A 72,089-nucleotide genomic window follows, 5' to 3' on the forward strand; every position below is an offset into this window, starting at 1 on the left:
TAAGGATAATTTAACATTTTCGCAAACATTTTATAACTTTTAAACAAATTGGAAGAATCTTTATAATGTATTAATAATTAAACAATAACAACCATAATTTCATGCCTCTGCAATAATTATTGTTTAGCTTAAAATATTGTCTCTCACCAGCTACATCTTCGTCTGATTTTGCCTTGTTTCTTCGGTAATTATTTTTTAGCCTGTTCATGCCTAGCTCATGTCGTGACCTTTGCAACGTGTTCCCGTCTGACATGACCCATGCCCCATGATATATATTATCCTTATGTGGTAAACGACTTTTATAACAAGGCTGCCTTCCCGATTGGTTGCAATTATTCATTCATTACTTTAATTACTAAGGTTAATAACCCCACCATGGTAACAGACTTTCGCCCTATTAGCCTGCTTGGTATCTAATACAAGATTATTGGTAAACTCTTGGCGTCTCATCTTGCTAATGTGATTGGTGATATTGTGAGCCCAGAACAAACAACTTTTGTTAAAGGAAGACAAATTTTGGATGGACCTCTTCTCTTAAATGAGATAATTGGTCATCGCCAAAGGGATCCTTTGGCTCCATTTCTTTTTATCATTGCTATGGAGGGTCTTCATGTTGCCATCGAGAACTTAGTAAAGAGAGGTATATTCCAATATGATAACATTAATAATATTTCTATGTCACATCTTTTCTATGCAGATGATGTTATGATGGTTGGTTATTGGACTGATCGAAATTTGAGACATATCATCGAAGCTTTCAAATATTTTCACTGTATCTCCGGTTTACAGATTAATTTAAAGAAATCATCCATTATTGGCATCAGGGTTGACAAGATTGAGGTGAATCGTATGGCTAGTTTTACAGGATGTAAACCCGAATCATACCGTTTAAGTACCTTGGGATTCCGATTGGGGGCAGCCTAGCGTGGATTACAATGTGGGAACCGATCATTACCAAATTCCATAAAAGATTGTCTTCGTGGAAAGCCAATCTTCTATCTATTGGAGGTAGGTCTATTCTAATATCCTGAGTTCTTGGCTCTCTAGGTATATATTTTCTTTCACTTTTTCAAATGCCAAATAAAGTTAACAAGTTGTTAGAGTCTCTTAGAGTTAAGTTCTTTTGGGGAGGATCGGGTGATAAGAGAAAATTTGCTTGGGTTAAATGGAATACTCTCCTCGCCGCAAAAGAATATGGAGGCTTGGGCTTTGGTAGTTTGGAGTCTATGAATGAAGCTGTTTTATATAAATGGAGGTGGAGGGCACTCAATAACCCAAATAATACTTGGGTTCGAGTCATTTCTGCCATCCACGGTGATGATTGTTTTGTTAATCCTTCAGCCAAATATGGTGGTCTTTGGCATGCTATAGTGCTGACTTCAAACTCAATTCACAACACTTCCAATGACTTTAGAAATATTATCACTCGCAAGGTTGGTAATGGTGCTCAAACGAGATTTTGGAAAGATTTATGGTGTGGTGATTCTACCCTTGCTCATAGTTTTCCAAGATTATATGCTATCAAGGTTAACAAAGATTGTTTTATTAATACTTGCTGCAACAATTCGGGCTGGAAATGGAATTGGCGTCGGCCTTTAATGACCTCTCGGAAGCTTCAAATGCTTAGCGACTTGTCTGCTAAACTTCCGACTTCACTGGAGCACGATGTTGAAGACAAATGGGCTTGGAATTTTGAAGGTAAACATGACTTTTCTGTTGCTATGCTTCGTAAATGCTTGGATCATTATAAGCTGCCCACTAATGTCAACATGAAGACCAAATGGAATAAACTAGTACCAAAGAAAATTAACATTTTTACTTGGAGACTTAGTAGAGATACTCTACCAACATTGATCAACTTGTGTGCCAAAGGAGTAGACATTTCGAGTTGCAATTGCGTGAACTGTTCAAATTGTGTCGATATTAATGAGCATATCTTCCAAAAATGCAAATTCACGGCTGATCTGAGGCTTCTAATTAGATTTTGGCCGGGTGCAACTAAGGGGGTGTTTGGTAAAAGGGAATCATAGAGAATGAAAATGTAATAGAGAATGGAAATAGTGAGAAAGAGAATGAGTATTTGGAAAGAGAATGGATTCCGTTGTTTGGTACCCACAGAGAATAAATATATATAAAAAATAAAATATTAAATAATAATATATTTATTACATATAACATCTTAAAAAAAAAATTTCATTCTCACCCATTCTCGACAATTTGTAGTGAATTGAGAGAATGAAATTGATTCCTCTTTCTCCTTTCTCATTTCCTTTCTTCGTCGCAAACAAACAAGGGAAGTCTTTCTCATTCCATTTTTCCCCTTTCCATTCCATCATACCAAACACCCCCGATTCCTGGCAATACTCCAAATGATATTTTGGAGTGGTGCGACAACTTGAAGATTTCTAATAAGCATCGTCAAAGATTAGAAGCGATTATTTTCGCGTAGTGGTGGCATATTTGAAAAGTCGGAAACAACAAGTATCACAATGGTTCGAATGAAAGTTGCGTGGATACTTTCAACTCCATTGTTTCGACATCTTTTTTATGGATATATCACCGCGGTTCCAATATTTGCTCCACTTGGGAATCATGGAACTCGACTCCTTTGGATATTTCTCCTTAATTTGGTTTGTTACTTTTTGTTTCTTTGGAACTTGTTTGGGGTTGCAATAAAAACATCACGAAGTAAAAACTGGTGGTTCGGCCTACGCTGATGGGGTTTTTTCTTATCTTTCTTCTATATTTGGCATAAATTTTTTTTCACTCTTTTGTAATCTTAGCAGTTTAAGTTCCAAGAAGGGTCTATGACTCTAGTCTATGTAAAATTCTTGTAGTTCTAGATTTTGTAATTTTGAATGTTAGTACCTTGCTAGTGTTCTTGTTTATACTTTTAATAATATATCTTTATTTCCATTCAAAAAAAAAATTACCGCATAGTTGTATTATGAAGTAATTGTTGTGTACGGATAAAAACTTGTGTGTGTCCATCACTACCCATAATATCAAATAATTAAGCAAAAGATGTATGTTGATCAGGACTGTGACATTGTTATAAACATAAAATGTATATTTTTGCTCTTCAGTCCTACTCGCCAACAAGCTCACAACATTTTCTTTGTTGATTGAATAATCTAAGTATCCTAAGTAAACATCTTAAACTCGGTTACAAATTTTTCGTTTGAAAACAATCAATCATTTACGTTGGTAGCCAGTTAGGCTATGTGCATGTGATTCAACACGTACGAATCATCATTCTTAGATAATCATTTTTAAAACTATTCTTTGTGCATATAATCATGGTATTCGGACTCCGGACAATGGAATTAACGAGGCAATTAATAGTTTAAGAACTATAACATGGAAGTGAAAATCGGTCGATACAACCGATTTTATGGAATCGGATCGTGTGTTAGTGGGTTACCGATACAAATTTGTCGTGCTCAGACTAAAAATCAGTTAATATCATAGATTCTCGTCAACTTTGGTCAATCTCGATCGGATCGGTCAAGTATCAACTGGATTTGTCAAAAATCAGTTGCATCAACTATATCGGATAGGGTCAAACATACAGTCAAACGGTTTTTAATATTTTAAAATGGTTATATGAGAATTATGTTATTATTTGTAGACAATTACATTTAAACTGCAAAATTATGTTAATGTTTATAGACAATTATGTTTAAGTTATAAGTTCTTCCAAAATCCCGAATCCCCTCTCACCAATCCAATCCTGATTTCATAGTTCCCCAATCTTACATATAATTAGGCTTTAGATATGTGTATTTGTATGTAAAATGTACAACAGTACAAGCAAGACTTATCGACCTATAACGTTAGTCGGTCAGAAAAACCTGAATAGAGAAGAGTTCTAATGGTGATAAGGAATAAAAACAAAAGAAACCCTAATTCAACCTATAAAACATAATCTATAATAGTTTAAGTGTAAAAGAAATCAAAGAATTTACCAACAAACATGTTAAATAGTTTCAATTAGGTCGAAGAAGAAGAGATCGAGAAGAACAAGGAGATCATCACCATCTAGAGAAAACAATTAATATGATTACTTATTAACCATAAAAATTTTCATTTTTTCAAAATAAACATTGTTTATGTCATCTATTTATTTACAACTTAAACCTTAATTATTTTTTATATACAAATTAAACCTTAGTTACAAACTTTAATTAAATAAACATGGATCCTCATTAAAATAAACAAAATTACATAGATATTCACTATTGATCCAATCTATTTCGTCTGAATTAAGTGGCAATAATATGTTATTATCAAAACTTTTGCTAAAATTTAGCAAATTTATCATAATTAAAAAGCTAAATTTAATAACAAGGTTGTAAAATTTTTGCCACAACGCAGATTTTAATTAAAAAAACTGAGTAAAAAGTAAAAACACCATACTTGATATTGATTACAATAAAAATACTGCAATAATGTAGACTCTCGTTTGACACAGATCACTCGCAACCAATCAAAACCCTCCATCACCCCTCAAGCGGATTATGATCGTACGTCAAATACATCAACCCCAAATTCCAATCCAACGGTTCACATCACTCTTAAAGAAACACAAATTCAAACCCCTTTCCCTATATATAATGCCAAAAATCACTCTTTCCCCAAATCAATAAAAAACCGACCCCCAAATTTCTAGATTCAAAATCTCAAATTCATTCCAAATAAGATGTCAGGAAGAGGAAAGGGAGGAAAAGGGTTGGGAAAGGGAGGAGCAAAACGACATCGTAAGGTCCTCCGTGATAACATCCAGGGCATCACCAAGCCTGCCATCCGCCGGTTGGCTCGCAGAGGTGGCGTGAAGCGTATCAGCGGTCTCATCTACGAGGAGACACGTGGCGTGTTGAAGATCTTTTTGGAGAACGTCATCCGTGACGCCGTGACTTACACGGAGCACGCTCGCCGGAAGACGGTCACCGCCATGGATGTCGTTTACGCCTTGAAACGCCAGGGCCGTACTCTCTATGGTTTTGGTGGTTAATTTAATTGGAGTATTTTAGGGTTTGTTTTCATCAGAAATTTAGGGATATTGTCTTTTGGCGTTTTTTAGTTTAATAAGTAGTAATATTGTTGATATATGTGAGATGTAATTGGAACTCGTAATGAAATGCTAGTTTGTTTTTGAAATCTATATCTCTTTGTTTCTGCATTTGTTTAATTTCGATCTGCGTTGTGTTTGGCTGTATTTTTGCCATGGTTTTTTAGATTGAGAAATTAATTAATTGCGATAAACACAAGCTTTCAATGAATCTGTTACTATAAAATTGTTAGTTTAAGCGTTAAAAATTTTCTAGCAAAATTCAACCCATTTAATAGTGCAAGACTGTCATGGTATGAACTATGAAGAAGATCGTCATTTGTGAATGAAATCAGATTAATTTTAGTTTTCTAGTATAGGTTTAGGTCTAATCTTAAGAGTGGGCGACTAGTCGGAGTGCCGAGAGGAACACAACTTTCTTTCTTTTGGGTCTTGGAAATTTTGTGATGGCTGACTTTTTTCCTCTTTGTTACCTTTTCCGCACATCAAAAATATATCACGTAAGTATCAAAATATCACTCAAATTTGTTACGAGTATTAGGCTGCTTTCAACCGTGCTCGTCGCTAGTGGTGCCATTGGCATGCTTTTGCCACAGTGAGTAATGATCTGTGGGAGAGGAGCACGGTAGCAATTATTGAGAATGTAATAGTGTGCCAGTGTGCCCAAGGAACGAAGAAAATATACTCTTTTTTTTTTACTTAAAGTTTACTACCTCTTTCACTAGTAAAAATAAAATTACAGTGAACTTTTGAACATTTAGTACCAAGTACCAACCATTCATTATATATTGAAAATCCAATAACACTCATTTTAAGATGAAATTTCAGACCTAAAACATACATTGCAATATATTTGAGTTGAGCATATGTTCGGATGCAGTCTGCTCATGGAAAAAAGAAATACACTTCTTGTTTCAATGGGGTGAATTGAATTGCAATGTAAAGTATGAAGTTTACCATATACGTGTTGAAATCGATCACTTACAACAAGAAATCAACACAACTATAGTCTATAGCCAACAATAAAATAAACAGAAAAGGCAACAAAACACGACAATAATATACATGTTTTGGTTTGGCTCAAAAAATCTAATCCATTACCAAAAAATCATCACAAACAATTGGGTTTACAAAAATGGACGCTCCTCACAATACTATTGAAATTTGATACTGTAACAACTCCAACTCTCAATGTAATAGATACGAAGTTCCCTCTTTTTACTCGATCTCCATTCTCCAGGCCAAATATCTTAGTCTATGACTCCTATAAATAAGCTATAAGTGCTATACAAACTTGGTCATCAATTTAACTTCTTCACCTACTTCACATGATTTACAAGACACATTATTTGGAAACATATAAAATCAAGGAATAAAAAATCAAATATCAATAAGGATGGCATGATTTCGGTTACTTGGAATGGAATAGTGGTCGAGGAGCACCAGTAGAGTAACAATTGTCGAGATGTATTCGTTCTCGGTGGTAAAACAATCGAATATCAAGATGCAAGGTTCATCAAAACCGATAGGAAACTACAAACGTGGACGTGTCTACTTAGGGAACGTTTGGTTGGAAGGAATAATAAGGAATAAAAATGTAACAAAGATTAGTGACAAATAGAATATGTATTTAGAAAGAGATGGATTATGTAGTTTGATACAAATAGAGAATGGATATAAGAGAAATGCAAAATTTTAATTAATAATTAAAATCAACACATACAACATCATCAAAACAATTGTTTTTTTTTTTTCAATTCTCACCCATTTGCTACAATTTGTATGTGTTGATAATGGAACTCATTTTTACTTCTTCATTCCTGATTCTATTTTACGATGCAACCAGATAAGGGAAGTTTTTCTCAATCTCTTTCTGCTCTTTATATTCCATCGTACCAAATACCCCTTTATAAAAGAATGTGTATTATAAGTTGATAATGTGATATTATCGCCATTTTTCCACTTTATGGTTTATTCTTGGGGTTTAAAGGTTCAGATTATGTCACACACAAATGTGGTGAGGACTTAATAACACTATACTGATCTACACATGCGAGAGCAAACCATTTAAGACGTTGTCAGGATTCAAACCCAGCATGAACATACCAAAATTGAGGGTGTTAGCTATTTATCTATACTTCTATACTATCTTATAATTATTACTCTCTTTCATAAAAGTTTTAAATGCAAAATTACCATTTTACCATTGATAAATTAATTTACATCATCAATCCCTTATTTTCTAAAATATCTTCACTACCCCTTTATATTAGTTACATTAAATCAATTATTTACACCCACCACCAATAACAGTTTGTCACCACCACGACCGACGTCACCACCATCGGTCGTCGTCACCACCAAACAGTCGTCGCATCGCGCGGGTACAATGCTAGTGTATGTAAAAAAAGATGTGATATTACTCTTTATACAGCCCCATCTTTGTAAGGTATAACTGATTTCTCATATAAAGGACACATAAGTTCATCGTTCATGCGGACAAGTGCATTATATATATAACAATCCTAATTTCAACTGCTACAGTACCGGTTTAGTTGGTACTGTAGACGGTTTAGTTACAAGATCCGGTTCACTTAAACAGTAACCGGTTTAGTTGTAATAAATTATTTAGAATTTCTAACGCACAAAGTACAACAAGCATAAGCATATACCTATAACTTATACACACATAGATACAACAAATCTTCTGTAACCACCGCCGGCATCAACCATCGCCGACAACAACCACCGCAACAACCGCCGACAAAAACCACCGACGACAGCAACTACCGCACCGAAAAACAGCGGCGGAGGATCTGATGAACCAAGACAAAGAATAACTTCTAAAGCATAAGCATATGCCTATAACTTATACACACATAGATAAAACAAATCTTCTGTAACCACCACTAGCAACAACCACCGCAACCACCGCAACCACCGCCGGCAACAACCACCGCACCGAACAACAGCGACGGAGGATCTGATGAACCAAGACAAAGAAGAAACTAGAAGCCGGGTCTTAATCGAACAATTTCGCAACCACCGTCACCACCACAAACACATATCTTCATCATCAACAACTAAAAGAATCACCGTTGCATGCGTTGCCCAAGACTTTCTTAGAGACACCGCTGCTTGTGTTTTCTGGTCGCTGCGGCAGCATATGATTTCTAACCGCCGCCCAATTCAAACATCATCGTAGGTGTTATATTTGAGAAACATGAGATATGTGAAAGATGAGATCTAATGGAATTTGTTATATATTGATTATTAAGAAAGTATGTTGCAGGTAAAGAGATTTTTGCGAGAGACATGAACAAAAAGACCAACATATTGATGATAATAAAAAAAATAAAGATTTAGTAATTTGATATACCGGCAAAGATGAGAGGACGGGGGGGGAAGGTTAAAAAAGGGGAAGAGGTAGTGCTTTACAGGTGTTGAAATTGTAAGATAGTGTTTTACAAATGGAGTAAAGAGAGATACAAATTGCAATCTTTTACTTTCCTGTATTATACACTTGTACGAGTAGGGTTTTTTTTTTTTTTTTTTTTATAGTTTTGGATTTGTAGTTAACCCATTATGTGTTCTGCTTCCGTTTATGGTATTTGGCATTTTTATGGCCCAATTTTAGTTGCAAATTTTTAATTTAATTTGTATTAAAACCATTTATTAGGTATTTAAAATCATTTAATAGGTATTTAAGTATCATGTAGTTATTATATATATATTGCCGGTAGAGCTGAGAGAAAAAAAATATGTAATTCTCTCGCTTCTGATTGGCTGATAGTTTTATTTTCTTGTGTTTTGATTGGTTGAGATTATATTTGGAAATGATTTGACATTTATTTATAAAAAGATCTTTCATTAATGAATTTAAATATAAAATAAATATATTGGTAATTATATTTGGCTATTAAAAGAATGCGCTCAATACCAATAACTTATTTAAAGAAATATTATAGTTGTTATATATTTTTAATTTAACTTGAACATAATAAAAACCAAATTAATATATGGGTTCTTAAAATGATTGTTGTCTATAAAACTAGAACATAATTGTCAAATATAACGACAATGGTATCTTATCAACATTATTATATATTTTTAAGCATAGTGTTTTTTAAAGTTTGTTTTGAAAAAATGGGATTATATGCTCCACCATTATTGTTCATACATAATCATGTATTTACAATATTTTACTATATCTTAAAAGAGGGTCTTTTACATATCCTTGTCTTTAAAAAAATACAAGAGTTATAACTATTTACAATGTATATTTTTTCTCAAATTTATTATGTTTTTTTAATCAATGAAAGTTATTTTTTAGCCTACGATTCATAGAAAGCTTTATATATATACATATATATATATATATATGAAACTTATTATGACCACCCCAATTGGGTGGCAGATTAAAAAAATTTAACCTTAGCTCGAGCTGCTAAAGTTTTATATCAGAAATTACAACCAAGACCTAACTCGGCTCAACTTGTAGGTTTGTGGGTTGTTAAGTTAAATGGGTTGGTATTGGATCAATTTAGTCAAATGAGTTGTTTTCTAGACAAATTGGTTGATGGGTTGAATGTCTAATATGTTGGTTTTGTGTCAAACGAATCAGTATTAATTATAGATAAATTAATATAAAAAGATTTCAGGTTGGGAGGTGGACCTATAGGTGTACACAATACCGGGTAGAAACCCGAACCCGAAAAAGAACTTGAAACCAAAACTGGGCAACAACCGGGTTTGACCTAACCACATGGTTACTAACCAGTTTGGATTTTTGGTTTTTTTTTATTGGGTTGAAACCGGGTTGAGATCGGGTCAGACTTGGTTTTTGGTCAAATAAAAAACTAGTCAAACCTGGTTAATACCCCAATCAAATTTGACAAAAACCCGGTTTCAAACCGGACCGAGTTAGGTCAAACCTGGTTTTGGTCACATTGATCAAAAAACCAGGTTGGGTTCCGGTTGAGTAAAAACTGGTTTTTGTACACCATTAGGTAGACCTAACAACCCAAGGACCCAACCCAAACTAACTTGAAAAAAATCAAGTTGTTGGGTTGGCAGGTTTAAATACCTGACTTAAAACTGTTTTTCTTCAAATTGGGTATCTAATTAGATCGACTATAGACAACCATAACATGATAACCCAAAATCACACGTGTGTAAAATTTTATCTGAACTTTATATTCAATAACTTCATATCGGTAAACCTGCAAAAAAAAACTAATAACATAAGATTCATAAAATTATCAATAAACAAAACTAAACATTCATTTTTACGTTTTAAATTATATGTTTTTTTTCTCTCTCACGATACACTTTTTAATATAATTGACGTATATATTTTGCAATGAATGATGCACATATAAATTTATTTTTTTACCCGGTCACCGACCGGGTATTAATCTAGTTCTCTTTATCATTAGTGTTTTTGTTAAACACAACCTTTAGCTGTAATTAAGTTGCATCAAAAGTTGTACACTTACTATAAAATTCTAACTCCGCAGCAACGCGTGAAAGTAGATTAATAGTTTATACATAAGATGAAAGAAAATCAAAATACAAAAGGCAATATATATGAATGATATGGTGAATAATGGACGAAGTTTACTTGTTCAAAATATCTGCGAAATCTATCAAATTTATAAATCAAAGTATCAAATGTTGAAATATACGTAGTTCAAGTGAAGTATTTTGATGATTTATATACGGAAGTTATGCAAAAAAAAAAATAACTCACCAAACTGCCTTGATCGTTGAAGTTCCATTTTATTTTCGAAATAAGAAGGTATACCATAAAAATAAATAATCTTCTACCAATCTACCAATATATATATAACAAGGTCCTAAATTCATTCCTAAACAAATATAAACCCTCGGATGGACTTCATCTTTCATTTAGAATCATTAGATCAAATTTAATTATTTCAACTTTGTTAAATGACAATATGAATACCTAAATCTTATATGAATAGTTAAAATATATCCTTCTTAATTATAGCAAATAACACACCCGTAACATATGAATTCGAATAACACAAACGTAGCAAGCAATTGTGGAATACTTTCTTAAAAAATTATAAAATTCCTACCATAAAAATGCATGTACATTAATTTGGTATGTATCATATATTATATATTTATTTAGTGATATTTAGTTTTAGTTTAATATAATAAAATAATAATTAGTTAACGATGGTCAGTTCAGTTAGTCAGCCACGACTTTACCCAATGTCTTGAATTTGATCCATATTCATACATCTAATTTAACAATATATCATAAACCATTAAATTTATCTTAGACGGTAACATATATGCATTTTTTACATTGACCTTTTTAACACTTTCTATCTTGAGTTGATCAATCTTATAATCAAAAAACAGAACTGCACAATTATATTTGTTGAAAAATTTTATAACAATTGTTTAGTCATTTTAAAATTCACCGATTTCATAATTCGTTTGAACGACCCAAATAAATCCGACAATCTAAGAGGGAAAATGAAATAATTTTTGCTGTAATTTCTCATATTTACTATTTGTTAACAACAAAGTATGTAATATTTGTATAGAATACACTTGACAACCAAGAATAGACATTAGTTGTTGCATTAAATATATATCGTGATAATACTATTTTGACAATTTTTTTAAAAAGTATAAACTTGCGTAAAAGTATCTATGTTCATATATGAATAGTTCGCACATGAACTTTACCATATATATATATATATATATATATGTTATATAGAGAGAAAGGTTATTCTAAGAACCCCAAAATTGCAAGAACTTTTAAAAACTTTTTTTAAATTTAAATTATAATTATTTACTATATGATTATTTAGACATGTTTCCATGAATATATAATTACTTAAAAATGTTCATATAACTATCTATATATATTTGATCATCACCAATCTCATGAAAAACATTAATTTACAAAATACTTGTATACATATGACCAACCTGCATACATGTGCTCATAGCACTATTCATGTACATGTGATCATAAAATTCATGTCTCCAAATCTATATAATGGATGATAATTCATGTCTCTACGTAATTGTAATTTAAATCCAAAATTGCACCTAAATAACACAGATACAATCGAAAAACAATCACCATATAAAGAATAATCAATGATTAAGCTTAATTTAAAAAGTTTTATGTAATTTTTAGGGTTCGTAAAATAACTTTTGTATTTATAAGTATGACTTTTTGGTGATGAACACTTATTTTGGGACAATTGAGAATTAAATGGCTCTGTCTATTGTAAGGTAAACCTCATTCCATATGACACGTTTAGTTATGAACATGTATATGTTGTAGTATATAGTTAGTAAATTGATACTTAAATTTGTATTATATAAAGCTAATATGTTTTCTTAAAATTATATTACCCACCCCCTTCAACTTTTAAGTATAGTAGTATGAGTTTTTGGATATTTTTTAAATAGAAAAATAATTGATCCTCATAAATATTAAACTAAAAATCCTACTAAAACCTTATGAATATGAAATGTGGATTTCATTTAATCTTTTTCCTAACCTCCCCTTGGATTGCCACATGTCACCATCTAATAAATTAGGAGAATTTTTAGGCTAATCAATTAGGAGGATTAATCATTTTTTTTTAACTTTTTTATTTCGACTGTTTTGTTTGTATTATAAAATAAATATATGAATGAATGGAGCTTTAAATGTATTTGTGTTGATATAACTTTGATCAAATATTATATAAATAAACACAAGTTTAACCGTCAAAGTTGAAAAAGTAAACGAAAAAAAACAAATTCAAATATTCGAAATTAGGATGGATGAATTATGACACTAAATGAATATGTTCTAATTCTAAATCATAATTATACAAAAATATAAAAAACATATATTCAAACCATATACGATAAAATAATTTTGAAATAACAATTGCATTTTAACATGTCTTTTCTAAAACTATTATATTATTATAAGAATAGGTAAATGATTAATTCTCCTAAACTAATACCCTAAACATCTTCCTAACTATTAGATGATATCATGTGAAAAAATCAAAGAACAAGATTAGGGAAAGAAATTATTGGATACCACATGTCACATAGGTAAATGATTAATTCTCCTAAACTAATAGCCTAAACATCTTCCCAATTATTAGATGATATTATGTGCAAAAATCAAGGGACAAGATTAGGAAAGGGAATTATTGGATACCACATGTCACATTGTCACCTTCTTATAGTTTTAGGAAGATTTTTATGCTAATCTTTAGAATAATTTATCATTTTTCATAAAAATAAAACAAGTTTATCTCGCGTATTACGCGGGAAAATAATCTAGTATATATATATAACAAGGTCCTAAATTCTTTTATGGATAAACAAGAACCGTTAGATGCGTTTAAATTTTTAGTTACAACCCTTAGATCAAAATAATTGTATCCTTACCAAATTTATCATTGAAAAAATACAACATTTTTAGTTTGTATAATTAAATCTTAGTATACTTAACTTAATATTTTATTTTAACTTTTTTTTTTGCCGCCGACTTCATCAAAGAAAAACCAAACTTAGCCCAATACCAAAAAAAAAAGGTTGTATATTCAACTTAATATTTTATTATTATTTTTTTGAGTCGACTTCACCAAAATGAAACCAAAGTTTTACCCAATACGAAAAAAAAAAAAAAGGTTTTGCTAATTTTTCACACTTGGAGCTTTAAAAATTTATTAAATAAAAATTTATTTAACGTTTTTAAGGTTTTTATTAATACATGTTTTATCAAATACATAGGAGGTTAATGACATTTAATATAGTACCTTTCAAAATTCTAAAATTCTATAAATTTAACAATAAATACATAATCTACAAATCTCAATATATTTGATGTAAAATTACTTTCAAATTTTTAAAAAAATTTAACTATGAACACATATAGTAGACTTTTTGAGCCTAAAAACTTAAGAAAGAATTTTCAAAATTGAATTCTTAAATAGAGGTGAAAAGATAAGATGACAGGGGTGATAATTCATATAGTATGATAGGTCATATAAGGTGATATATCATAAAGTATGATAGCCAAATGTTTTAGCCATACGGGCTCCGCCTTTTGATTTAAAAATTCATCGAAATTATAACGAATGACATTTCTAAAAAACCCATATAATTTTTATAATTTATCGATGTACGATTTTTGCGATAAAATATTTTGAATTAGTTAGAAAAATAAAATGATTTATGAAGGAGCTATGTTATCAATAGTGGTGCTATAGCGGTTAGCGATCCTCAAGCAAAATGGTGGTCAAGTAGTGGTCCTGCTATTATCGGCGCTATTTTACCAATATCGATGCTATATCGGTCCAAAGAATGGTAAAATAGCGATGCTATAGCGTTTTTTTTTTCCAATTTTTTTAAAAAAAATTTAAATATGAGCACATATAGTAGACTTTTTGACGCTAAGGGGGTGTTTGGTAGAGTGGAATGGAAAGGAGAGAAAGGGAATGAGAATCACTTCTCTAGTTTGGTTGCATTAGAGAATGGAAAGGGAAAGAGAGAAGTGAGAATGGTTTCCATTCTCTATAAATTGGAGAGAATGGAAATGATTTTATTTTATTTATTTTATTGTTGATGGAGTTTATGTCTTATTTATATATATTTCTTAAAGTATAAAATTATCAAGTTTTTTAAATTTTTTTGATATATTTTTAATTAATTTTGTTTATTTTTTTTATTTCTCTTATGTTCATTATTTGTTACTACCAAACAACTGAATATATTCTCTTTCCATATACTCATTCTCTTTCCCATTATTTTTATTCTCTATTACATTTCTATTCTCTATGATTCCATCGTACCAAACACCCCTTAAAAGTTTAAGAAAGAACTTTTAAAATTGAATTCTTAAATAAAGGTGAAAAAAATAAGATAGCACAGGTGATAGGTCACAATGTGTGATAGTTCATAGGAAGTGATATATCATAGAGCGTGATAGCCAAATGCTTTAACCATACTGGCTCCGCCCTCAGATTTAAAAATTCGCAAAAAATATAACGAATGACATCTCTAAGAAGACCCATATAATTTTTATAGTTTATCGCTGTACGATTTTTGAGATAAAATATTTTGAATGATTTAGAGGAATAAAATGATTTATGGAGGAGTTATGTCATCAATAGCGTTGCTATAGCATTGCTATATCGGTGCTATAATAGTCAGCGGTCCTTAAGCAAAATAGCAGTCAAAATAGCGATCCAGCTATTATCGGCGCATTTTACTAATATTGGTGCTATAGCGGTCCAAATAGTGGTAAAATAGCGGTGCTATAGCGTTTTTTTTAGCCCAAACTTGAAAGAAACACTAAATTTTGCAAGTATTGACACTAATGTTTCAAATACTGACATTTTTAAACTTGACTTTTGATATTTCTATTAAGTATAAAGTATTAATTGATATTTTTATTAAATATTAAGTATTATATATATATATGTATTGCATAATATTTTAATTACCGCTACATCTCACTGCCATAACCAATATATCATATATCGGACCTTGACCGCTACAAAGCTATTTTAGTAATTAACTACTTAATGGTAGAGAGAGATAAATGAGTGGTTGAGAATTGAGAAAAGTGAAAAATGAGTGATTGAGATGTATATAGATGTATTATAAATTATGCATTAGTAGGTATACATTGGTGAAAAGTTAAAATTTTTCTAGAGAACAAATGTTTTAAAATGTAGTAGAGATAAAATCATGAAATTTCATGTTTTTTTTTTTGTATATAGTCATATAGAAACATATGTCAACTTTGATTATAAATGTAATATTGTTTAATAAAACTTTGTTTATTTATAAATTAACTCATTTGAGCAAGGTATTAATTTATAAATGATAATCATTTAGCCAAGGGGTAACGAGTCTATGCTTTTAATGAAGCACAATCCGCACCTTAATATATCCAACCAATCACAATAAAGCATTTCCATCACACGGATTATCATCTTACGGCTAACGCATCCATTACACTCCTATAATCCAACGGTAAATACATCATCTCAATATCAAAAAGCACAACTTTTTTCATCCAATCGCATTATATATACCCCCAAATAAACCCCCAAATTACCAAACACACACAAATACACACACTATTCAATTTAGAAGGAAAAAAAATGTCAGGAAGAGGAAAGGGAGGAAAAGGGTTGGGAAAGGGAGGAGCAAAACGACATCGTAAGGTCCTCCGCGACAACATCCAGGGCATCACCAAGCCCGCCATCCGCCGGTTGGCTCGCAGAGGCGGTGTGAAGCGTATCAGCGGTCTCATTTATGAGGAGACACGTGGCGTGTTAAAGATCTTTTTGGAGAACGTCATCCGTGACGCCGTGACTTACACGGAGCACGCTCGCCGGAAGACGGTCACCGCCATGGACGTCGTATACGCCTTGAAACGCCAGGGCCGTACACTCTATGGTTTCGGTGGTTGATTCAGTTGGAATATTTTAGGGTTTGTTGCTGTCTGATAAATTCAGATCTGGTTTTATCTAAATGGTTTTTAGATGTTAGTTAGTAGGATGGTATCTACGTGTAGCTTGATTCGATCGATTTCCAGTTTTATAAATACATATTTATCCATTATGTCTTTTCTGGTGTTTAGTATGATATAGTTTGATATATTGTGTATGTTGGTTTTTCTATTTGTTTCAATCAATCAGCATCTAGTTTCAGAATGATAATATTTTTGTGTATTCATTCAGAATGTTTGTGTTTGTAAATCCACCAAATTGTGTTCAAAACCGCATTAAGTATTAAAACTTTGAAAGTGTCAGTCGTCGCCTAAAGTGACAGTTTGACGCGTAAAAACTCACGACCTCTTGGTTGATGGGTCACCTAGATACAACTAACAAAGGGATATTGCTGAAATTTGTACAACTACCAAAGGGATCATAACATGGTTCAAGTAAACTTATTATTCGTGCAAAGTTCAAACAGACAGGGTTGGAATCACTCATCAGAAAGCAGTTTTTTAGTTTCTTTTCTGATTCTTCATCAACATAGCTGACCTGTCAACATTCATAGAAAGCTGAATGACTTGTTACTTGTAAGATTTGCTCTAACCTGGATGCTCTCCCCATAATACATTTGGTACTTTTTCACGACTTGCTTTTTAGCAGAGTAAATGGTACGTGTTTTGATCGTGATGGTAGTTATATACTTTAATTCTTTGTGGATCTGAACACCATGTGTATCACTATTTATGTGATAGTGGAATGCTCCAACGGATAAACGAAAGGAGCACATTGGGAGATATAAATTGCTTCTGTACAAATGCCAACCTAGGGTCACTCAGTTGTCAAGATTTCACTTAATATAGTAGTTACAAATGCATGTGATGGAAGCAATGTGATTCAGGTGAAACAAAAAACCTCAATACAATAATATGTTCATAATTAATCCACATACAAATTTGCATCAGATTTCATCTAAGTTTACTTTCCGGGGACAAAGTTTGTTGCATAAGACCAAGCATTGTTGGCAACAGGGTCAGCAAGGTGGTCAGCCAGGTTCTCCAATGGTCCTTTCCCTGTCACAATAGCTTGCACAAAGAACCCAAACATGGAAAACATGGCCAGTCTACCATTCTTTATCTCCTTAACCTTGAGCTCGGCAAAAGCCTCAGGGTCATCGGCAAGACCCAATGGGTCAAAGCTACCACCAGGGTAAAGTGGGTCGACAACATCACCAAGTGGGCCACCAGCAATTCTATAACCTTCAACAGCACCCATTAAGATGACCTGTGTAGCCCAAATGGCCAAGATACTCTGGGCATGAACCAAACTCGGGTTGCCCAAGTAGTCAAGGCCGCCCTCACTAAAGATTTGGGCTCCAGCCTTGAACCAGACAGCCTCACCAAACTTGACACCATTTCTGGCTAAAAGCTCAGGGAAAACGCATCCAAGAGCTCCAAGCATTGCCCATCTGCAGTGGATCACCTCAAGTTCACGGTTCTTGGCAAAGGTTTCGGGGTCTGCTGAAAGCCCAGCAGTGTCCCAGCCGTAGTCTCCTGGGAATTCACCTGTAAGATAGCTTGGAGATTCACCAGAGAAAGGGCCGAGGTATTTGACACGGTCTGGTCCGTACCAGGGGCTTCCAGATGAAACCTGCTTGACTGCAGCCTTCCTCATTGAGACACGTCCATTGCCTGAATTCTGGGAAGTACCCGTTGGAGCTACATTCACTGCTTGTCCAGCAAAAGCAGATGAGAGGGCCAAGGAAGTGGCTGCCATTAGGAAATGAATGTGTTGCGTTGAGACTTAAAGAATGGTTCAATGGGAGGCTTAGTTTGAGTTCTGAGATTAATTGAATTTGGGTTCTCACTTTATATTGACTGTTTTGGTTAGATGGCTTATCTTGTTAAATCTGTACCTCTATTTTCATTGGCCCAAGGATATGTTTTTGAAAGTGGCTTTCTCCTATTAGGTGGCACTTGGCTGCACCACAAGCCTTAATTTGATATTTCACCCCAAGATGGAGACAATTGACGACAGGTATTTTCAATCTCCAAATTCAATCTAAAATCTCCTTTTTCACTTTCTTGCAGATTTTTCTGTATCTTGTTATCCGCTTTGGTAGTTGTTCAATACTTCAGACATCTGTAACATTGGCTCAGATTATTTTTCTTTTAACTTTGCATACATTTGTTTGACAAGAGTTGCATTAATGTTAATCTAAAACAAACCCTGATTGTTTAAAACTGTCTCTCTGATTTACGTAAGTCCTCCAAATTGCTTTCAAAACCGCCTTGAATCACAAGAGTAACGATGGTTCACTCATCCCCCGCTTCTATATCTTATCATTCCTAGAAATATTAGACTTGGAATATATGCAATTGGAACTTTCATCAATTTCATCAATTGATCTGCATCCAATTCCTACTTTGGTAGTGCTATTATAATCCTATAAATACATAAGCTTGTTTCACTTTATTCATCAACATAAGCTAGTTTACACCTTAGTTCAGGCAAGCACGGTTCATTGATACATCATTGTTCTGTTGGCTTTCTCAATCAGCTAAGGTCATCTCTTTGAATGTCTTGTTACTATCAATTACATAGTTTTCTCCATGAAGTTCAGATCTGATTCTTGTTTTTAACTTCAAGAGTTTTAAACTTTAAAGTGGTAGAGCTTCCACTGGTTGATGGGTCACTTGAATACAAACTAACAATGGCATTTTGATGCGAAATAGATGTGGCCAAATGGGCTGGGTGGCTGACTGGTAAAACATGGTCCTGGTAAAAGGGTGTAACTCTTTATTACATGTTCGAAAGGACCAGGTTGGAATCACTGATCTGGACGACCCGGTCAACATTTATATAAGCTGAATGACTTTTGAGCATCTGCTCAATTGTATAAACAACTGACTTCTAGTAAACCGCAAACAACCAAAGACACCCTGAAAATCTGGTTTGAAGTTTTATCACTTAGATGGGCCAATCTTCCAAGCTAGATATCCTGCAAATATGAGTTTTGAACCTAGCTTGAGTTGATTTGCCATTTGTCCTTGTTTTTTCACTAGACAAGGTTAATTCACAGAGCATTTAAGGAGACAATTGTCCAGAGATTCCTCCACGTCCTCATCGGAAGAGCGGACGGAAAAAGGGACGTAATATAGACCTTTGAACCCAACATATTCCATTTGTGATGGATACACGTTGTTAGCTTCAGGCTCTTTTAACTAAAAATGCTAATATTTTCATTTTGAAGCCGTTTGCTACACATCGCGGTCACCTGTAACAATGGAAAGATAAGCACTGCTGTAAAAATGCGAACTTATGGCAACCCTGTTTTCACGGCTGTAATAACTGTTGGAAATTTAATGTAATAAAATAAAATATCCAAGTTACTAGATATGTAAAATGGAGTTGAAAGAGTAATTAACTAATATGAGTTTGTCCCACATTGGTAGAAGAATAAACATTAAGTGTTTATAAGGAGGATTGTTGGAGGAAATATAATTCTTTATAAGTGGTTACACCCCAAGCGGGTAAGGTGCTCGACGTGCCCTTGCCCGGGACCGGGGTCGTGGGCGATGAGGCGTAATGTGACGTTTTATCTGTTAGCTAACCATGCAAGCTAACATGTGTTTTCCACTTCATTAGTTACTCTAATAAAATGATCAAGTTCACTTGATTAGAAATACACTCTAATACAAACACTCAAAGAATTTGGATCATCAACCAAATTTTCTCTCTTTCACCTCACTTTGACTTGTTCTTGAAGGTATAATTCCGGGTTGTGGTTAACTCCGGCAATACAATCTGCTTTGGGGAGGAGAGCGTAGTGGGGAGCGTGGTGTCGGATCCCGTGCCTTTGAATTCGACCGTTACAAAAAAACAAACAAACATGGGGCCCACATCAAAACGTCTATCTCTCTCTCTCTTCCTTCTTCTTTCAATCTTCTTTCCTTCTTCTTTCTTTCTTCTTTCTTTCTTGTTTCTGCACTTCGTTTTTTTTTCTTTCAACACACAAATCACACACACAAATAACACACACATATATCTATATTTTCGGAATCATGAACCCTTTCTTCAACAATCCTTTATTTCTTGACAATCACGACCCAACACCCCCAAATTTCCAATCGGACTCGAGTTCATCCGACGAGATGGAACGGTATATTAATCTATTCACAATGGCGCATTATGCGATTCAACAAGATGTCCGTGATACTGCCTCCTCTTCAAGAACGTATACAAGACGCGACGATCGTGGTGAGTCTCACAACCGTCTTTTTCGATATTATTTTGCCGAGGAACCGAAATTTAATGATACTTTTTTTAGACAACGGTTTCGTATGAGTAGACAGTTGTTTGTGAAGATAGCTTCAGATTTGAAAAACAATTTTAGTTTTTTTCAAAGGAATATCGACGCTCGTGGTAAATGGGGGTTTTCGGCTTTACAGAGATGCACATCTGCAGTTCGCCAGTTAGGATACGGTAGTAATCCCGGGCATCGATCGTTAGTTTATTTATGTATTGTGTTGTCGTTTCGTTTAATATTGTAGTTTGATGTTTTATTTTGTTGTTTGTTTTATATTTAATATTTGTAATAGTTTTAATTTATTAAATAAAATGTTTTAGTTTTAAAAATAAATAGAAATGAAATTAAATAGAAAAGAGTGGGGAGGGGAAGGGAGAGGTGGCGAAGTGCTCCTAGCAATCGGGGAAGGGAGGGGAGGAGAAGAAAAATCAGGGAGGGGAGGGGAGGAGTAGGGAAGCCCTCCCCCCACCCTAACTGCTCGGTCTAATGTTTTTCACTTAATGCTTCAAAAATGCATGTTAAGGAAGCAATGGGATTCATAAAACACAAATAAGCTCAAGACAAACATATGCTATTTCATTTTAATTCACATACAAATTTGCATCAGATTCACAAAACACAAAAGCAATGCGATTCACAAAAATGCATCTTGACCCTACCCTTGATTTCAATCCGAGGGTCAAGATATAACATTAGAGAATCTCAATTCCTTCCCTATTACGAGTAGTTGGCAGTTGGCTGCACCACAAGCTTTCATTTGATATTTCACCCCGAGATAGAGAGTAGAGACAATTGACAACAGGCATTTTGGAAATCCAAATTCAATCCAAAATATCCATCTTCACTTTCTTTCAGATTTTTCATTATCTTGTTATCTGCTCTCATAGTTGTCGTCTTTTAATACTTTCATACATCTATAACCCCAGGTCACATTATTTTTCGTTTAATTTAGTAAACGTTTGTTTGATATAACGTGCATTACTGTAAATTCAAACTATCATTCTAAAAAAAAGGGTAATTGGATGAGATTCAAACTATCATTCTAGGTTTATATCAAAATGTAAATCATCATTTAGTTTATGCCTACACTTTAATTTAAATCCCTTTGTCTACATATGCTATAATTTGCCTAATATCACAATGATCAAACAGAGAATACACTTTTGGTTGTGAGTTATGATTGTTTTTCCACATGCTAAGATTTGCCTAACATTTAAACACAAATCACATCCAAAATAAACAACACATCACAATCAATGGAAGTCGAAGATGTGTTACGCTTGAACATCGACTTTTTTTGTTTGGTAATAGAAATCGGATTTATGTTTTACACTTACTGCATAATGCATATGATATATATAATCATAAGAAAAAAGCATATGCTTAATGAATTCCCTAAATTAACAGCTAAAATCATCCATTAGATCTCTACAAAACTTCTGTATAAAGGATCAAATCAAAATCACTAATTCTCCCCTAAGTATTTTGGGTCTCTTTTATTTATAGTTAAATCACATAAGGTTTTGCAATTTGGTTATGGTTCTATACCTTTTTAAACATCTTGGTTCGCGATCGGCAAATTGTAAGGACTTGGTGTTGCGGAGTAGATTGTTGGAAAATTTTGGTGTCATTGCATTATATATACCTAGTTGCTGGGAAAAATTGTGGGGTCGGAACATGCTGCTGGAAGGTATATGGAAGTCGAAAAAGATGATGATGTAGTGTCTACTTTAAGACACATGGAAATGAAAAGGTTGTAGAGCTGCAAGTCTGTAACAAGCATACATTATAACCACCAATCCCCTCTCTTCCTATACACAAATATACATATACATATATATATACTACGAGGGTACCTTAGCGAAATATATCGGTTGTGAAGGAGATATACCCGAGTCTTACTCACATGTCAACTTTTGCGAAAACCACTATATTTAACCATCAATCAAAATTGATAATACAATTAGTCAAAGTCATGTACATTCACTCTACTCGTCATATAAAACTTCTTGATAGACGTAGATCTCATTTGATGTGTAAAAGTTAATTAACTTGACTAAATTGCTTAGCAAGGCTGATCAACCTTCCATATATTTACGTGATATCCCTCGACACAGTACCACACACAGTTGCCTATGCAAGAATACATAATTTGACAAATCTATCTACCAATAAACTAAAACAACATCATTAAAATGACATGTGACCCAATTTTAATACGACAATAGTCCTTTTTAATATATATTAATAAATAAAATTTAATATATAAATATAATATTATCATTTCTTTATATTGTACAATAAAGATAAAGATAAGAAAAAACAATTTTTATACAAATCAAACATTATCATTCTAGGAATAGGATATGATGCAACATTGATTTTATATATGTTTAAGTACCTATACATATTATGAATTAAAATTAAAAAGGAATAATGTATCTATCCTTTCCAAAATTATTTCGTAATGCATCTCACGTATGATTCCATCGATATTATTATTGAAGCCCTTAAAGATGTTACAACAATGTTTTAGTTTATTGACATGGGGGGCTTAGGCATAGGACGAAGTGGACAACCGGTCGAGGTCCGAATTCTTAAGGGGCCCGACTTTTTATTTTTTTTATGTATTTATATAAAAATATATGTTATTAATTAAGCCCGTTACAAATTTTAATAATTATCCAAAAATCAAATAATAGTACTTAACAAAAAAAAAAATTCACGTACCAATTTGCTATAATATTTATCATTATTTTTATATCTTAGTTTACATAATTATAATAATTGCACTTATCCATCGGGGCCCCTTTTTCTTTTCTCGGCCGAGGTTTATAATTTTTCAGAGACGGAACTGTTTATTGATAAATTATTATTATTTTATTCCTTTTTAATGTTACTCAAATTTAATGAGATTCATCGAAATTGAGTAATTATTCTAATAGTTAATTTGTTAATTTTTTTTTGTTAATAATAAGATTGTTATATTAAGAAACTAATTGTTAACATGTATATTAAATATCATTGTTTTGGCAACCTTTTGGCACAACAAGCGATTGGAACTTTCAAAACAGTTGGCATTGTTTTTGGAGGTAATGATATGTAATACTCTCTATGTCAATATTGGATTTGTTTGTTCATGGTTTGCTTTGTCCTTAATTTATTCCAATATCTAATTGTGTGTTATCTATTCATGTCATTATAGGTGTGGAAGTTGTGACCTAGCCTAAGTTTGGTCTAAGTATGATTTGACAACATCATATTTACTTTCTTAATATATGAACTATGCATTATGTTGATTAAACTACTATCTAATATAATTGAACAAATGCGTGTCATGATATATAAACATCTAATTGTAAATCCGTACATCGTACGGATATTAATACTAGTAATATTATATATATATATATATATATATATATATATATATATATATAATAACTAAAATAGGAGGTTGGAGTACTTCCTAGTTAGCTCAAGTGGCTGAGCATCTGTCTTACATGTAGGAGGTCTTGGGTTCAAAACTTGGGAAGTACATAGGAAGTCTTTCTATGAAGGCTTGACTTGCGTATACCCAGGTTCAAGTCTGAGGAGGCAGGGTTTACCCCTATTGATCGTCGTGCCTTCGGACGGATTAGTAGGGGGTTTACCCCCCATCGGGTATTTGAAATAAGCATTTCTACTTTGAGGGAGCTTTCTAACGCGGACCCAGTTTAGACAACGTATGTTAGACCTCCCGCTGTCGAATCGTGACATGAAGTTCTCAAGCAAAATTCACTTTTCAAAAAAAAAAAGAGGAGATTGGGGGTACACTTGTCACCCCTAATCTCCCTACTTGAGTCTAATTCTCCATCCTAATTAATCATAATTAATCCTGATCTATTTTCTATTTTTAAAAAAATTTTCTAGGCCAACCTATTTTTATTAAAAAAATAAAAAAAAAATCTTTTTATGCTTAAAACTTTTCAAAAGATTATTATATAGATACAACCTAATAAATAAGCGCTAACGAATTATTAACAAAAAAAAGGTTCGACTACCTCACGAATTCTCAATAAAAAAAAGTTCGACTTACTCGACAAACATAAAGAGTTTTGTTTATATATATTTTGTTCATGTTTAATCATGATTATTTAATATTGAATTCTTATGTAATTATTATTATCTATTTTAATTTAGTTCTAGGATAATCCTCAGGAATTCTACAAAAAAAGAAAAATGTTAGACTACCTCACGAATTCTCAACAAAAAAATTTGACTTACTCAACATACAAAAAGGGTTTTTTTATATTTATTTTGTGTTTAACCCCACTATTAATTGACATTGAATTATGATGTTATTACTATTTTATCTCTTTTAATTTAGTTCGTTGTCCATTATAGGGGTAAGAATTTGTATTTGGTTACAATTTCAGGAGGTCGAAAGATCCAACCGCTTTTCCTCACCTCTTTCATCATCTGACATCTTTCCTTCTTCCTTTCTCAAACTGTAAATTTTTTATTTAACTAATTATTACAGATTAATAAACAAAAATACCGAATTTTCCAATAAAAAAGAGGTTGAAAAAAAGGGGCTACTTACTGAAATCGATATTGATATGGAGTTAATCTTTAATTGTTTCGTTCTTTATTTGTACTTTATCTATTTGAATTTTATTTAGTTTTTATTTAACATAAAATTTTTAAAAAAACTTTTATTTATATATTTTGAGACTACACATCCAATGAATGAACCTGAAAACTCGTAAACATATACAACCCAATTAATTTTTTATGAAAATTAAGAGAAAAATGAGTATGTGACTGTTAAACCCCTAAGTTGGATGTAAAACTTTTACATACTATTTTTTAATATATGTATTAATGATTGACCTCTCATGTTTTTATGGATTAAAAAAATTATTATGTGAAAGGTTTTACACCCAACTTAAATGTCTAATAACCACATATTATCTATTCTCATAAATTAATTACTAAATTTATGCAACCAACTAAAACCAATAAAAGTTACGATAGATAGAAAAAAATATAACGTTTTTTATTCTCTTTAATCTCTTATTTAATAATAAATTACTAGTTACTCGTTAGCCTAGCTAGTTAGAGTCATAAAGTTTTTCCGAGAACTTGAGTTTGAGTTTTGTGCTTGGCAAGTTTCTGTGTGTTCTTTTCCCGGAAATTCACACTATTGAAGTGCATGCACGATAAATAGAATGTAGTAGTCTCACCCTTGTATGATAAGTTGCAAGTTATCTGAAATATAACGACTATACGTTATTAAATCAAATCAAATTAAATTACAAGATATGAATAGATTGACACTAAACATATTATCATTTCATATTAATCCCGTTTGCTTTATTTTCTTTATGTAAATTATTATAAAAATTAATATAAGTAGAAATAGAATTAATGCATAAAAAAATAATTGATAGTAATATAATAATATTGCTCAGCGCGGAATTTATGCTAGTTATACCGTAGAAAAACATCAAATAAAAATCAAGATTAGAGAAAAAAATATTAAAAAGAAAAGATCATTTATGAAAGTTCTTTTTTCATTCACCTTGAGCTAGTATTCATACGACAAACTAGACTATAAATTTACATGCTCTTTTAATAAATAAAGATGAATACATATACACTAGACGGGTGCCCGTACGATGCGGCGACGATGGTGGTAGGCGACGGTAGTAGTGAATATAAATCAATTGATTTAAGAGGGTTAATATGGTTATTAAAGGACTTGTTAGTTTCTACCGAGTTTATTGTGCCATGCAAATCATATCATATCATCATATATTGATTTTAAGGGTTAAGTTACTGGATGAACAATATACTTTACCTCATTTACATGGTTACCCATTGAACTGGATTATTGATGTGTATCACCCATATACTTTTCATTTTTTTACATGGTTGACCAACTGCTGACCTGATGATCTACTATAACATGTTAATCTCTATTTACATGGTTGCCAATTGAATTGGATGACTATTGTATTTTGCCTCATTTATATGGTTGCCCATTGAACTGAATTATTAATATACATCACCCACATACTTTTCTAATTTTTACATGGTTGACCAAATGTTAACCTGATGAGCTACTATAACAAGTTAATCTCTATTTTTATTTTTTCAGAAAATTATTAATTTCTGCTTCATCCTACATTAATTTTTAATAAAAACTTATTATATAACTATATTATAATATTATATAATAACTGTACAAGAATATAGTAGATATGTTTATATTTTTAATAATAATATCATAATAATATAATATAATTGTACTAGCAATATAAATTAGTCTATGATCTTCAACCTTGGAAGCTTTAACAACCCAACAATCAACTCAATCCGTTATGACCCGTACCTAGGATTTTACTTTTCCTTTTGATTAATAATAACCCGCCTGAAAATATTTTAAAGTCCAGTATCACCTAAATTTCGGAACTGACGACCCAGTATGACCGAGTTTATGGACATTTGGGTCAATTTGAAACGAAAGAACATGGTTGCCGAAATTTTTACTGGAAATTTTGCTTGAAAATTTGATGAAGATGATGAAGATAACTTCTGTAAAAATAAAAAGTAAATATAGAGTTTAACTTGTTATTGTAGGTCATCAGGTTAACATTTGGTCAACCAAGTAAAAAATAGAAAAGTATGTTGGTGATATATATTAATAATCCAGTTCAACGTGCAACCATGTAAATGAGAGAAAGTACATTAGTCATCCAGTTCAATAAGCAACTATGTAAATAGAAATTAACCTGTTATAGCAGGTCATCAGGTCAGCACTTGGTCAACCATGTAAAAAATTGAAAAGTGTATGAATAATATACATCAATAATCCAATTCAATGGGTGATCATGTAAATGGGAAAAAATACATTCTGTAAGTCAATATATATAAAACAGTCACTTAAATTATGAGGATCATTTTCTATTTTGAACCCTTTTTGTTATGTTTTATGTATATGTGTTAAAATAAACTTTAATAATATGTTACATTATAAATGTATGTGTGTTACACATCGTTAACTATTTTGTAAAGTTTTCATATATAACATTTATATCACAATTTCCATTAGAAAAAAAGTATTTTTATAACAATAATAATTTATCTTAATACTACCCGGGTATTACACGGTATATAGTAAGTATAGATAGATCGAACCTCAGAGTTGGAAAATGATAATTTCAACAAAGGGAAGGGATAGTTGTTGGCGAGTCTATGCTTTTAATGAAGCACAATCCGCACCTTAATATATCCAACCAATCACAATAAAGTGTTTCCATCACGCGGATTATCATCCTACCGCTACCTATCCATTACACTCCTCTAATCCAACGGTAAATACAACATCTCATCCGAAAAAAGCACAAAATTTTCACCCAATCCCATTATATATACCCCAAAACCCACCCCCAAAATTACCAAACAAACACAAATACACACTCTAGTCAATTTAGAAAAAAGAAAAGAAGAAAATGTCAGGAAGAGGAAAGGGAGGAAAAGGGTTGGGAAAGGGAGGAGCAAAACGACATCGTAAGGTCCTCCGCGACAACATCCAGGGCATCACCAAGCCCGCCATCCGCCGGTTGGCTCGCAGAGGCGGAGTGAAGCGTATCAGCGGTCTCATTTACGAGGAGACACGTGGCGTGTTGAAGATATTTTTGGAGAACGTCATCCGTGACGCCGTGACTTACACGGAGCACGCTCGCCGGAAGACGGTCACCGCCATGGATGTCGTTTACGCCTTGAAACGCCAGGGCCGTACTCTCTATGGTTTTGGTGGTTAATTTAATTGGAGTATTTTAGGGTTTGTTGCTGTCTGATAAATTCAGATCTGGTTTTATCTTAATGGTTTTTAGATGTTAGTTAGTAGGATGATATCTCCGTGTAGCTTAATCTGATCGATTTCCAGTTTTATAAATACATATTTATCCATTATGTCTCTTCTAGTTTTTAGTATGATAAAATATGATATTGTGATTTGTGAATGTTAAGTTTTCTATTTTCTATTAATCAGCATTTAGTTTCACAATGGTAATGCTTTTGGGTATTCATTCAGAAGGAACCTGATAAGAATGTTTGTGTTTTATAAGTCCTCCAAATTTGTGTTCAAAACTGAATTGAGTAATAAATCCGTTTAATGATTTAATAGTTTTAGACATCGGAATACTTTAAATATCCATGAAAAATGTGCTGATTGATAATTTCTTAGGTCATGTTGATTGATTGATTAATTCACTTGTTACCAATTGCCGTTATGGGTTCTTTTCAATGTAAACGTCTAACTTGAAGTTTGCCCTCCTTGCATTTGTGAAACGTTGTTCTTGTTAGCAGAGTCGACATTTGCTTGCTGCAATCGGTTTCCTAAAACATGGTTTAATAGTATTATGTCATTGTTCTGTATTTTGCACATAGTTTTCTGCATGAACTTCCGAGTCTGATTCTTATAATTAACATGCTATCACATCTGTTTTAATCAACATGTTTGGCCAATTCTTTCAGCTGGAACTCTAAAAGTGTCAATGTCGTCTTCTAATGTGACAGTTTGACGCCTAAACTCACAACCTCTTGGTTAATGGGTCACCTAGATACAACTAACAAAGGGATATTGCTGAATTTGTACGTGGCAAAATGGGCGAGATAGGTAAAACATGGTTCAAGTAAACTGGTGTAACTTTTTATTACTGGTACAAAGTTCAAACAGACGGGGTCAAAAAACAGGTGTTTAGTTTCTTTTCTGATTCTTCATCAATTTGGGTGACTGATGAATCACTAAACCTAGCTGACCTGTCAACATTTATATAATGCTGAATGACTTGTAACTTTTAAGATTTGCTCTCAGCTGGATACTTTCCCCATAACCCATTTGGTACTAGTTCACATGACTTGTTTTAGCAGAGTAAATGGTAAGTGTTTTGATCGTGATGGTAGTAATATACTGTAACTCTTTGTGGATCTGAACACCATGTGTAATACTATGTAGGTGGGAAATACTATTTAGGTGATAGTGGAATGCTCCAACGGATTAACGAAAGGGGCACATTGGGAGATATGAATTGCTTCTGGACAAATGCCAACCTAGGGTCACTCAGATGTCAAGATTTCACTTAATATAGTACAAATGCATGTGACGGAAGCAATGTGATTCAGGTGAAACAAAAAAGCCCAATATAAAATAATATGTGAATAATTAATCCACATATAAATTTGCATCAGATTTCATCCAAGTTTACTTTCCGGGGACAAAGTTTGTTGCATAAGACCAAGCGTTGTTGGCAACAGGGTCAGCAAGGTGGTCAGCCAGGTTTTCCAATGGTCCTTTCCCTGTCACAATAGCTTGCACAAAAAACCCAAACATGGAAAACATGGCCAGCCTACCATTCTTTATCTCCTTAACCTTGAGCTCGGCAAAAGCCTCTGGGTCATCGGCAAGACCCAATGGGTCAAAGCTACCGCCAGGGTAAAGTGGGTCGACAACCTCACCAAGAGGGCCACCAGCAATTCTGTAACCCTCAACAGCACCCATTAAGATGACCTGTGTAGCCCAAATGGCCAAGATACTCTGGGCATGAACCAAACTCGGGTTGCCCAAGTAGTCAAGGCCGCCCTCACTAAAGATTTGGGCTCCAGCCTTGAACCAGACAGCCTCACCGAACTTGACACCATTTCTGGCTAAAAGCTCAGGGAAGACGCATCCTAGAGCTCCAAGCATTGCCCACCTGCAGTGTATCACCTCAAGTTCGCGGTTCTTGGCAAAGGTTTCAGGGTCTGCTGAAAGTCCAGCAGTGTCCCAGCCGTAGTCTCCTGGGAATTCACCTGTAAGGTAGCTTGGAGATTCACCAGAGAACGGGCCCAGGTACTTGACACGGTCTGGTCCGTACCAGGGGCTTCCAGATGAAACCTGCTTGACTGCAGCCTTCCTCATTGAGACACGTCCATTGCCTGAAATCTCGGAAGTACCTGATGGAGCTACATTCACTGCCTGTCCTGCAAAAGCAGATGAGATGGCCAAGGTAGAGGCTGCCATTAGGAAAAGAACGTGTTGGTACTTGAAAGTAGGAGAGACTTGGTTTGAGTTATGAAAATGGTTGAATTTGGGTTCTCATTTTATATTAATTATTTTGACTAAATGGCTTATCTTGTTAAATCTATACCTGTATTTTCATTGGCCTTAAAGATATGTTTTTATATGTGGCTTTTTCCTATTAGGTGGCATTTGGCTGCACCACAAGCTTTAATTTGATACTTTAGCCCAAGATGGAGACAATTGACAACAGGTATTATCAATATTCAAAATCCCCATTTTACTTTCTTTCAGATTTTTCATTATCTTGTTATCCGTCTTGGTGGCTGTTGTTCAATACTTTCAGATATCTGTAACCCTGGGTCACATTAATTTTTCATTAGCATATGTTTTTTGATAAAACGTGCGTTACTGTTAATTTGAACTATTGTTATACGTTTATATCAAATTTTAAATCATCATTTAGTTTATTTCTAAATGCCTAAACTTTAAATTTAATCCCTCTGTCTACATATGCTATAGTTTGCCTACCTTCACAATATTCAAACACAAATTGGACGTCCCGCCTGAAGTCATAACTTGGTTTGATGTGTTACATAATTTTTTTTTCTAATCAATGAGAAATCTGATGTGTTACATAGTCACATGGATACTTTCATGAATAATTGTTGATGATTTATGGCATTGATTTACTACTGCTGGTGTTTAAGAGTAACATGTATCGTATTTAACGCCAAATTATACTGATACCTTTGATTATCAAACACAGTTCAATAGTATTGTGTCATTGTTCTAGATTTTGCATTCTCACTCACGTAAGATCATCTCTTTGAATATGTTCTGTATTTTGCACATACTTTTCTTCATGAAGTTACATGTCTAATTCTTATTTTTAACATAATGCATTTGTTTAAATTACCACTTTGGCCAACGTTTCTACTTTTTAACTGAAAGTGTCAAAGTTGTCTCCTAATTTGACTGTTCGACACCTAAACTCACAACCTCTTGGTTGATGGGTCACCTAGATACAACTAAACAAAGGCATGTTGCTAACATCGATTCTCATTTACTCGATGTGGCAAAATGGGCCGGGTCGGAATACTCATCAGAAAGCAGATTTTTTTTTTCTTCATGAATATAGTCACTAATCCAGCTGACCTGTTGACATTCGTAAAAGCTGAATGGACTTGTAAGATGTGCTCTAACCATAATTATAAGCAGGCACTTAAAAAGGAAATAGGTTGAACCGAGTATTAGAAATTTAGTGCCTTTAAATCATATGGTACTTTTTCACATGACTTGATTTAACACAGAGTAGTATGCCTGTACATGTTTTGACTGAGATGGTAGTTATGTACTGCAACTAGTTGTGGATTAAAATCCATGTGCTCCTGTTTAAGAATTGTTTGGAATGTCTGCTCAATTGTGTAACTTAGCTGACTTGTAACTTCTAGACAACCTGGACAACAACCAAAGATGCCATCTTACCATCTAGATTGGCCAGTCTTTCAAGCATAGTATACAAAGATAAGGTTGGCGCTAGCGTGGCCAAGTTGGCACTTGCCCTAGGTTTTTTGCCAGATGTGCTAAGCTTATGAGCATTTTAGGAGACAAATGTCCAAAGATTCCTCCACATATATCGTCACTAAAAAGGCAGAGGGAAGAAGGGACATTTATGTATCTTAACTGCAGATCTAAATTTCGAGTAGCCGGTTTATAGAGGCCCATCAAATGCATATGTAGACCTTCTATGCGACCAACAAATTTCATGTGTGATTCAATATCCAGTCGGCATGTTGAGGTGTTTTTTTTTTTTAACTAAAAGTGCTAATGTCTTCAAAAACAACCTTTCCTTATCGGTCTCTAATCTCATGGAAGGTTTTGAATGATAATTTATGCGCAGTTAAACTTTTTAAGCTACAATATACTCGTGTTTGATGACTTGATCTCATCACTTGTGCTTATTTACATTTTTCTTATTAAAAGGTATCTTACTTGGATATGTAATACGGAGTAGTTTTAAGTTTGTGTTGTTTCGTGTTTGTAAACAGTGTTATGTTAAATTCTTTTTTAAATTTTAGTTTTTTTTTGACAGTCATTATCTGCTTCAATGAAACTGTTCAAGCTTAATGGTTTAATCGTTTTTCTGACAGGTATGAAGAGATTTCATATGCTTCAGGACTATGAAAGCTTAGATATAAGTCAGGTATTAGATCACAGCATTGTATCATATTTGGTTCAAAAGGAGACTTACCTAGTAATTCAAGAAACAATTACACTCTTATTTTGTGTGTGATAGCTTACTTAAAAAGTATCAAGTATCAGGCGAATTTATTGGTTTATTGATAAGTCTTTTTTGTCTTTATCGGGGATAAAATTGCAGCATGTGGGAATACTATTTAGGAGATAGTGGAATGCTCCCTGTACAAATGCCAACCTAGGGTCACTCAGTTGTCAAGACTTCACTTAGCTGTTAGCTATTAGCTCTAGAAAACAATATGTAAATATGCATGTGAAGGAAGCAATGTGATTCAAAAGAAACAAACAAGCTCTAAAAAAAAATATGTTCATATTGATCCACATACAAATGTGCATCACATTTCATCTAAGTTTACTTTCCGGGGACAAAGTTTGTTGCATAAGACCAAGCGTTGTTGGCAACAGGGTCAGCAAGGTGGTCAGCCAGGTTTTCCAATGGTCCTTTCCCTGTCACAATAGCTTGCACAAAGAACCCAAACATGGAAAACATGGCCAGCCTACCATTCTTTATCTCCTTAACCTTGAGCTCGGCAAAAGCCTCTGGGTCATCGGCAAGACCCAATGGGTCAAAGCTACCGCCAGGGTAAAGTGGGTCGACAACCTCACCAAGAGGGCCACCAGCAATTCTGTAACCCTCAACAGCACCCATTAAGATGACCTGTGTAGCCCAAATGGCCAAGATACTCTGGGCATGAACCAAACTCGGGTTGCCCAAGTAGTCAAGGCCGCCCTCACTAAAGATTTGGGCTCCAGCCTTGAACCAGACAGCCTCACCGAACTTGACACCATTTCTGGCTAAAAGCTCAGGGAAGACGCATCCTAGAGCTCCAAGCATTGCCCACCTGCAGTGTATCACCTCAAGTTCGCGGTTCTTGGCAAAGGTTTCAGGGTCTGCTGAAAGCCCAGCAGTGTCCCAGCCGTAGTCTCCTGGGAATTCACCTGTAAGGTAGCTTGGAGATTCACCAGAGAACGGGCCCAGGTACTTGACACGGTCTGGTCCGTACCAGGGGCTTCCAGATGAAACCTGCTTGACTGCAGCCTTCCTCATTGAGACACGTCCATTGCCTGAAATCTCGGAAGTACCTGATGGTGCTACATTCACTGCCTGTCCTGCAAAAGTAGATGAGAGGGCCAAGGTAGAGGCTGCCATTAGGAAAAGAATGTGTTGGGACTTGAGAATAGGAGACACTTAGTTTGAGTTATGGAAATGGTTGAATATGGAATCTTAATTTATACTGATTATTTTGACTAAATGGCTTATCTTGTTAAATCTATACCTCTACTTTCATTGGTCTCAAAGATATGTTTTTGTAACCGGTTTTCTCCTATTAGGTGGCACTTGGCTGCACCACAAGTCTTAATTCGATATTTCACCCCAAGATGCAGACAATTGACAACATGCATTTTCAATACCCCAATTCAATCTAAAATCTCCATTTTCACTTTATTGCAGATTTTTCATTATCTTGTTATCCGCTTTGGTAGCTGTCGTTGTTGAATACTTTTTGACATTTGTAACGTTGGCTCAGATTATTTTTTTCGTTTAACTTAACATACTTTTATTAATTCAGACTTGCATTAATGTTATGTTAATTTATAACAAACCCCTGGTTGTTTATAAACTTTTTTTTTTCTTCCTGATTTATGTAAGTCCTCCAGATTGCTTTCAAACTGCCTTCAATCAATAAAACATTTGGCCATCTGATCATCTCATAAGACTAACGATGGTTCAATCATCTCATCATTTCTAGAAATATTAGACTTGGAATATTTGCAATTGGAATTTTCATCAATTTGATTGATTAGTCTTTTTTTTTTTGAACGAGTTAGTAATTAGTAGTTAATAGTTAACATTCAAGACATCATAATGACATCCAATTGAGCAGTATGCGGTGTTCGAACCACGCATGCCTGAGATGAAACTCGGGACTCTCGAAACCCCCCTAATAATCCACTCCTACAAATGTAAGAAGTGAGATTCGAACCTTGGTGTATTTCCCCAAGGTCAAAGACCTTACCAATGAGCCACCAAGCCATTGGCAATTTGATTGATTAGTCTGCAACCAATTTGCTGCTACATTAGTGTTATTATAATCCCATAAATCTAAGGCTGTGAATAGAGGCCTGTTTTTATTTCCATATTGCACACAAATCTTTCTTTCTTCCTTCGGTGGTTTGAACTCCCTCACCTTTTGATGTGAAAAGTTTGTTTCGAAAAACCTTCTAGTTTAATCTTTCGTCCCTTCTATTAATTAAAAGCTTTTAGCTTTTAATTGTGAGTTCTGCCCAGCATTTAGCTAGTGTTTGTGAGTTGTTCACTTGGACGAGACTTTTGAGGGACTATACTTTGAATCTAGTATTTAATAGTACCCAATCTTCCATCTTCTTTTTAAGTGGCAAGTGTTTTTTATGTCTTTGTTGTTTGACATGAATGGATGATACTGGTTTGGTGGTTTCGGATTTATGTTGTTTAATTGTTTTTTTAATACGCTTTCTTCGCATTTACATAATTAATTAGATCATCATTGCTTAAAGTTTTGATATTAATAAATTTGTTTGTTTATTAATAGTTACTCCTTTAATGTTTATATAATTAATTGTTTTAATTATCCACGTCATAAGTTGTCCTCTTATGATATTTTTCAATTAGTTCCATGTTTTGCAATCTATTATTTAAGATAAACAGGCGTTTTGGTTAACAAAATTCCAACTAGTACATATGGGATGTGTTCGCTCGGTACAGACGTCTTATTTAATTTTGACTACGTACGATTGGTACGAGTGCGCCTGGTACTATATTTGTTTGACAGATCATCTCCGTGTGTGTTATGTGTTATGTGCTTATGTGTTTACATGGTGTTAATGTGTTTTCGGTAACCTTTTTGTGACTTTGACAGGCTATATGTACTCTTAAGGCGCATGTACTCAATACTCACATACTTGTCATTCTTTGTTGCGGCCTAAGACTCTTCTTATTTAAACCAACAAAGTCACCAACATAGTGTTGACATTTTTGAGTATATTTATCAGATATCATTACATGCTGTTTAAAAAGCTTAGTTTGAAGAGAATTGCAGGACTCAAGGATTATTTGTTGCATTTTAGTTCTATAAACTGGGATGCAATGTCTTAGAAGCTTTCCCGTTTATGGGAATTTGTTGTTGAAATTTGACTAATTGTGTTCTTATATAGAAATCATAGTTTCTTCTTGTATTATTCATGTGCAATGTTCTTTAAGTTGTATCTCACGTTTTTTGACGTGGACAAGGAGTCATCACCCCTAAATAGTTATAGCTTTTGGTTTCCTAGTCTTGTACATCAATAAAAATAGCCATTAAGGGCGTCGGCATTGGAGCTGCTTTTTTTTTATGTCACCTCATTTTTCTCCCACTCAGCCCTCATTTGACTATTTTGTTGGCATCCTTTCCCTTTACTCACCCCTCACAACAATTTCAGTATAATATTAAAGAAGAGAAAGAAAAAAGCTGTTGAATGGATCCAATGGTCAAAAAAGTATAATCCCCTCACTCTCCCAACTACGGCATACTTCCCCACACTTTGTTCCTCTCACTCCTCCCTTCACTGTCGGCGGCGATGTTCCTGCGCGGTGAAAGGGAATCTCCTACTCTCCTTCCATCTAATACCAAAGCCCTAAGATTTTAAAAGTCAAGGTTGTTGTCAAACCGTCCTTTGTGTTGGCATGTTTGGGTATTTTATCGTTGGCATACATATGATTTAATAAAATACAAGATTTTAATAAACGAATCTTGTTATTTGTCATAAATTATATTTAAACTCTTTTAAATATAACAATTAAATTAAAATGGGACAGAGGGAGTATTAAATAACAATTAAATTGCACCCAAAAGAACAAGATTTTCATGCAAAACAAATTTATGGGAAGTTCTAGCTTTCATTTATACTTTTTGTATATTATCAAAAAGTAATAAGTAATTAATAAAACTCAATGTCGTTTTTTATGGATGTTGAATCCTAATACCTCAATGCTATATGAGGAAAGGTAAACTAGAAAAACTAATTCTAGATTATCTATACTCTCTATTAAAAAGAGATCCCATGATGAAAGTTACATGGAAAATGTTAGAAATAACATTCATTAAAACAACACACCCTAAATACAATACACAACTCTCTTAATGAAATAAATACATCATCAACCCTTCGACTTTTAAAATATTTATACTAACCATTATATTAAGGATAACTAGCATGGTACTCGTGCAATGCGGCGGCGGTGACGACGACGACGGTTTAGTGGTGTCGGTGACGGGTGGTGATGACATCGACAATCGGTGTCGAGTGGTGTAACCGTTTAAGTTGATGTAATGGTGATAGTGGAAATATTTTAAAACATAAGAACTTAGAGTGTAAATTAGCAAGATAAGGTTTTAAAGTGTAAATTAATTCATTAAGAGCAAATTTGATAAATTCTAATGAGATTAGTTTCCTAAAATGTAACTATCTTTGACCGAATATCTACAGTAGAAAAAAACTAAAGTTGTGTGTATTGTATGTAAGCAACTCGAAAAAATGTTTATTGTATGTAAGAAAACATACGTGGCAACCATATACAGGTGCCACTTTGTCACACCCCGCCTAATCATTTTTGGCGAGTTATGACTAAAGCGAAATCATAACACAAATTGTACAGAGAACGACCACTAAATATGTCGTTTTTATTTATTAAATACAATAGTATTCTCTTTAAAACATAACTTCTACAATAATATTAACCTCAAATTACATAGGAGCTTATTTTTATTAATTAGTGCCAGGCTCTTGAACGATTTCATACGAGTTTCCTACTTTGCTCCATGAATCCAACATACTAGTTACTTGAGAAATACATGCTAAAACGTCAACATAAAGTTGGTGAGTCATAGGTTTATCATATCAACATAGTTTATGGATCACAAGGTTTTCATAATATATATAGTACTATACAACTGAGCTCCCAACACCGAAGCTTAACGATGATATAGTTACCCCATGCATAGTACTTTCATCCTCAAGTACTATGGATCAAATAATTGTACACCCGTTGATCATGTCGATCAAGTTAGCGCTACTAACTCGGGTGGGGGTGTCAAACCCAATAGATCTATTCACAACTACTCGCGCTTAAGTCCATAACTAAGGGTATTGAAATAGGGGATTTGATAGGATGAGAAACAACTCAGGCAGTATATAGTAACAAAGTACTTGTGTCCAATCTTAAAACAAGTAAAGTTATACATGTATTCTCATCCCAAAATGAAATTATTTAAAAGGGGGCTATGAACTCACCTTAGCTTGATAATGAGGAAAATAGTGATTGCAAGATGAATATCCGGATTATATGCACCCTAAATAAATCATGCGATATTTATTAATTGAGAGATCACGTAATTTCCATTAATGTTGTAATGTTTATTGCTTGTTTAACTTATAGTCAATACCATTTCCAAATTTTATACAGATTTATAACAAGACTAAAAATATGTAATTTAACATAAATTAGTAAGTCTATAATACTTGCATATTTAAGGTCATTGATATACTTCACTTACTTAGTCCATCATGTAAGTATATAATTAACTTATATTTAACTCATTCATGCCTTTAAAACTCAAGTCTTCTGATGCACATTTATAAGAAATATATAGTTATATGTGAGGTTATGCGTATATGTAGTAATTTATAAAATACATGGAGTTCAAAATGTGTCATATTACTTGGTGAAGGTCCTGCTTTTTATATTAGTAAATAAGTTTTAAAAGAATATTTTTATGCTTCTTGAGTCCTTTCAATACATACTCATAACAGTACTACTTCCATGAATTTATAATATTGAAATACTATAGTTAACAGTCTTGATCATTAGTTCGGCTACCCATACGTGGAATTCGTTTTGTTTTTAAGCATCATGTAAAGTGACGTGCTAGACATTTGTTTCATTGGTCCACCAAACTTGTATAGCCGTTGGTTTATGCAGAGGCTTTTTATAACAAGGACTTTAGCACTTCTTCGATATATGGTTTCGAGTCTTTATACTAGCATACACATATAGGCTCTTATAGTTACATATATAGAGCTGATTCAGATAGTCTAAGCATGTCACGTACTCCTCTTCCTATTTCGTATCATCTTAGCTCTTACAGTTTCATGATGGTGTTGGTAAGGCAACGAAATGACATGTCTTAAAGACTCGACAAATGCTCTTAACATTCTAAGTTCAGGGGACGTACTTACAGCAAGAGAATCGAAGTGTAGGGAAGATGCTAAGGCGAAACGAGCTCCTGAATTATGGTGACTAAAAACGTAATGCTGATGAACAAAGAAACTAGTTCGAGTAAAATGACATATTTAGTAACACAAGAATACTCGAGCAAATACATAGGTACTTACGGAATTTACCTAAGCTGCGAAAATCCCTCTAGTAAGACCACGAAACCTTGTAGTGTTACGTTACTAAACCGTAGCTAAGGGAGCCGAGAACACAACCGTATATTAGCTAACTTTTATGGCCATGGTGATGATATTAGTGGTATTTTGATGCTGAATTTTTCGGATTAGTGAAGGAACGAAATATGAAGAAAGTTTTAAGTACTTAAGTGACAAAGATTTAGTTGGTGCTTTTGGGTGTGAAATTAAGAGGTTATATATAAAAAGAGACTATGATCTTGGGTCATGAAAGATCAATGACCAGAGATATTGGTTTTGTCACTTTCTGTTTGTCTCCTACCCCATAATTACCAATTCTATTGAGGTGTCAAGTCTATAAACTTTCAGATTATACTTGAGAATGTCATGCTAGAGTTGAAAAGCTATTTTGGAACATTTCTCATTTGGATGGGTGTTCTCTCGTTGGATTGAGGGGATTGGAAGGGGAGGGTTTATCTCTTAATTACCTAGCTACTAGGTTGTGTTGATACATTTATAATAGAAAGATTCTTATTTCTAGGAGGGGAAAGTGGTTATTGGAGGTTTGTCATAAATGGATAGTCTAGGTTGTATGGAGGAGACTATCATTTTTGTGTTTTCTTTTTGACTTGTCTCATTAGTGGTTCACTTCATGATGATGGGTACAACATTATCAAAAAAAAAAAAAAAATAAATAAATAAAAGGGTAAGGTCTTAGCTTCCTATAATTGAAGAACCTATATGACCAATTGCCCATCTTGTTTGTCCCTCTACATGGAATGTCGAGAGAGGAATGATAAGGAAAAGGTTCTTGTTGTTCATTACTAGTTTCTATAGTTATGTAAGGATATAGGAAGATGATGAGTTAATATTTGTTTGATATTAGACAAAACTTTGATCATGGACATGAAAGTATCTTGGCTACCTCCTTTATTTGTGTATCACATTAACTAAATTCTCTTAACTTATTTTATGCCAACATGTGAGTATGTTTCTATGGTCAAGGCCATTTGGCCGATTTGGGTAACAAGAGAAAATAATGATCTTTGCACACACACACACACACACATATATATATATATATTTTTATAGAAAGACATATACACATATAGATTTATATATATATATATAAACATGAAAATTTGCAAATCACAGTTCAATATAATTTACTAAATGATTTTTATTTAAATGTTGACCTGGAAATTTGACGGTTGCTACACACTTGTCAGATTTTAATTGGTTGAAACGAAATTCTTACATACAATAAACATTATTTCGAGTTGTTTACATACAATACACACAACTTTAGTTATTTCCTACTATAGACATTCGTTCAAAGTTTCTTGCATTCCAGAAAACTAATCCCAATTCTAATAACCCTTTCTATAGAGGGTGTTTATTAAAGGTAACTTAGTACTTTTGAATCTAACCATTTTCCAACACTTTTCAAAAATAGGGGGTTAGTTGATAATTATTATAAAAGAGTATAGATGATAAATATGCCTAACAAATGTACCTAAAAGTGTGCCTAAGTCATTCAAAGATTGACACATGGATTACATATATTCTCTTTATAATCTTTATCATTGAATTTGACATCTCAATATTTTCATATTAGGTATACCTTTAGGCCTACAATTTAGCCACATTAATCATTTTTCTTACATTATATATATATATACATATATTGCTACCGGTAATTTTTTTTTTTTTTTATCTAATCTCATCCATCCAATCAGATTAATTACTGATCACAGCCGTATAAATACCTCCATTTTAAAACGGAGGTTTAGTTCATTCTGATAATGAAACGTGGTAATTTATTTATGGGTAGAATGAGTCTACCCCAAATTCCTCATCAATTCCGCAAATAGCTCTTTTAATCCGTAAATTATTCTTCCAGTTATATCCATGATGGGGTATTAATTCATTGAATAGATTATAGGCTGTAGCAACATAGTGAACATACACAAGATTTACAATACATATTTCGTTTATATTTCTTTATATTCTTCATATTTTATTGATTGAAAATGGTTGATTGTTGTGTTGTTGACCCAAAGATCAAGGTTTCTAATACCCAAAGTTTTTACAGATACAGAACATGTGACGAAGCATATAAAGCAATCAAACCCCCTGAATTGCCGGAATGTGGTGATTGTGCTTTGAATTTGATCGGAAATCTCATCTTCGTTTGAGTATTAACATCCCTTCATGTATCTGATCGACAATTTGGCCGGAAAACATTCCTTGCCGTTGTGGTGGATCTGGCCGCAATCTTAATGGCTTAATCGCCGCCGTGTACGAGGTTTTTGAAAGTAGATGGATAAGGCAACGGCGGAGCGGATAGGCTAAAAGTTGCAAGGTTTTTCTGAAGTTGCAGATTTCCGGTCAAATCGTTCCCATTTGTTTCCGTTTTCTTTTTTCTTAGCCATATAAAAATTGATACTGTTCTGTCGATGGTTTTAAGTATACATATTTACTCAATGCAGATATCTTCAATGTTTGACAATCAGCCCTGAAATCATACATATCGAGCGTATTTCTAAAGTGTAGCCAACAGTGTTATGTATTTATGTTGATTGCACAAAAGTCACAACGTACAAAGACTAGGGACCATAAAACCTATAAATTTTTCATCTCACATAGTTTACGTGTATTCTTCATTATTATAAGTTGAAATTTTTAATATCTCTATTTCTTGTATGTAATTTATTCACATTAATAACATGTTGTTTCTTGTATGTAATGTATTAGTTGATTAATAATAATGATGTTCATGTTTATTGATTTTTTTTATCTTGGGAGACAAAACTAATCTCGTAATATTTGTGATATGTATATATACGAATATATACTCTCATACTGATACAACATCCAAATCAACATATTTTCTTTAATATGGTTTCACTACAAGAAAAATGGTTATTTGCCACAAACTTTTTTGCAACGAAAACTTTTCGTTGCAAAAACACATAAAACGACAAAAAAAACTTTAACTTTTTGACTTTTTTAGTCGACTTTTTTTTTGCAACGAAATTTTGTTGCAAAAAAGGAATTTTAAAATATTTTTTATTTTCTTTTGTTAAAATGTTTTTTGCAACGAAAAAAATTCGTTGCAAATTTTTTCCCGAATTGTTTTTTGCGTTTTTTATTCCCGCCAACGTGAAATAATTTTTCCGCAATCTTTTTTGCAACGAATTTTCGTTACAGGAAAAAAAATTTGGCTTCAACCTTTTCCCTCTAAAGATTTCGTTTTCCCGCTAATCTCTTTTGCAACAAATTTTCGTTGCAGACCAAAAAATTTGTTTTCCACATTTTCCCTCTATAAGTTCCGTATTCCCGTTAACTTTTTTGCAACGAAATTTCGTTGCAAAATGTTTTTTTATTTTTTACTTTTTTATATTGTGAATTGTAATTAAATTTACAATTTATATTAAAAATTATTAACTTGTAATACTTTACTTAAATGATAGATTGAAAAATAACAATGATAATCGTATACACAAGTAAACGAGTTATATACAACGAATGATTATACGAACACTATAAACGAAGATTATCGTAGTTTCGAAAGACATATATCAGGCTCATTAGTCTCAATGCTTTATGCTTGACCCAATAAACCAAATACATAAGTTATATACAAAATGAATGATTAAGCAGGGTATTGGGCTTATTAGGCCCAATAATTAGACTAGATGGATGCCATAAACGAAACTTCTCGAAGTTAGAAAAGACAGATATCCAGTCATACATGCATACATATACACACATGCACACTTATATTTGACCCAATAGATCAAATACATGAGTTATATACAAAACGAATGATTAAGAAGTGTATCGGGCTTATTGGGCTCAATGGTTAGACGAAGACCATAAACGAAACTTCTCGAAGTTAGGAAAGACAGATATCCAATCATACATGCATACATATACACACATACACACTTATATATGAGACAATAGATCAAATACACGAGTTATATACAACGAATGGTTAAGAAGTGTATCGGGCCTATTAGGCCCAATGATTATACGAACACCATAAGCGAAGCTTCTCGAAGTTGGGAAAGACAGATATCCAATCATACATGCATACATATACACACATACGCACTTATATATGAGCCAATAGATCAAATACACGAGTTATATACAACGAATGGTTAAGTGTATCGGGCCTATTAGGCCCAATGATTATACAAACACCATAAGCAAAGCTTCTCGAAGTTACGAAAGACATATATCGGCCCCATTAGGCTCAATGCTTTATGTTTGACCCAATAAACCAAATAGATCAGTTATATACAACATGAATGATTAAACAATGTATTGGTCTTATAATTAGGCCCAATGACTAGACTAAATGGATACCATGCAAAACGAATGATTAAGAAGTGTATCGGGCTTATTGGGCTCAATGGTTAGATGAATGATTAAGAACTGATCTTATAATGAAAATTCAATATGTATCTCATGCGACCGTACGAATATTAAAACGAGTACAGTAAATATATAAATATGTATGCATAAATAAAATGAATAATAAAATATAAAAATAACTATAACAAAATAATCTTTATATATACTAAAAGGCATCTCACCAAACTTCATAGATAATTTACACTAACATTTGTATTAATACGAATTAACATTTATGATTTAATATTCAATATATACATTTGAATATCTCAATTATTTTTTAAACATATCATTTCATTCTTAAATGTTAAAGTTTTTTTTTTTTTATATACTAATACTCAACTTGATAATTTTGTAAAACCCGTGTATTTAACACAGGTCTAAAATCTAGTAATATATTAAAATAAATATATAATAAAATTAATAATAATGGTGTAAATAATAATATAATAAAATTAATCAATAATGTCCGTTGCAAAAAATATGTTGTGACAAATTTTCGTTAGTAAAAAATAAAATAAAATTAGTAATAGTTATAATAAATAATAAAATTAATTATTATAATTCGTTGAAAAACCAATTTGTGACAAATTTTCGTTGCAAAAGAAAAAAGGAAATATATAGCGGGAGATAGATCTAGATCTGCTTCTCATTCCCTCTCAAAAACCCAAAAACACACACACACACACGCACGTCCCCATCGTCGCGCCTTATTTTTCCCCTCTTTCTTCTTTTTTTGCTGCCGGAACTTCCTTTTGCTGTCGGTTTTTTCCCCTGCCGCTGCCGCCGGTTTTTCCTTTTCTTTTCTCTTCTTCTTTCTTCTCCTTGCTGCCGGTTTCTTGCTGTTAACCTGTTTTTTTTATGACAGCTTGCCGCCGTCCACCACCACAATGATTACTTGGTAAAGTATGAACTATTTTCAGATTTTTATGTATATATGAACTATTTTCAGATTTATATATATATATTTCAATTATTATCAGATTTATATATATATATATATATATATTTAGATCTATACTTACAGAGCTCAGTTATTACGAGAACTTTATAAATGTCGAGAACTACGAGAACTTGTTTAGGCCATTGGATTGTTTGATCAATGGCTATAAATAATAGTTAAAATTAATGTAAATTAAATATGAAGCATGTAATGAGTAATTATATAAAAACGGATAAAAGGGTAATGATGGAAAAAAAAAACCGTATCAATTTTTGAGAAAATCATGGACTTCTCTTTTTTATTTTTAAACCTCATTGACTATACACATATAAATTCTTTTATTTACATAAGTTTGCCTATAAACTTTTTAAATGATATACACATTCTAAACTTATACACATGTAATAATTAAAAGTTATGAACTTTTAAACTTGTAAACATGTGAATGTTTTTATTTATAATTATATAATAATTTCAATTATAAATTTTTTTAATTGGTACACATGTTTTAAGTGATACATATGTATAATAATTTTGAAAAAAATTAAATTTTTTATATGTACATATTTAAATGTTCTTATTTTTAATCTAATTATATTTACAAAATTACCATATTATCCTCACACATTTGAATTAATTATTGGTTCTCATAGTTCTCAACAATTTCTTGGTTCTTGTTTTATCTTTTGACTATACTTACATATGTATATATTTCAGATTTATATCTATATGTGACGTATGTATGTTTTGCGTGATAGATTGTTGTTTGCTGTGGGCGTTCACGATTTCTTTCTTTCTTTCTCTCTATCTTAGTTTTCTCTCTTTCTATATCGGTAAGTTTTCTTTGTTCGTCTTTAATGTAATGTATGTATATATGCAATGTATGTCTGTAATGTAATGTAATCCTCCCCCGTTTTATACCGTAGGTTACCCGTCTGAAATTAAATTAATAGAATTTAATTTCAGACAGTCCCCGTTTTGGGCTGCTTTTTGAATGTTTTGTCTCATTTAGGATATGGACGTGTCTAACTGCTTTACTATTTAAGAAATATTCGACAAGCATTTTTCCTTTGCTCTTACAAATATGTGTTTAATACCCATATTTGGGGAGCTAAGGGGAAATGCTGTCGAATTTTTCTTAAACAGTAAATCAGTTATACTCATTCATATATGAGACAAAACATTCAAAAAGTGGATTAGGATGCCACCTTGCTACAAACCGGTGTCTATATATCCACTCGTATTTCCTTAGTATTGATTGTATGTAATGTATGCTAAATAGAATTTGTTGAGTTAAATTCCACTGTTTTAACAGTAGTTCCAGTCATACCTCAAACGACAGACTCCATGCATGATTTCATCGTCGATGTTCGTCAGGAGAATGTTCGTCAAGAGAATGTCCCCCAAGAGGACAACTCTAACGATGAGCCAATGGACACAACAGATGCACCTAGTTCTTCACATGCACCTAATGCTGCAAATGATGAACTTGCCGAACTACTAAAACTTGCCGAGACCGACCTACACCCTGGTTATGAAGGGATGAACGAGTTAGATTTCTTGGCGCAACTAAGTCATGTGAAGGCAATCAATAAATGGACCGATACGTCGCTCGATCAATTGCTAGAATTGCTTAAAGGTGCATTTCCGCTTGCTAGACTCCCACCTTCAACCTATGAAACCAAGAAGATAATGAAAAAAGGTTGGGCTAGGATACGAATCGATTCATGTTTGTAAGAACGATTGTTGTTTATTTTGGGGGAAAGATAACCAAGATCTGCAACATTATCCCGAATGTAAAGCAAGTAGATGGAAGGATGAAAACACTAAGGGGAAGAAAGTTGCCAACAAGGTTATGTGTTACTTTCCATTAATTCCCAGACTAAAGCGTATTTATAGCTCAAGATACACTGCAAAAGATATGACATGGCATGCCACAGGGCGTTGCACGGAAGATGGTAAGCTACGTCACCCAGTGGATGGTACATCATGGAAAGACTTTGATTCAATGTATCCTGTTTTTGCTGTTGAACCTCGAAATGTTAGATTAGGGTTAGCAGCCGACGGTTTCAATCCATTTGGCAACATGAGTACTTCTTATAGCATGTGGCCAGTTATATTGACAACATACAATACGCCACCTTGGTTATGTATGAAAGAGACTTCATTCATGTTGACATTGTTGATTCCCGGTCCTAAATCACCTGGGACAGATATTGATGTGTTTTTGAGGCCATTGGTTGATGAATTGAAAACTCTTTGGTCGGATGGAGTCGTAACAAAAGACGTTGTCACTAACAGTTTCTTCACAATGTGTGCAATGATTTTATGGACCATCAATGATTTCCCTGCTCGTAGTAGTTTGTCTGGTTGGAGTGGCCAAGGTTACATGGCATGCCTAACATGTAATAAAGACACTCCATCTGAACCTGTCATTGGAAAAATTGCATATGTTGGTCATAGGATATATTTAGACAAGAATCATAAATGGAGGAAGGACAAGTTATTTAATGGTAACTGGGAGACTAGAGATCCTCCTGGAAGAATAGCCAATGATCAAATATGGGAACAACTTAGTAATTTGCCTACCCGTATTCCTTGTAAACATGTTGGTAAGAAGAGAAAACGTGACCCAAAGGTTGAATTTAATTGGTCCAAACGCTCTATTTTCTCCGAGCTTGAATATTGGTCTTCTGTTCAACTAAAACATAATTTGGATGTCATGCATATAAAAAAAAATGTCCGTGAGAGTTTGTTGAATACGATGATGATGCACAAGGATAAATCCAAAGACACCGATAAGGCTAGAAGGGTGTTGCAAAAATGGAACATTCGGCCTGAGTTATGGCTTGTAGATAACGGTCGTGGTAAGCTCTCAAAGCCTCATCCCAAGTTTTCTTTCACAAATGCCGACAGAAGTCTTTTTTGTCAATTCATCAAGGGAGTAAAACTACCTGATGGTTTTGGCTCAAACTTTAAGCATAAGGTAACTGATAATGATACCCAAATAACGGGGATGAAGTCTCATGATCATCATATAATGATGCAGCGATTGCTTCCGATTGGTGCACGTGCGTACTTGGATAAAAACATTTCAACACTAATAATTGAGTTATGCCAATTTTTTAAGCAACTTTGTGCTCGGAACTTGATGTCGTCCGACATGGAAGATGCAAAGGATAAGTTGATTAAAATCTTGTGTGCTCTCGAGCAAATACTTCCTCCGTCATTTTTTGACATAATGATTCATTTGGTTATGCATTTGCCCGAGGAGGCCATTCAAGGTGGTCCTGTTTACATGAGGTGGATGTATCCATTTGAAAGATACATGAAAAAGCTAAAGAATTATGTCAAAAATAAGGCTAGGCCTGAGGGTTCTATCGCGGAGGGGTATGTTGCAGAGGAAGCCGTAACTTTTGTTTCAAGGTATCTTAAAGGTGTACCGACAAGGTTTAATCGACTAGACAGAAACCAGGATGCCCTAATTCCAACACGAGAGTTTTATGTCTTTCAATCACTATGCACACCGATCAGCAAGGGGGTTGATAGAAAGTTAGATCGTGAGCTTTGGACAAATCTTAATTGGTATATCCTTAACAATAGCTCCGAGATCGAAGGATACAAGGAGTAAGTATTTTTCCATTTCGGGTTGTCATTTTATAAGTTTATCTTTTCAATGATTATATCTAATGCAAGTAACATTATTTATAGTGAATTTACCACTCAAATGCCGCCTTGGACTGACTTGCAAACAAATTTTCCTAACTGGTTTAAACAAAAGGTAAATTCATTTGTATGTAAAACGACTATGTAAACTAATAATATCATAACCATTTTAATTTTCTCTTATTTCATATAGATCAACCGTCAACGAGCAGATGATGAATCTAGTGTAAGTAATGAGTTACTTGCTTTGGCCAATGGACCACGACTTGCAAACTCTTACACTGCTTGTATAGTTAACGGTGTGAGACTTGTGGTTCTTAGCCGAGATTCACATCGTACAACTCAAAATAGCGGCGTCTCAACAACTGGACCCGACGACACAAACTATTACGGTCAATTGGAAGATATTCTGGAGCTAGGTTATCTTGATTGTTACAAGGTTGTCTTGTTTCGATGTAAATGGTTCAAAACTAATAACATCAAACTTTGTGTCACTAAGAATAACATAACCAGTATTTCTACTCAAACTGAATGGTTTACAAATGACCAATACATACTTGCAACCCAAGCAGAGCAAGTCTTTTATCTTAACGAACCCTCTAAAGGCGGACAAAGAGGTCAATCAAACAACTATTGGAAGGTCGTCCAAGAGGTGAATCATCGGAAGATTCGGGACCGAGATATTGTCATGGAAAATAACGATAATGATATAATACATGGCAACACTTGGTCTGACTTTTCATTGTCTGCTGACTTGGAGAATTTGTCTTATGGCGGTTTAAGTATAGACAAACCAACGGAAGTTGATGAAATGGATAACGAGGCATACGAAGAAGATACAGAAGATAGTGAAGACAGCGATGAAGAGAATGCGATGGATACTAGTGATGATGATGATGATGATGATGACGATTTACTCGAACCTAACAATGAAAGTGGAGTGGCGACTTATCAGACTGATGAAGATGATTGATCTTAATTTGTAATTTGTTAACGTTACGTAGTTAGAATTATTATGTATGGACTATTATGTTTATTGAATTGTTTTATTATTTGTGTGTGTTAAGTGAATGATTCAAAATATTGTAAAATGTCTAACGCTATTTGCTGTATCGTAAACTTATATAATCTTTTGTTACAAATGGCAGACGTTCTTGCACGAAGTCATGGTGGTGATACCTCTGGTTCTGGTGGAGGCGGTGGTCCTCCTGATGGAGATCGACCCCGTCAGCTTCCTAGCCAGTGCGAGTCCGAGGAAGGCAGCGGCAGCGGCAACATGAGAGGTATGACCAACTTTTCTATTTATGTTATAATTCTGTCTAGTTTTTGTAAATATGTATATGTTACTTGTGAAATATATTTGCTCACTTCAAATTGCAGGCCAAGGAGAACGAGGTAAAACAACGATGTTGGGGGTGCGCAAGAGACATGCCCCCGGAGAATTGTTGACCATTGAGTTTAGGGAGGGTGCATATAACACACAAAAGCCCGTAGGTCCAAATTCAGCCCAATTTGCTTCACTCGTTGGCACCATCATTAATGAATTTCCCCAATTTCACGCAACATGGGGAAAACTACCACAAGAATTTAAGGCGACCATCTGGCCCGTGCTAAGGGTTAAGTATTTGATAATTCAATTTAATATTGTAAAGTTGTTTAAGTATATACAATATAAACTAACCTAACTACTTTCATAATTTGCAAAGTTATTTCAAGATGGACGAGCATGAGCATCTCAGACCAGGTATCATGAGATATGCTAGGACTTTGTATCGAGGCCACAAGCACCGATTCAAGCAGAAGTTCTTTACCAAGAAAGGTGGGGAAGAACTTGGCCTCATATATTAGATGTTGTGCCATCGCACTTGAGTGAATCAGAATGGGATGATCATGTGAAATATTACACTTCTGCTAAGGTCAAGGCCCGGTCAGCCACAAACACAACCAACAAAAGCAAGCACAAGTTCACGGGCCACAAGGGGCGGACATCTCTAGCTCAGTGTCGTTTCAAGTTTGTAAGTTGTTTTAATATTTAAAGTATAAGTTTCACTTTATAAAGCATACCCGCCTTTTTTTCACACTTAATAATTATGTAATTATATATCTATCTAATGTGTTTACAGCGGACAGATCCATTTAGTGCCATATTAGGGTTTAAGGACTACTATACCGATGATAAAGGCAATTTTTGTGAGCCCGAAGTTGTTGCGGCCTATGTAAGTAGTGTACACTTATTTTACCTGAACATATAAAATAAATTATAATATCCACCTATATAAATAGTACACACTTGTTTTACTTAAACATATATAAAGTAAATTATAATATCCACCTATATATTACATTGATTATGATTTTTGTAAACTATATAGGATGAAATGAAAAGGCTTCAAGGCGAACGACCTGATCTATCAGAGAGGCAAATCATGCGACAGGCTTTGGGGGAGACCCCAACTTGGGAACGTGGCATCGGGCCAATTCCTACATTGGCTTCACAATATGTAGCCCCACCCCCACCCCCACCTCCAAATCAGGATAACATGGTTTCACAGGTTGAAGTTGAAAAGATTGTGGCAACAAGAATTGCAGTTGACCGATCACAATGGGAAGAAGAAGTGATGACTAGAATGATGTCTCAGATGCAATCTCAGATGCAGTCACAGATGCAATCTCAAATCCAATCTCAGGTTCAAGATGCCTTAAAGAAAGCCAATGCCTCACAACAAAATAATGCTAGTACCTCCAGAGATAGTGATGATAATGAAGGTGGGTCATCTAACTCGTAGATTTGGTGCTTGTTGGTATTTGAACACTTTTAATTTATATTTTGTTGGAAGGATTTGTAAACTTTGCTATTGTAAGATGGTAACTTAGGATTCCTATTGTCGTTGAACTTATGCATTAGTTGTAGATGTAGGTGTAGTTTTAGTTGTATGAGATGTTAACTTTAGATTGGTATCTTAGTTCTAGCTTTTGATTAGTGTTGTGATGTTTGTTGGCGTTAGCGATGTTGATATGCAAAGTGTAAACAACAGGTTTTGACAGGTTTTTGGTATGTATATTGCTCAGGAAAATCTGGGTGGTTTTCTGGAAAAGCAGCAAAAAAAAAAAAAAAAAAAAATTGCAACGAAATTTCGTTGCAAAAAAGATTCTGGTATAAAATTTTGCAACGAAATTTCGTTGCAAATAAGTTTTTTGGTATAAAAATCTGCAACAATTTTTTGTTGCAAAAAACATTTGCAACGAATATTTAAAAAAAAAAAATAAAAAGTTTATGAAAAAAACGTTTGCAACGAAATTTTCGTTGCGAATATTGAAACTTTCGTTGCAAATTTTCGTCGCAAATTTTTTTTATTTTCTTTTCTATTTTCTTTAAAAAAATGGGGCCCACAAAGTTTTCGTCGCAAATTCTTTTTTATTACCACTTATTTAAAACAAATTTTTTCGTCGCAAATTTCGTTGAAAAAAACAATTTGCAACAAAAATGAACTTTTTGGCAAGAAAAAAATTCGTTGCAAATGGTGATTTTTCTTGTAGAATTTATCATTACATATTTACATCTCTTTGTGTTTCATTAGATATGTCAGTAACTTTTATTGTGCATGTGAACATGACGATATAAAAATATATTTCCTTGCAATTCCACGGGGCTTTATTGGCCAAAACATCCAAACTTTGTTTACAATAATCAGTTATGATTGACTTTGACAAATTCAAATTGTCAAGTTGTTTCCACGGATCATCTTACAGGTGTTTATTTTTTAAGCATTCCAAGCTTCTTAGTTTGTCATCATATCGTATATATGTATTAAACCAGTAATGTATCAATTTTCTTTTATCGGTTCGTACATAGGTGAAGCATGTAGTCGAGCTTGATTACATTCTAACCAAACATTCTATTTGAGTTGCTATTTAGCTATGTTTAATTCAAATGTAAGTTATAAAAGACATATATTAAGTGTAACCCGAGCTACGCACTGCGGCAGCGGTGACGACGACGGCGGTTTAGTGGTGTCGGTGACAGGTGGTGATGACATCGACAATCGGTGTCGAGTGATGTAACCGTTTAAGTTGATGTAATGATGATAGTGGAAATATTTTAAAACATAAGAACTTAGAGTGTAAATTAGCAAGATAAGGTTTTAAAGTGTAAATTAATTCATTAAGAGCAAATTTGATAAATTCTAATGAGATTAGTTTCCTAAAATGTAACTATTTTTGACCGAATGTCTACAGTAGGAAAAAACTAAAGTTGTGTATGTAAAAAAACATACATTGCATTGCACGAGCACATGTTAGTTGCATTGTATGTAAGCAACTCGAAAAAATGTTTATTGTATGTAAAAAAACATACGTGGCAACCATATACAGGTGCCACTTGTCGTAACCAACACCGTATTGGTAAGTGCTGCATCATCGCATTGCATTGCACGAGCACATGTTAGTATTTAATTGAAGGCCTTACGCAAAAATATAATTACCCTAAACACTTCTCTATACAAAAAATAGAGCCGTTAAAGAGAAGACAAACGCTCCTTATTCTGCAAACACACCCATACCACCACCAATCACTGTCCTGCATCCACCACTACCACCGATAAAAAAGATAACCGGATAATTCAATTAATTCCAAGCCGCTACTTTCGAACCCCATAAACGTTGGGGTTATTTGATGATATTCGAAGCCACACTCGAAGAACCAGAAGAAGAGCAGGTGCGTTGTTTCAATTTTGCTGATCATATTTTTCTTTTTAATTTGCAGAGTCTCATCTGGGTCATAATCTGTTTTGGTAATGAGTTAGTGTTATAATGCGACGTTTCGATTCCGGGTTTTCTCAAAAAATGCAACATGTTTTCTCTGTGTCTTTCTTTCCTAGTAGAATGTAGGTTGTGGTTTTGGTAATATAGCTAGATCATCTGTCAGTAGTGACATTTTTATGATTATTTTTATGAAATCAAAAGATAAACTGAACAATACCGATATTCCTTGTAAAAGTATGAGACATCATCTTGATAGTAGACATCTTCTGAAAAATCTTGATTTGATAAGGCACTGGTTTAATTACAGGCTTTCATATTCTGTGTGTAAAATGATGGCAGATAAGGCACTGGTATGTTTGATTTGATATCTTAATAATGTTTAGCTATCGCATTAATGTATAGATGCTACTTCCCCACGTGCAGGTTACAAGGCTTTCTGACTGTTGAGACAATGGGTTCTGCTGCTACAATTTGCAGTGATAAAATTGGGCCATTGACATTAAACTTGGTGAGCTTTTTGTGCTTCTTGTAGATCTTTATAACATTTTCTTTTTGAACAGCAAAGAAATGAATGATAATATAACTAAGTTTTGCTATTTTCTTCAGATGACTGTGGTCGAGGCATATATTTGCGGGAAAAATATCGATCCACCAAATAACAAGTCAGAACTACCCTCCACGCTCCAGACTTGCATCTTTTCTCATTAAAGCCATAAATCAAAATACAACTGGCAGTGTCTTTTTGCCCGAGGTAATTTCTAAATGATGCATATAAGTTATCTTCTTTATCTATCTAGACATAGGATAAATGGGTGGGAACCCTCGGTCCCTTGTACCGTGTTGGTAACCAGAGTAGAACTTATGCCCGTAAGTCACCATCCTTACTCGTGGATCACAAGATATAGTTTACCCACTTACCTTTGGCAAGTTTTGAACTTGTGACCTTAATCTATCTAGACATTGTTTTTAAGTACTCGTTTTTGATTTTTGATGGGTGGTGGTAATGTTGAAGTGTCTAGATCGCCAATAGAACAAGCTTATACTCCAACGGGGGGTTCATTTTAGTACTCTGTACCTATATTCAGGTTTTATTTGTTTTTTGTTTCATGTGTTGCGTTCCATGATGCTTATCACATACAGCTTGGAATGAATTTTGATGTCATTAGGTCAATTTTACAAATAATTATGCATTCCCATTTGATTCAGAGTAAAAACGAGGCGGCGTGGCAGTGAAAGGGGTAAAAATATGTGTTTTACTTATGTTTGGCTCTACGATGTATCATCATTTGAGATCAGTGTGTTATTTAGTTGTCCTTTGTTCTATTGCCTTATTCTGAAGCTGGTAATTTGGTATACACTGGAAAGGAGCTGCTGAAATTGTGTTAGCTGCATGTGCCAGCTACACGGATCCCATTGGGACCTTGGTGCCTTTAGACACTGATATGGTTTGAAAAATTATAATAATATTTTCATCTTTCTTATAACCATCTATAGTTCTTCACTGTTTTTTACATCTCTTATTTTGTTGATACTGTTTTAGGTGGAGTATTTTAAAAAAGCTATCGAAACTACGGCTATTGGAAGTCTGCGTTGTGTTCCTAGTGCGTATTGGATTGTAAGAGGTGAAACTTTTCCAACTTATGAAGAGAAATTAGAGCATTGGCAAATGCCTGAGGACGATCTTGTTTTGCTAGCAATCGTTAGTTTAAAGGTACTTATATATGGGTTATTATTACATTTCACTGGCTTTTGTATAATTGGTCATCAATTCTTTAAAGGCAAAAGATGCAAACACACTCATTACACCATTATTAAACATTTGCTTCAATTTCAAGTTTTCAACTAAGACTTGAATCCACAAACAATTGGTTCTTGGGCAACCTAGATATCGCTAGGACAAGGGCATGTTGGTTATCTGTTATGCATGAATTATTGATGCACATAACGTAAGATTTTTTCTTTCCAATATATGTAGGATCCTTGTAGTCCGTATAAATTTTGCTGATCATATTTTTCAATTTCAAGATTAGGGTTTTTTTTAGTTTGCAGAATCTCATCTGGGTCATAATTTTCTTGAATTAAATTCATTAAAGATCATCTATTTAGGTAATGAGTTAGTGACTTCGTGTTATACTGCGACGTTTTGATTTTGGGTTTTCTCAAAAAATGCAACATGTTTTCTCTATGACTTTCTTTCCTATTGGAATGTAGGCTGTGTTTTCTCAAAAATTACAACCTAGATACCGCTAGGACAAGGGCATGTTGGTTATCTGTTATGCATGGACTACTGATGCACATGACGTAAGATTTTTTCTTTTGAATGTATGTAGGATCCTTGTAGGCCGAATGTGAAAGTTGGTGTGAAGTTAAAAATGGTGAAGCGTGATGATATTCTAACAGCCAAAGGCCCAAAGCAGTAGCCCATGAATGCGGGATTTTAGAGCCATATGCAGATGCAAGAGAACCAAATCTGCAAGAGAACTAGATCTAATCAAAGGGAAACGTGCAGGGGATTATCAGAAGATCAAGGGCTAGATGTTGCTAAGACATCAGTGTGTTTTTTTTTTAACTAAATAACATCAGTGTTTCTTTTAATTGTTAGTTTTGTAGTTTCACATATATCTAATTTGGAATTTATTGGACTGTAGGTTGATATTGGGCTGGCTATGGGTATTCGAGGAAGTGAAAGTGGTTTAGGAGAGTAGTGATATAATCATATTAGCCGACAACTTTGCTTTAGCACAAACTGAAAAAAAAAAAAAAACAAAAAGAGAAAAAAAAAAGTAGAAAAAGAAGATAAAAACTTTGCTTCAGTTGTCAAGGTATGGTGCTATTATCTCGCTTATCCTTTATTATTATTTTTGTGGTTATGAGTTCGTGCGTCATTATATTACAGGTTGTTAGATGGGGAAGATCCGATTATGCCAATATCCAGAAAGTCACTCAGTTCGGTTGCTGCTGTTATATCTTCGGGTGATGTTTTACTAAATGCAGTGCAAGTTTTTTTTTTCTCTCTCTCTCTGTCTCTGTCTCTCTCTCTCTCTCTCTCTCACACACACACACAAACACATATACACCTAGTCGCATAGTCACACATACATATGAGACTAAACCACTGACAAATCACCTAAATGTATAGGGTATGCCAAATTTAGTAATGGTAAACAGTACGATCGGATCTCTTGAGCATGTTTTTAAAAAAAAATAGTTAGAATTAGGACACATTTTTATATAACTATACATGCATGATGAAGAAATATATTCAACAATAGATAAGGATTTAAATTGAAAATTTAGTCTAAAAGAAAAATATAAAATAACTTCATATCTATATCTCTCCTCCAATCTACAAATGATTTCATATCCTGCATATCGATTAACAGTAATGGCAGCTTGCTTCATACGACAAACTCTCCTTAAATTAATAAATTACTCATATTAAGCATATATCTTATCATCATTATCCATCACACTTTTCATGTATTTTTTGAATTTCAGTTTCTTCCTTACAATACAAAGATATATATTTATGCACATAAGATTTGGGGGTGGGGGTTGGCCATGGCCACCCTTACCCCCTACATAGCTCCGCCCATGTAGGTGGTTCTTCTCGGCTCCTTTGGTTCTTTTCACCTCAGTAGTCGCCCTTAATGTCTTCCAAGCGGTCATGAGCAAGTCTTAGCAGTGGTCTTAGTAGCCGTACCCTCCCCCCTATCTGGTATCAGCAGAGTCCTAACGTCGCTCCTAGTATCCCTTTCTAAGATTGGTATAGTATGCTCTGTGTCTGTAGCCTTAGTTGCTGATCTCTCGCATCAGAAAAACAATCTTACAAGGGTTATATGAGACTGGTCCGATACGACGGATTCTTATTGAGTCGGTAGAAAGCTTCTTGTGTGCGCAGTGAGGCAGGTGGCCGTGGTAAGTCGCGATTTGGTACGAGCTTGGAAATCTAGTAAGTGTTGCAGCAAGTATCTAAACCCAGTTATGAACCCAGAAAATCATCCACCATGTTCCTCTTCTTACCACATACAAGAAAATTATCCATATAGTCGCTCATATAATCCTAATAATTGCAAAAACTTAACCCCAACATATACCCATGAAAAATCAGCATATACTAGTTCTTCCAATATATCATCAATATGGAATCATAAAAGCTCATTAGAAAATTCCAAAAAACCTTTAACATATCAAACCCCACCACCTGAATTTTCATCTATACAACCAACAATATGTTTTAATATCACCCCAACCTATATATAATCATCACCACATTCCAAAAACCACCCAAAAAACAAAACTCTTGACAAAAAACCCAACTTTATTAATTCCATGCAAAAAGAAACAAGGATACATAGCCTAGAAAAAACCATTTCTGAACTCCGAGAAGAAATCCTTGACACCCATCATGGAATTTTTGATATGACCAACAACATCCCAGTTACTCATAGATCAAAATGCCTTATCCAAGAGCAACACAAGATAAAGTTTCTCAAAGCTCAACTTGCAGATTTAGAGAAACAACTTGTACAACAAATGGAAGATGAGTCATGGGAATTAACACCTACTTCTTTTGAAGACAAAGTTCTAAACCCACAGCCAATATCATGGTGGCCATCCGAACAAAGTTCTGCGTCAATATCATTTTGGTCAGACCACCAAACCAAATCGCCTGAACAAGAGTCTCCATCGACATCATTTCTGCTGAATGATCAAACTCAATCAAGTAACCAAGGCTCCCGATCAACACCATTATTGACAAACAATCAAACCCAATTACCCGAACAAACCAACACTGATGCTGAAATAAGGCACACAATTGAATATGCTGAAGAAACAGATGAAAACATGGTAGTAGCCTGATCAATGTCGTTGGACCGATCAAAATTAAAACTAAATACCACTAATTAGCTAGGGCAAGTAGAGTATCGTATCCACAGGGAATCAAGGGAAAGTGTTGAATAAGTTATAAGAATTAATTGAACTAGACATAAACTTAAAACGATTTGATTGATTGATTTTGATTAAAACTACAATTGATCATAAACTTAACAAAATACTTCAATTAAATAATAGGGATCATTCTCATGCTTCAAATTATGTTTTCAAAAGTATAACCTAACTTATGTTCGTTGGAAATCACATAGACATGATTCGTTATAGTCTTGGATTGAATGAATGCTAAGAACTAATCAATTAGGTTGTGATGATTCACGATAATGAAAACCGGGGAATTGACACAACTAAATTATCTATTCATTAACAAGATTACAAGTTCATAAGAGATTCTTCCAATAATAATTGATTAAACAAGAATTTGAAATCAAAAGATAGATGAAATTCATTCAAGTCATAAACTAGTAATCATTCAAACAGTCCAAACAACATTAGATATTAAAAGACTAATAGGAAATTAAACATCTAATCCAACATGAACATAAGAAAAGTTGAATAAAATTGTCTTACATAATTGTTCACATGAGAATGATCAAAAGAGAATTAGCCTAAAATCTTCATCATTGATATCATCATTGATTCTTCAATTAGGGCTTGAATCTCCATGGAAATATGAATTGATGATGAAATTGGGGTGTTGTGTGTGTTAGGAAACTGCTCAGGGATGAGAAAATATGAAGTGGTAACTTCCAAAGTCGTCCATGAGGGAGTTATAAACTGAAAATTAATAAAACCCTTTAAATTCGGAATTTTGATGCAGCTATGGCCGTCCCAGACTGCCTCCTGGGCGTGAAGTTAAAAATGGTGAAGAATAAGAGGAAAAATCAATGGTAATTGAAGGATCAAGAGGAGTTTGACCAGTGGAGCCATTTGACTGGTTTAAGTTATCAATGATGGGGTCATCAGCAGACACCATGTCTTCAGTGTTAGCTGAAACATCATGAAACTCTTCATCAGCAGAGTCATCAACTTGCATATCATCAGCCAGTGATCTAGGTTTGGCTGATGCTGCATGGATTGACCTTAAGATAGGCTCAATTGGCTCAATCGTATAGATATGAGCAGCAACTTGCTCCAGCTCAGGGTCTGCTGAACTATCCTCAGTGAGTTGCTGATCAAGAGGAGGCGAGCAAGAAGCATCGACATATGAGTCATCATCCTCCACAGGAGAGTTTATGAACTCATTGAAGATCTCTTCAGTAGAGGATGGTTGGATATCTCTAAGAGCAGAAGAGCTTTCATCAAAAGTGACATGAATTGATTCATCCACTTTTTGAAGACAAGTATTGTATACTCTAAAAGCTTTGCTAATAGAAGAATATCCAACAAAGTAACCATCATCCGCTTTAGGATCAAATTTCCCTAAATGATCCTTATTATTAAGAATAAAGACAGGATATCCAAATACATGAAAGTATTTGATTTGAGGTTTCTTTCCTCTTAAAACTTCATATGCAGTTTTGTCATGTCTTTTGACAATGAGACATCTATTTTGAGTGTGACAAGTAGTGTAGACTGCTTCAGCCCAAAACCTACTGGGAAGAGAGGACTCACTGAGCATAGTGCGTGCTGCCTCTATAAGAGTTCTATTTCTCCTTTGATGTCAAAGTTTTCAAAGTTTATAAACATGATTAGGTTTATCAAAGTTTTCAAATCCCGGTGGTTGAGATACATATACATCTTCTTTGATGTCACCATTTAAGAATGCACTTTTTACGTCCATTTGATATAATTTAAAATTACAAGCACATGCATAAGCAAGCAAGATTCGGATGGATTCTAGCCTAGCTACCGGAGCAAATGTTTCATCATAATCGATTCCTTCTTGTTGGCAATATCCTAGAGCCACTAACCTAGCTTTGTTTCTAGTGACTTTCCCATCTTCATCTAGTTTGTTACGATAAATCCATTTTAAACCAAAAATTGTATATCCACTAGGCACGGGAACTAATTCCCAAACATCATTTCTTTTAAATTGATTAAGTTCATCTTGCATGGCCATTACCCAATTTTCATCAACAATAGCTTCTTTTATATCTTTAGGTTCTCCGGTGGACACAAAAGCATAATGTGAGTTTACATACGTAGCATGTGGCCTAGTTACTCTTTGATTTAAGTCACCAATGACTTGATCTATGGGATGGTCTCTAACTTCTCTTATATTAACTACGGTTTGCACTTGAGGTTCAACTTGAGGTGTTACATTCTCATTTGTTGTTTCTATTTGAGGTGGATTTGCTCTAACTTCTTCCTCAATTACATCATCGTCTTTTAGAGGCAAGGTTTTAGGTTTAGGTTCCGATTCATCAAATGTGACATCTACTGAATCTTCTACAATGTTAGTTTCTTTATTTAGGACCCTATATGCTTTACTTATGGGAGAGTACCCTAGAAATACACATTCATAGGCCTTAGGATCAAATTTAGTCAAGTGATCTTTGTTATTTAAAACGAAACTATTGCACCCAAACACTCTAACATGTTTTAAAGATGGTTTCTTTCGTTTTAGTACTTCATAAGGGGTTTTATTCATTAGTGGTCTAAAAAGCACTCTATTGAGAATATAACTAGCGGTGGCAACGACATCACACCAAAACTTTTGGGGAATAGATCGTTCATTTAACATTGTTCTACTCATTTCTTGAAGTGTTCGATTTTTTCGACCCCATTAGATTGAGGTGTGCAAGGAGCCGAAAAATTGTGAGTTACACCATGTTTATCACAAAATGCCCCAAATTGGGCTTCATTATCAAATTCCCTACCATGATCGGTTCTAATAGACACAATTGTACAACCTAGTTTATTTTGAATTTTTCTTCCAAATATTTTAAATTGTTCAAATGCTTCATTCTTATGTCTTAGAAAGAAAGTCCAAGTAAATCTAGAGTAATCATCGACAATTACTAAAGTGTAAAAATTTCCTCCATAACTTTGAATTGATGACGGACCAAACAAGTCCATGTGTAAGAGTTCTAGACATCTTTTAGTTGATATGACATTTTTAGGTTTGTGACTTGCCTTAACTTGTTTACCTATTTTACATGCATCACAAAAATGACAATCAAATTTTAATTTAGGGAGATCCCTCACACAATCCATAGAAGACAATTTTTGAAGTTGTCGCATGTTAGCATGTCCTAATCTCCTATGCCACAAAGTGTAAATTGGACAGAGGAGGACGGCCGTTGCAGGGCACAAAGGTCGTGCCTAAGAGCCGTGCTACCAAAGTGGAGCCGTGCTCCAGGATTTGCGAGGAAGTGCTACACCAAACTCAAACTTGACGTTTTCATTGTTTTAGGTTCGGAAATAGCGTATGTATGCCTAAATTAGCTTTTATATCATTTTGCAAACATTATATGTATTGTCGCTCATTATCAAAACAACGGAGACGTTTGAATTAACCGTAATGCCTAAAATGCACCAACAGTTACCATGGCCCTGCTTTCCCGCTTCCCTGGAAGGAGTTAGATTATGATCCTAATGAAGATGATGTATCAGACTACATAGTAAAAGGTAATGGTGAAATTATTGATACACCTATACTTCTTCAGTACTTTTCTGGCCAAAACCTCAAAGCCTCCTCTTCATATGAAGAGGCAACTCCAAACCCAATTGCAATGGCTCTTCCAAAAAAGAAGAAACGATCAGATCTTCCTACTCTGATCGCAAAAGTCCATCTACTAACTGCAAAATATGTTAAGCCCATACCAATCATCACCTTTTTTGACACAGGATCAATATCTTCAATATTAAATCTAGATATTCTTCCAGAAGAATATTGGAGGCCTTGCCGGAAACATTTTCTAGCAGCATATGGAGAAATATTCACTATCGACAAGATAACCATCCCATCACACCTAAGAATATTCCCTAAATGCACGATCAAGCATCAATTCTTAGGATCCAGCTCTCATGGGAAAGATTTGCTGATTGGTTTTGATATTCTGTATCGTTTGAGAGATCTAAGGTATGGCACAGAAGGTCTTAGATACAAAAAGTTTGTAAATCCTTGGAGCAATGTACGTGGGTGCAGTGGGCATGTGAAGCATTTACGTTAATAAGAGAAGTGAACAAATTCGTGGGAAGCTAAGGTTGGTAATTAATTATCAGCCATTGAATCATTTTCTGGCAGATGACAAGTTTCCACTCCCACAAAAGAAGTCGTTGTTTCAATCTCTGGTTAATGCAAAGGTACTATCAAAGTTTGATCTTAAAGCTGGTTTCTGGCAGTTAGGCATTATGCCTAGTGACAGACCAAAGACAGCATTCTGCATCCCTAATCACCATTACCAATGGAAGGTAATGCCATTTGGATTAAAAAATGCACCATCAGTTTTTTCAAAAAACTATGGTCCATATTTTTGAACCAATATTGGATAACGCCTTGGTCTACATAGATGATATTATGTTGTTCTCGAAGGATGAAGAATCTCATATAGAGCTACTCCAAAAATTCCATTCAATAGTATTGAAATATGGAAATATGCTTTCGGAAAAGAAAATGGTAATTGGAGTAAGTACTATTGATTTTCTTGGGATGAAAATTGCAGATGGTAAATACCAGCCACAATCGCATATAAGCCAAGAACTCCACCAGTTTCCGGATATGCTAACGTCACAAAAGGAGGTGCAATAGTTTCTAGGTGTTGTTAATTACATGGCAGACTTTTTGCCAAAGCTTTCTCAACACACTACGCATCTTTTCCCTATGTTGAAAAAGAATCCACCCATTTGGGCTGAAAAACATACTGTAGCAGTAAAAGCAATCAAGCAGCTGGCTGATGCCTCCTTTAAAGATTCCCTCACCATGTGATAAAAGAATCTTACAGATAGATGCTGGTGATGATTACTGGGCAGCTGTCCTACTAGCAGAAGATGACAAAAGAGTCAAAACAATATGTGGATACAAAAGTGGCACGTTCAATGACTCTGAAAAGCATTACCACTCCACCTACAAAGAAATCTTGGCGGTCAAAAGAGGAATTGAAAAATTCCAATTTCATCTAATCGGCTACAGGTTTCTGATAGAAATGGGCGGGTGGTGACTATCTTACGAACACGAGACTCACTAGGGAACGTTGAGCCCCTCGACGTGCCCTGACTGGCATGAAACTAATAATGATGAGTAGGCGGAGGTGGGTTAAAATATGGAAGTGGACTATCTGATGTGGCAAAAGTGATGGTGGGTGCAGTGATAGAAATGGGCGGGTGCTGACTATCTTACGAACACGAGACTCACTAGGGAACGTCGAGCCCCTCGACGTGCCCTGACTGGCATGAAACTGATAATGATGAGTAGGCGGAGGTGGGTTAAAATATGGAAGTGGACTATCTGATGTGGCATAAGTGATGGTGGGTGCAGTGACCGTGTGAACTATCGCTCAGGAATGGCGAAAGAAGTATGCTCATCAAGGTGAAAGTAGGCATAGTGGTAGGAAAAAGTAGCGGATCTGCGAACGGGGTGAGGCCAAACTGACTAGTGGTGTCCTAGGAGTACAGTCTTGAATTGGACAGTGCCCTCAATCTCCAATGAACTAAGACAAACTATGGGAAATAGGGGAAAGTAAAGAAAAGCAAAATAAAGAACAACAAAAACTTGCTGGGTATGACGGGTGTTTCGTGCTTGAATGATGCCAAAAAAAATATGTTGCTACTGCCAGCATATGCATATGACAACCAACTTGCTATCAAGCATGAACAAACATATTAACACATACCAATATTATCAACCAAAATACTCAAGCATGACAAAACTAATGTGCGCAACCAACGTGTGAAATTTTATTCGACCGTTGCTCAAGTTGTCATGATCATGTTCATCTGTAAGATCAAAAACCCAAATACTCCAGACACAGACTGTTCCAATAATCTACATTTCGGGTTTCTGAAACCCACTCACCAGTCACCACTGGTCCCTGTATGGGTAAACCCATATCACCTGCACATCCTGCAAGGTGATAGTCGCTTCATCGTTAAGAAGGTGAAACGTGTTGGTTTCAGGACGCCATCTCTCCACCAACGCGTTGATCAAAGAATGATCAAGTTGGCAAATAGACGCCTTGAAGAGCTGGAAAAACCCAACATTCCTTATATGGTCAACAACTTTGCGGGGCACACCATCCTACATTACTCTAGATAGCCCTCCATCACCTTTTCTACAATGTGGCACTATCACATTACGGTCATGGGAGATGTCGTATGAGCGATGATCATCTGCAGCTTGTAACCACAACAATTCTGGGTTTCTAGGAACACAACTAACATTAATGGATGCCATTTTTGATTATGAAAATACTGCTTTTGTTGATGACAAATAAGAGAGTTTTTTGCTGTTTTGCTTATGAAAATATATGTTTGCGTGAAATGCTATGTCAAACATGTATATCTGCGTAAATTGAATTATGTTTGCATGGTGCCAGTTTTGTCTTGACATGCGAAACCGGTATTTCAAAAACCGGCTTCGAGGTGTAGTTACATCAAGTGTCAAGTCTCCTGCATGCCTACTGTTCACCTGCAAAAAGCTGACAAAAGTCTGAAACCGGTAATGCAAATACCGGCTTCAAATGTGCTTTTCCTGAAACCGGTATTTCAAATACCGGTTTCGAATATTTGCCTCGACACCGGTATATGAATTTGAATTACCGGTTTACCCACTTTCATAATTTTTTTTTCGAAAACTTGTTTGACAAAACACCCTTGAAATATCACTGTTTAAAAAAATTGGCCTGCTTCTACCACCACCAACACTGTTGGTGCCTCTGTTTCTCAATCCGTAGGACATAATGTCTCTACTAACATGGGACCTTTGGTGGGTAACCAAGCTGCCCAAATTGTGGCCAACCATGCTGAAAAATAAGAAAAATTTTCTTGTTCAAACTTTAAAAGATGGCAACAAAAGATGTTGTTATATCTCACTACTGTGAATCTTGCGAGATTCTAGTATGAAACGACCCCTAAAATTCCTGAAGGGTGTTCTGATGTTCAAGTAGTGAGTGTTGTTGATGCTTGGAAGCATTCTGAATATTTCTGTCGAAACTATGTGTTGAATGGCCTTGTTGATTCACTGTACAATGTGTATTGTAAAATAAGCACGGTAAAGAACTCTGGAAATCTTTGGATAAAACAATACAAAACCTGGGTGCGACCTGGAGGCAATACAGTCATCCAAAACCTGGGTGCGACCACGAAGTGCCAAATAAAAGCTAAGTATCCAAAATAAAAAGTTCTAGAATGCCAACAAAGACAATACAGTCATCCAAAGTAAATAAAGAAAAATGACACAAATAAAGGAGTAGCAATGGTGGCAGATCGGAAGGCTGCGACCTGGAGGACTGAGCCTGGGTGGGGCTCAGAGCTAGGATCTCCCCGGCTGTGAGGTCAGAGCTTGCAGCAATCAATCGGATGAAGTCAAAATCTGCATCACCAAAACACTTGGCCGATTGATCAAGCTCCATCAAAGCCCCCGGTTTGTTTCCCGGAAGCTTTGTGATGTCCAAAGTCGAGTCCCTTCGATGAAGCCTCTCCAACACTTTATGCCCGCCATGACTCACCGCTAGTTTCTGAAGATTAGCCATCCTCTTCATAAATTCATAACTACGCAAAAGTTTGCGCACTACCTCGGGCAAACCTCCTATGAGCTCGATGCGGTCGGAACGGAGCCTTTCAACTTCCCCCTCAAGTAACTTGATCTTCTCTTTTGATGACTTCCCCTCAGTGTCAGCCTCCGCCTCACAACCATCCCTCTTCGTCTCATTACCTCCTCCATCCTAGCTTCGTCCCCATCCTCTTCCTCCTCATTCTCAGAATCGTTTTCATCACCCGAATGAACATCTACAGTTTTCCTTTTCTCTTGTAATTTTTCTTTCTCTAAATTCCTTTGAAAAACTTTATTATTCCTTACTCATACCTGGAGCCAACCCACTTCCACTCGTATCAACATCAAAGCTCCACAACCTATATGCGGTACTCCCACTAGGCTCTGTTAATTCAATTCCATCAAAAAACTTCTTCCTTTTCGAACTCTCGATAGCACTCGCACTCTTTGTCTTCCTTAAGGCTGAAGTTTTCTTGCGGAAAACTATGTTTTCGGACGCAGCCTCAGCCATAGCTTCCTTGTTTCCCTTCATCCTCTTCTTGGCCTAGAGTTGTTCAGCATGGTCCAAGTTGAACCGTCTCTGCAATTTAGTCGTAATAGTTAGCATCTACCATATTTTTTTGATGACGTATTTAAATTGAAAAATAAAATTATTTTTACTTGGATTGAGGGAATAAGTCCGTCCCTGATATGTTGGGGCACCTCCGCCCACGACCTGTGAGTATGCGGGACGGTTTGGCCGGATTTGGTGTCGCCGGGGAAATGCTTTTATTGTTAAAACTCGCTTGAAAAGTTGCCGGAAGTTGAAGGGGTGGCCGGATTTGATGGCCGGATAGAGAGGGTGACTGGATAATATCTTGCCGGAAAATTGGTTGATGGCCGGAATATGGAGAGAAAATCGTGGTGTTGATGGGTTTTTTATTAATCGCTTGGCTTCCTTGCAGCTGGTTTAAAACGAAATATAGGGTTAATGCTTAGTCAATAGTCTCGCTAACGGTCAAAAGTCTGTGCCACGCGCCAGATGGGGACCCGCAGCATTAGCGGCGACGTCGCCGCAAATGCTGCCTGGTTGGGTTACCACTTTTGCCCTAGTCGTGTTATGCGCCTTGATAAAAAATGATAATGATTTAATAAATAAAATAATATATATAATGAAAATCACGTACCTTAGCTAGTTGTAATGGACAAAAGAAGCTTGTCTAATGCACAAAGAACGAGGGAACGAAAGAATCTGCATAACGCCTTGCTACATCTGGATCTTTCACGTCATCCTTAAGGCGAAGGGCGCTGGGTGGGACATAGTTATTATTACCCACACCCGTATCAAACTCATCGGTAGAATGAGGAATACTAGTAGAACCCGCCTTGCTAGTAGGAGAATTAAAGGTACGGGTATAATCATTATAACCAAGCTTATAGGCAAGGGTACGCCTTAAGTCATTCCAAACATCTTGAGTGATACTTTGAAGGGTAGGAGGATATTCAGCACAATAAAATCCTGCCCGCTTCATGGGCTCAAGCTTAATGGGAGGGGAGAGGTCCACTTGGAGGATACAAAAGAAGAAGAAATAAACCTATTAAAAGAATTAAGTATAGGGGGAGGAGCAGTCATGAAATGTTTGGGTGGGGGACTAGCAAGGTTTTCCTTGTCCCTTTTTTCACCATGAGAAAGACTTCCTCCATAAGAAGGTTTAGCTGCATAATAAACTAAATAAACCAAATATATATATATATATACCAATGGGAGAAGAAACGCCTTTAAGTAAATCAACTCTCCTCTTATGTAGGTAGCGATGAGTACGGATGGAGAGAAGTACCGTCAATGCCAACATTCTGACGCTCAGGTGAGGAGTACGAATGGAACTCTCTTCTTCTGTTGGATTAGTTAATTAACTATGTCAGTGTCACAGAGACCCTCAATAGCATAGCAACCGGACTAATGAAACCACATTTCAAATCTCAAATTCAGATAAGTCTTGAATTTATTTATTTATTCTTTGTTTATTTACTTATTTTTTTTATTTTATTTTTTATTATTTACTTTAGGGATTATCACTTATGAATATCACTAACTATGAACAAATGTCTATGTTATGTTAACATCTCGTCAAATGTCTGTTATGTAATGAACTTTCAAATCCGATTATTGTATCGATGTACCCCGGGTATACGTGACAACCATATAAGTTGCCACAGGTTAGTTTTTGATTGGTCAGATATATTCAGTAACCTGGATTTGAAAGTTCATTACCTAAGATAGACATTTGATGAGATTTTTACATAACATAGACATTTGCTCATAGTTACATACATCCACAAGTAATAATACCTTTACTTTATTATTTTATTTGGATAGAATTAAGGGACAATAAATAAAAAAAGGAAACACATCAATATTCGTACTCAAGGCAACAATGTTTGTGAGAAAAGATATGTTTTACCAAGTGAAATTGTTCGATAAACACTACATCAGAGCTGCAGATCAAGTTTCTAAACAATTTCAGGATCAAGTATGATATTCCGTACGAGAATTGTTTGATTAGTGATTTGACATGTTTTTGATTGAAAACATTTGAAGAACAAAATTGTTCTGTATTTAGTATTTCAAACCAAGAGTTTTTTGATAATCAATACTTATGACCGGGGGGTGTTTGAGCACACACTATATTTATTTGAAAGACAAGGTCAAAAACAGCCATGTGATCAATGAAATGTCTACGAAAAAATGTTAAGAACATGCATTTACAGAACAAAACTGTGTGACAAAGTGAGTTCGGCCATTTGCAGATACGACTTCTTAGATATATTTGAGCATAGTAAAGAGTATGTCCATATGGACCGGGATAGTAGTTATATTATTCTTTGTGGATTTGAACACCATGTGCTCCTGTCTAAGAGCCGTTTCCTTTTGCCGAATTGCGTAAACCAATTGACTTTTTCACCTCTTGACGACAACCCTAACAACAACCAAAGACACACCACAAATATCTCGTGTAAAGCTTTACCACCTATATTGGCCAGGCTTCAAGAAAGATAACCTTCATAGTTACTTTGGAGCAAGCTTGAGACAAGTTGCCACTTGCCCTACGTTTTTCGTTGCACTTTTGAGGAGTCGAATGGTCCAAAGCACCCCCCCCCCTCCACCAAACATCGTCACATAAAGGGCAAGGAAGACGGGACATTTATGCTTCTCAATATCAGATCTGAGTGCAAAGTTAGCTGGTTTAGAAAGGCCCTCCAAATGCGTATATTGACCTTTCAGGCTAACAAATTCCATGTGTGATAAACACCCAATCGGTAGCTTGAGAGCAGTTTTCTTTAACTAAAAATGCTAATGCCTTCACATAGATCAGGTTTACCTGTTGCATGAAGTTCACCCAACAATCGCTCCCCTGGAGGAGACATCTGAACCTATCCGGCCACAACTTCGAGAACCTGTCTTCAATCTTTTAAGGTACAATAAATTTCTCATGTTTTTGATTTCATCACCTGGCCTTATGTTACATAGTTTTGATTGAATGATATCTTATTTCAGTTAGTTGGATAGGTGTAATTTCTTAAAAAACTCTCAACATTTGAATATACTGTATTTATCATCTTGTTTGTGTATTGTTTGTAACTAGTGTCTAGTGGTACGTGGAAGGTTTCTTTATTTTCAGTTTCTACTGATTTGGTACTCACTTATTATTTGTTTCAAGGTGTTTAAGCTTTTTGGTTTGATTGTTTTAATGACAGGTTACGAAATTCAAAATGGTTTACCAACATGAAATCTTAGAGAAGATTCGAGTATCAGATCACAGAACCGTATCATATCTCGTTAACGAGGGGAGGTACCTACTATTTCATGAAACATTTACATGTGGGTTTTAAAAGTTATAAAGTATTTGTCACGTTTTTAATAGTTTCATAATGATGTTGTATTATGTTCTTTATTGGGGCTAAAATGTGGCTTGCGGCAACACTATTTAGGTGATGGTGGAATGCATTAACAGACTAATGATGCCAGCAAGAACATAGGGAATTAGTGAGAAGTATATTGCTTCATGTACAAATACCATCCTACGGTGATCCGGGTGCCAAGGCCGTGATATTTTTCACTTGACAATGTAAAAATGCATGTGAAGGAAGCAATGTGATTGAGAAGAAACAAACACACTCAATCCAACAATATAATTAAGACTGGACTCAAAATAACTTTTCCCTAAAAGTGTATATATATATACACACATATATATTTTATATATTCACTAAAAAACTTGCATCAGATTACAACTTGACACTTTTCTCAGATATACACAATTACACATATTAAGTTTACTTTCCGCGTACAAAGTTTGTTGCATAAGACCAAGCTTTGCTTGCAACAGGATCTGTTACGTGGTCAGCTAGGTTTTCCAACGCTCCTTTCCCGATCACAATAGCCTGCAGAAAGAACCCGAACATGGAGAACATATTTAAGAGTTGTTTGAAATGTCTGCTCAGTTGTGTAAACCAACCGACTTTGTGATTTCTATACAATCCGGACAACAACTAAAGACACCATCGTGCCATCTAGATTGCCAGTCTTTCAAGCAAGATAGCATGCAAAGATAAGGTTGGAGCTAGCGTGTTCGAGTTGGCACTTGCCTTAGGTTTTTTGCCAGATGTGCTAAGTTCATGAGCATTTTAGGAGACAAAGGTCCAGAGATTCCTCCACATCGTCACTAAAAGGCAGAGGGAAGAAGGGACTTTAATGTATCTTAAATTGCAGATTTAAATTTCAGGTAGGCGGTTTAAAGTGGCCCTCCAAATGCATATGTAGACCTTCTATGAGACCAAGAAATTCCATGTGTGATGCAACATCCAGTCGGTAGCTTGAGGTGGTTTTCTTTTTAACTAAAAGTGCTAATGTCTTCAAGAACAACCTTTCCTTTGTCGGTTTCTAATCTCATGGAAGTTTTTGAATGATAATTAAAGCGCAGTTAAACTTTTTAAGCTACAATATACCTGTGTTTAAATTCATCACGTGTGCTTATTTACATTGTTCTTATTAAATGGTATCTTACTTCCGTATTACATAGCTAACTGTCTATAGGGAGAATACGATTGCTTCCTGTACAAATGCCAACCTAGGGTCACTCAGTTGTCAAGACTTCAGTTAGTGCCGTAAAAATGCATGTGAAGGAAGCAATGTGATTCAGAAGAAACAAACTGGCTCTAGAAAACAATATGTTCATATTGATCCACATACAAATTTGCATCAAAGTTCATCTTAGTTTACTTTCCGGGGACAAAGTTTGTTGCATAAGACCAAGCGTTGTTGGCAACAGGGTCAGCAAGGTGGTCAGCCAGGTTCTCCAATGGTCCTTTCCCTGTCACAATAGCTTGCACAAAGAACCCAAACATGGAAAACATGGCCAACCTACCATTCTTTATCTCCTTAACCTTGAGTTCGGCAAAAGCCTCAGGATCATCGGCAAGACCCAATGGGTCAAAGCTACCACCAGGGTAAAGTGGGTCGACAACCTCACCAAGAGGCCCACCCGCAATTCTATAACCTTCAACAGCACCCATTAAGATGACCTGTGTAGCCCAAATGGCCAAGATACTCTGGGCATGAACCAAATTCGGGTTGCCCAAGTAGTCAAGGCCGCCCTCACTAAAGATTTGGGCTCCAGCCTTGAACCAGACAGCCTCACCAAACTTGACACCATTTCTGGCTAAAAGCTCAGGGAAGACGCATCCTAGAGCTCCAAGCATTGCCCATCTGCAATGGATCACCTCTAGTTCGCGGTTCTTGGCAAAGGTTTCGGGGTCTGCTGAAAGCCCAGCAGTGTCCCAGCCATAGTCTCCTGGGAATTCACCTGTAAGGTAGCTTGGAGATTCACCAGAGAAAGGGCCGAGGTATTTGACACGGTCTGGTCCGTACCAGGGGCTTCCAGATGAAACCTGCTTGACTGCAGCCTTCCTCATCGAGACACGTCCATTGCCTGAAATCTCAGAAGTGCCTGATGGAGCTACATTCACTGCCTGTCCTGCAAAAGCAGATGAGAGGGCCAAGGTAGAGGCTGCCATTAGAAATAGAATGTGTTGGGAGTTAAGAATAGGAGACACTTGGTTTGACTTATGGAAATGG

At 34.8% G+C, this 72,089-nt stretch overlaps 8 protein-coding genes and 1 long non-coding RNA gene across 9 annotated transcripts; 5 read left to right on the forward strand and 4 right to left on the reverse strand.

The window, feature by feature from the left end:
- The first annotated feature begins 4,645 nt into the window (after positions 1-4,645).
- Positions 4,646-16,711, forward strand: LOC122592967 (histone H4). The gene is made up of 2 exons (XM_043765301.1): positions 4,646-5,034; positions 16,584-16,711. The coding sequence occupies exon 1, from the start codon at positions 4,703-4,705 to the stop codon at positions 5,012-5,014; it is 312 nt and encodes a 103-aa protein (XP_043621236.1). The 5' UTR covers positions 4,646-4,702; the 3' UTR covers positions 5,015-5,034; positions 16,584-16,711.
- Positions 16,220-16,711, forward strand: LOC122592965 (histone H4). Its single transcript, XM_043765299.1, has one exon. It carries the CDS (start codon positions 16,252-16,254, stop codon positions 16,561-16,563), a length of 312 nt encoding a protein of 103 aa, XP_043621234.1. The 5' UTR covers positions 16,220-16,251; the 3' UTR covers positions 16,564-16,711.
- A 755-nt stretch (positions 16,712-17,466) lies between these two features.
- On the reverse strand, positions 17,467-18,432 carry LOC122592964 (chlorophyll a-b binding protein of LHCII type 1-like). Its single transcript, XM_043765298.1, has one exon. It carries the CDS (start codon positions 18,361-18,363, stop codon positions 17,566-17,568), a length of 798 nt encoding a protein of 265 aa, XP_043621233.1. The 5' UTR covers positions 18,364-18,432; the 3' UTR covers positions 17,467-17,565.
- Positions 18,433-28,339: 9,907 nt separating this feature from the next.
- Positions 28,340-28,908, forward strand: LOC122592966 (histone H4). The gene has a single exon (XM_043765300.1). The coding sequence runs from the start codon at positions 28,396-28,398 to the stop codon at positions 28,705-28,707; it is 312 nt and encodes a 103-aa protein (XP_043621235.1). The 5' UTR covers positions 28,340-28,395; the 3' UTR covers positions 28,708-28,908.
- A 1,157-nt stretch (positions 28,909-30,065) lies between these two features.
- On the reverse strand, positions 30,066-31,010 carry LOC122591169 (chlorophyll a-b binding protein of LHCII type 1-like). The gene has a single exon (XM_043763390.1). The coding sequence runs from the start codon at positions 30,945-30,947 to the stop codon at positions 30,150-30,152; it is 798 nt and encodes a 265-aa protein (XP_043619325.1). The 5' UTR covers positions 30,948-31,010; the 3' UTR covers positions 30,066-30,149.
- A 1,099-nt stretch (positions 31,011-32,109) lies between these two features.
- Positions 32,110-34,769, forward strand: LOC122591171. Its single transcript, XR_006322679.1, has 3 exons — positions 32,110-32,745; positions 33,098-33,150; positions 34,536-34,769. It is a non-coding gene; the product is annotated as an uncharacterized LOC122591171 (long non-coding RNA).
- LOC122591168 (chlorophyll a-b binding protein of LHCII type 1-like) lies at positions 33,452-34,411 on the reverse strand. Its single transcript, XM_043763389.1, has one exon. The coding sequence runs from the start codon at positions 34,351-34,353 to the stop codon at positions 33,556-33,558; it is 798 nt and encodes a 265-aa protein (XP_043619324.1). The 5' UTR covers positions 34,354-34,411; the 3' UTR covers positions 33,452-33,555.
- Positions 34,770-46,344: 11,575 nt separating the features above from the next.
- LOC122591444 lies at positions 46,345-49,636 on the forward strand. Its single transcript, XM_043763712.1, has 4 exons — positions 46,345-46,699; positions 46,764-48,624; positions 48,709-48,778; positions 48,857-49,636. Exons 1-4 carry the CDS (start codon positions 46,345-46,347, stop codon positions 49,634-49,636), a joined length of 3,066 nt encoding a protein of 1,021 aa, XP_043619647.1.
- Positions 49,637-71,149: 21,513 nt separating this feature from the next.
- Positions 71,150-72,088, reverse strand: LOC122591170 (chlorophyll a-b binding protein of LHCII type 1-like). Its single transcript, XM_043763392.1, has one exon. The coding sequence runs from the start codon at positions 72,026-72,028 to the stop codon at positions 71,231-71,233; it is 798 nt and encodes a 265-aa protein (XP_043619327.1). The 5' UTR covers positions 72,029-72,088; the 3' UTR covers positions 71,150-71,230.
- Between the last annotated feature and the right edge of the window lies 1 nt (position 72,089).

The sequence above is a fragment of the Erigeron canadensis genome, chromosome 3 (genome assembly GCF_010389155.1).
Source record: "Erigeron canadensis isolate Cc75 chromosome 3, C_canadensis_v1, whole genome shotgun sequence".
NCBI classification, from domain to species: domain Eukaryota; kingdom Viridiplantae; phylum Streptophyta; class Magnoliopsida; order Asterales; family Asteraceae; genus Erigeron; species Erigeron canadensis.

Bases quoted from the DNA above. Each gene is read 5' to 3' on its own strand.
- LOC122591168 (XM_043763389.1), bottom strand. From the start codon at position 34,353: ATGGCAGCCTCTACCTTGGCCCTCTCATCTACTTTTGCAGGACAGGCA.
- LOC122591444 (XM_043763712.1), top strand. From the start codon at position 46,345: ATGCATGATTTCATCGTCGATGTTCGTCAGGAGAATGTTCGTCAAGAG. The intron at 48,625-48,708 runs GTAAGTATTTTT...CATTATTTATAG, and splicing joins GAGATCGAAGGATACAAGGA to TGAATTTACCACTCAAATGC. The intron at 48,779-48,856 runs GTAAATTCATTT...TATTTCATATAG, and splicing joins CTAACTGGTTTAAACAAAAG to ATCAACCGTCAACGAGCAGA.
- LOC122592967 (XM_043765301.1), top strand. From the start codon at position 4,703: ATGTCAGGAAGAGGAAAGGGAGGAAAAGGGTTGGGAAAGGGAGGAGCA.
- LOC122591170 (XM_043763392.1), bottom strand. From the start codon at position 72,028: ATGGCAGCCTCTACCTTGGCCCTCTCATCTGCTTTTGCAGGACAGGCA.
- LOC122591169 (XM_043763390.1), bottom strand. From the start codon at position 30,947: ATGGCAGCCTCTACCTTGGCCATCTCATCTGCTTTTGCAGGACAGGCA.
- LOC122592964 (XM_043765298.1), bottom strand. From the start codon at position 18,363: ATGGCAGCCACTTCCTTGGCCCTCTCATCTGCTTTTGCTGGACAAGCA.
- LOC122592965 (XM_043765299.1), top strand. From the start codon at position 16,252: ATGTCAGGAAGAGGAAAGGGAGGAAAAGGGTTGGGAAAGGGAGGAGCA.
- LOC122592966 (XM_043765300.1), top strand. From the start codon at position 28,396: ATGTCAGGAAGAGGAAAGGGAGGAAAAGGGTTGGGAAAGGGAGGAGCA.